This window comes from Taudactylus pleione, unplaced genomic scaffold (genome assembly GCF_031769625.1).
Source record: "Taudactylus pleione unplaced genomic scaffold, aTauple2 ptg000036l, whole genome shotgun sequence".
NCBI classification, from domain to species: domain Eukaryota; kingdom Metazoa; phylum Chordata; class Amphibia; order Anura; family Myobatrachidae; genus Taudactylus; species Taudactylus pleione.
This window is the reverse complement of record NW_028284438.1, coordinates 8,258,985-8,331,073: the sequence shown is the minus strand read 5'-3', so window position 1 is coordinate 8,331,073 and position 72,089 is coordinate 8,258,985. Positions and strand designations below refer to the sequence as shown.

Sequence of the window (72,089 nt, the reverse complement as noted above, 5' to 3'; positions counted from 1 at the left end):
GCCGGCGTCAGCCAAACAAATATCTCCCTCATCCTCTTGCACTTCCTCAGTGGCATCATCAATTTCTATGTCATCAGCTATTCTTCTGCTGCTCATCCCCACATTTGCAGAGGGAGCAGAAATGGTGGAAGGTGGCTTCTCTGTCAGTACAATAGTATCAGAAAGGTCAGGCTTACACATCACACTCGTGGACACACTTAGGGCCTGATTCAGAGCTGGACGCTATTTGCGGACGCTCGTTCAGAAAAAGGGGCTGGCTATTTAAATTGAGCGCTCGCTCTTTGCGGTCTGTTGACGCCTCTATGTCTGAATGAGCGAACAAAACATGCGCTCACTATTTAGGAAAAAACGCCCCCTGGCCGCTCGCATCCTACGTCACCTCCGCTATTTATTAGATTAATCGAGTACATCAAAAGGCGTCTGAACTGCTCACAGTGCTTGTGGTTGGATTTTCCTACCGCAATCATGCGAGCAGTTCTTGCTAAAAAACAACCAAGTGACGTAGTCGATGATGCTGCTTTGTTAATTATGCACACCCTTAAAACGCCCGTTTGGACCGTTTGGCACGCCTGCGTTCGGATCTCCACTCCCCGTTTTTAAGCACCTTCCCCTGTTACCACCCACAAACGCCTCATTCTGTCACTCAAATTAGCAGGCATTCGCTATTTTGCGAGCACACGATTTTCGACGGCACTGACTGGTTCGCACATGCGTACTAAAACGCATGCGCAGATGTGCGAACATCGCTCGGAACGAACGAGCGGCAGCTTACGAGCGGCTCTGCAGGAGACCCTTAGACTCTCCTCAGGGATTTGTGACATATCTGTTTCTGAACACACAGTTTGTTCTACTGCCTTAGTGGTTTTCACTTTTTTTCACCTCTTCTACACTCTGATAGATAACTTCTTGCATCGTCATGAGAGGCAGAGGAAGATGCCTCACTGATACTTGCAGAACCACCACTCATAAATAAAGGCCACGGCCTCAGTCTTTCCTTGCCATTCACCATAGGCAGTGGCAAGGAAAGACTGAGGCCGTTGGCCTTTATTTAAGTTTTTCTGCACCACACTTTCCCTTTATTAGATGTGTGTTTTTCTTTAGCACTGTATATTGATTTTTTTATTTTAGATGCCCTGACTTAGGCCCTCTATGCCCTTGAGCATCGGCTTTAGTTGATGACGTTGAAGAAATAGCATCGCCATCATTACACAAAAAAATAATAAAAAAGAAAATAAGAGGGGAAAAATAGGGGAGGAGGGGGAGAAAAGTGAGTAGCCGTATCCAGAAAAATTGTATTTGTAATATGAACTTAGTAGCAATCACACTCTTCCATGTTGTTACAGGTAATAAATGTAGTTTGAACTGCAGTGAAACCAATAGGTAGTTAGAAGCAGCACCATACGAGCGCTATGATTGATAATTGATTAGCAAGTAAAAGTTTATAGTCATTCAGCTTAGGCTCCATGAGGCTAATAAGAACCAGGTAGACTCACCCGTTGGTGATATATAGATCGTACTTCTTAGCTGTAGTGAGACCAGTGAGTTGTCTGAAGCAGCACCGTACGAGCGCTATGGTTTAAACTTTACAGTTGATTAGCAAATCAGAAGTTAGAGTCATACAATATTGGCTCCATAGGCTGATAAGAAACAGGTATTAAACTACTTTTTATGTTACAGCTCTATTCCTGCATGGACTGGAGTCACAGAGCTTATATATAGGCAAGTGACAGAGCGCTCCAAACAGTAAAATTATTTATTTTTTGGATGACGAAGCTCTATTTTTGCATGGACTGGAACCACAGGGCTTATATATATGCATGTGAACAAAGCGCACCAAAAGGAACAATTATTCAATGTATTTTTTGGATGGCGCAACTCTAGTGCGTGGACTGGAACCACTGTGCTTTCCTTATTTATGCATGTGAGCAAAAGCGCTCCAAACAGTACAATTATTTATTTTTTGGATGGCGAAGCTCTATTCCTGCGTGGACTGGAACCACAGGGCTTATATATATGCATGTGAACAAAGCACACCAAACAGAACAATTATTTAATTTATGTTTTGGATGGTGCAACTCTAGTGCATGGACTGGAACCACAGGGCTTGCCTTATATATGCAGATGAACAAAGCACTCCAAACAGTACAATTATTTAATTTATGTTTTGGATGGCGCAACTCTAGTGCGTGGACTGGAACCACAGGGCTTACCTTATACTGTATATGCAGGTGAACAAAGCACTCAAAACAGTACAATTATTTCTTTTTTGGCTGGTGCAGCTCTATTTCTGCATGGGCTGGAGCCACAGGGCTTGTCTTACATATGCACATGAACAAAACGCTCCAAACAGTACAAACAATACAATTATTTAATTTATTTTTGGATGGCACATCTCTATTCCTGCATGGACTGGAATCACAGGGCTTATACAGTCAGGTGCATAAATATTGGGACATTGACAGAATTTTCATATTTTGGCCTCTATTCACCACCACGATGGCTTTGAAATGAAACAAAAAAGATGTGCTTTAACTGCAGACTTTCAGATTTAATTTGAGGGTAATTACATCCAAATCAGGTGAACGGTGTAGGAATTACAATGGTTTCTATATGTGTCTCCCACTTTTTAAGGGGCCAAAAGTAATGGGACTATCAACTCGAAAGCTATTTCATGGACAGGTGTGGGCTATTCCCTCGTTATTTCATTATCAATTAAGCAGGTAAAAGGTCTGCAGTTGATTCTAGGTGTGACATTTGCATTTGGAATCAGTTGCTGTCGACTCTCAATATGAGATCCAAAGAGCTGTCACTATCAGTGAAGCAAGCCATCATTAGGCTGAAAAATCAAAACAAACCCATCAGAGAGATAGCAAAAACATTAGGTGTGGCCAAATCATCTGTTTGGAACATTCTTAAAAAGAAAGAATGCACCAGAGAGATCAGCAACACCAAAAGACCCGGAAGACCACGGAAAACAACTATGGTGAATGACAGAAGAATTATTTCCCTGGTGAAGAAAAACCCCTTCACAACAGTTGGCCAAATCAAGAACACTCTCCAGGAGGTAGGTGTATATGTGTCAAAGTCAACCTTCAAGAGAAGACTTCACAAGAGTGAATATAGAGGGTTCACCACAAGATGTAAACCATTGGTGAGCCTCAAAAACAGGAAGACCAGATTAGAGTTTGCCAAACAACATCTAAAAAAGCCATTACAGTTCTGGAACAACATCCTATGGACAGATGAGACAAAGATCAACTTGTACCAGAGTGATGGGAAGAGAAGAGTATGGAGACGGAAAGGAACTGCTCATGATCCAAAACATACCACCTCATCAGTGAAGCATGGTGGTGGTAGTGTCATGGCGTGGGCATGTATGGCTGCCAATGGAACTGGTTCTCTTATATTTATTGATGATGTGACTGCTTGTCAAAGCAGCAGAATGAATTCTGAAGTGTTTCGGGCAATATTATATGCTCATATTCAGTCAAATGCTTCAGAACTCATTGGACGGCGCTTCACAGTGCAGATGGACAATGACCCGAAGCATACTGCAAAAGCAACCAAAGAGTTTTTTAAGGCTAAAAAGTGGAATGTTATGCAATGGCCAAGTCAATCCCCTGACCTGAATCCGATTGAGCATGCATTTCACTTGATGAAGACAAAACTGAAGGGAAAATTCCCCAAGAACAAGCAGAAACTGAAGACATTTGCAGTAGAGGTCTGGCAAAGCATCACCAGGGATGAAACCCAGCGTCTGGTGATGTCTATGCGTTCCAGACTTCAGGCTGTAATTGCCTGCAAAGGATTTGCAACAAAGTATTAAAAAGTGAAAGTTAGATTTAGGATTGTTTAGTTTGTCCCATTACTTTTGGCCCCTTAAAAAGTGGGAGGCACATATAGAAACCGTTTTTTAATCCTACACCGTTCACCTGATTTGGATGTAATTACCCTCAAATTAAATCTGAAAGTCTGCAGTTAAAGCACATCTTGTTTGTTTCATTTCAAAGCCATTGTGGTGGTGAATAGAGGCCAAAATATGAAAATTCTGTCAATGTCCCAATATTTATGCACCTAACTGTATATGCACGTGAACAAAGCACACTAAACAGTACAAACAATACAATTATTTAATTAAATTTTTTATGTCACAGGCGCATTTCTATTGAAACAGCGTGGAGTGGAGTCACATGGCTTATATATGCATGTGAATGTCTTACTGATGAACACAGCACTGTCAATACAGCAGAGTACAGTACAGCATACAGCAGCATGCACCCCCTATACACATTGACTAAGCAGCACAGCAATTTTACTTGTGAGTCTGGACACAGCCTATACAGCAAAGTACAGCACAGCATACAAAAGCGTGCACCCACTATACACAGTCATTGACTAAGCAGCACAGCCTCTGGACACAGCACAGCCTTTACAGCAGAGTTAAGCGCAGCAGACAGCAGCATGCCTGACAAGTTAATGGCGCCAAGTCCCATCCGCAGCGCCTTATATAGAATCCAAAACCTGCAAGAATCTGACACCGCGAGGATGACGTTTTTGCCTCGAAGTGGAAGTCAGACAGGAAGACCCAAGCCGCCGCTTGGATGTCTTCATCATAGCCTTCCAGCTCTCATTCTATTCCACTGCTCCATAATCCCTGATCACTATCTACCCCAACTATGTCACCCTTGTCTGTCGCCCTTCCCCTTTAGAATGTAAGCTCTCATGAGCAGGACACTCTTCCCTCACATATACTATTATTTACTCCTAACTCCCCACAATGACACCTAACACCTGGTTGCTTATGCCCTTCTGTTTACTTTAGTGTTATGTTCGCTAATGCAGAAAAATGTATAAACCATATCCTTGTCTTACATTGTTTGGTACTCTTAATAACTGTTTTCTTGTGTGCTCATTTGTTTATGTACTTTGTAAGGTATTGATGTGCTGTATTCAATAAAAATTCTGATTGAAAAAAGAAAAAAAAGACATGTTTACTTGCTGATCTATCTAATGCAGTCCTGATGAAAGGACATGGGAGCCCTGAAACGTTGGCAGTGACAACAATATGCCTGGTGATTTGTTTGTAAGCCGGAGTTGTGCCCAGTAATTAGTAACCCAGTGAGTAACGCCTGCTGTTCTTTCTGGAACATTAGCTGCTTATATATACCACACCAATGTCACTGTGTGCCCTGTGCACAGACTGCTATATAGCCTATCCTATTCAAGTGAATGCGGGCCCAAAGCACCACTCCCCCCACTCCTTACCAGCCACACGCATGGTGCCACACCTATCTCTTTCATTGATGACATCAATAAATTTAGTTTTTGTTATTGCTCAGCTTTAACTTGATAGATCAAGATGGAACAAAGATCAGGTTATTTCTAGGAGTTTCCACTAAAAAAATATGCAGTTTTCATGAAAATCGCTTCAGTAGTGTTTGCGCCAACTTGGAACAAATAGGCCAGGGGCGTATTTACAATGGGTGCAGGGTGTGCGGTGCACACGGGCCCCTGGTTCCAGGGGGGCCCGCTCAGCCCACCTAGCACCCATATTATACTTGCCTCTCCGGAGTCCCACGTCGGTGCCGGTGTCAGCGCTGTAAAAACGCCTGGAAAATGGCCACCGTGGCCATTTTCCCATTGTTTTGCGCATGCGCAGTACAAGTAACATGGCTGCCACGCCCATTTTCCCCGGTGACCTGCGCATGCGCTATAGACTCTGGGCACACTCTAGTGCCCAGAGTCTATCAGTGTGGCGCTGCGCTCAGTGCGCTGCTGGCCGCTGGACTATAATTTTTTTTTACAATAACCCCCTGTGACATTTGAAACAAAGGTATCTATGTTTACTTACTTTCCTCTGTTATATAATAGCTAAACAAGGGTAAAACAAACAGTCCATTGTAAGTGATAAGAAAACGTTACGATTAATGAGGGGAGGTCTATATGTGAGAGTAGGTAGTGCTCCATGCTGACTAAAGCTGGGTACACACTGACAGATATATTGGCCGATCAATTGATCGGCCAATATATGTACTGCCCATCGGCCAGTGTGTAACCGCGATATGACGGTGAATGCCGTCGTTCACCGACATATTGCATTGGCTGTGGTGCACAGCTGATGGACAGATATGTCTGCAGACATATCTGTCCATCGGCAAGTGTGTACGGGCGGTCTGCACACAGCGGCAGCCGCGGGGAGGGGGGCGGTACACCCACCCAAGGCGCCCCCTGGCCACTGTGACCCGCGGCCAGACACAGATGATGGCCGCAAAGTGTTTATTAACGACCATCATCTGCAGATATATCTGTATAGTGTGCCCAACTTTAAACTTTTGCAACTCGTGCAAATTTCAGCTACAGTAACAAAAACTGTACAATGACTGAGCTTATGACCTGACTAAAAAGCCCATGAGATTGCTCTTGGGGTGTGAAGATATTTATTTACAGTGTGCTAAAATACATTGTGCATGCAACAATATATACCTACTGTTACTTCATCTAAAGGGTTTGTGATACTCTAATACTTTGTATATATCAACTTCCAGCTTCAGATTATAATATTTTACTCAGTGATTCTATTTTTACAGTATTTTACTAAAATTCACATAACTACAGGCACACCCATTGGGAGAATTGTGAAATGAAGGCCTGAGTCACAACCAATGAGTAAGAGTCATATGTTCCAGTTAGACACCAAATTTAGTTGCTTAACTGTGAATCTGCTTTAAATGAAAGTGCTGAAATGTTATTCCTATTTTCTGTATTAAAATAATTATTGTGATATTATAAATGTACCTTTTATTATCAGATATTTCCTTTTGTCACCCATTTCTCCTAATGGGCTGGTTCTGATAAGATAAAAACAGATTTTGCTGATGCTCCTTTAGGGGCTGATGCAGAGTTGAACGTATGCCTGATTGCGGAGCGAGTCCTGTGTGTATTCACACTGCACATGCTTTGGAGCATGCGCACACAAGTAAGTATACTTACCTACTCTCCCGGAATCTGAGGGAGGCTCCCAATTTTTCTTGTAGCCCCTCGCACCCCCGGAAGAGTAGGCACTTCTCTCACAATCTCGCCCACTTTCTAGTGAAGTGGGCAGAATGGGAAGAAACTTACTGGGAATCTGCGGCTTCTTCTGGAGAAGACATTCCAAAAGTAGGTAAGTATGCAATCAGGGCCATCACCAGAGGCGACTGTCTGGACTCCAGTCATGGACCCAGAGAGAGAGGGGGCCTGGGTGGCAGCGGTACAGAATACACTGGCAGCTAGGGAGAAACAGCATCAGTGGCATTTCAAATATGGCGCCAACCATGAGCCTATCAGAGCTTGCGGAATGGCAGCCAATCAGGTGTGGCCGCCGACACTGCTTCTCCCTGTTTGGCTAAAGAAGTCAGGTATGTAGTGTCTGACCCTGCCCTGTGCCCCCACCCCAGCTAGCCTTCTCTGCACTGCGCCCTTCCCCAGTCCAGACAGCCTTCTGTGCCCCATGCCCCCCCTAGTCCATCCAGCCAACCGTCCGTGCCCTGTTCCCCCAGTCCAGCCAGCCTTCCCTGCCCTATGTCACCCCAGTAAGGTCCATCCTTCCCTGTGTCACCCTATTAAGGTCCAGCTTTCCCTGCCCTGTGCCACCTCCCCACCATGTCTAGCCATCCCTGTGCCCCCAATAGGTTCAGCCCGCCCTGTCCCGTGCTTCCCCTTCCTTCTGACTTTTTATATATGGATCTGGGTTTTTCAATGTATTTAAGTGAGTTCCGTTACACTATATATATATAAACCCATGTGAAAGCGCCACTCAGAGGATTCAAATAAACAAAATACACCAGTTGTCTCTGTGGTCAACGTTTTAATGTTTGCACATTTTTGGCAGTCCATGTATATATTTGACATTGCTTTCCCTATATATTTAGTATAAGTTCTGGTTTTCTGTTTGTGTGAATTTACAGCAGTTTTCTCTCCAATATTTCTGTATTTTTATAGTTTCATATAATATGATAGACTGACATGTTATAATAACAACCACCCCCACAGCCCAAACTTTGAGAATTTTTAAACTGGTTTATGCACCAATTGATGCTCCATTGCCAAAGTAGCTCCACCCACATTATCCACAGCTCTGCCCACCTCTGCCCCATGGCCCTGGGGTGCCCTGGCTATTTTGTCAGTACCAAGCCCCACAATTTCTGATGGCAGTCCTATATGGATGATGCAGAGTTGTATGCAGTTTGATCGCATCTACACTTACAGTATGACAGAAGAGGCTGAACTTGGGTGTTCGGTGAGGACTCGTTGATTGCAAATGTAAGCTGTGTCTGCCGGGCCCCTACATTGAGTTTGAAAAATGACAGTTAGGAGCTGATTGGCTGGTGCCTTATCTCCGTTCACTTTATCTCTCTCCGAGGCTTAGGAAATAGACCCCTTGGAGAGAAAATGGGGAAAGATAAGTCCTAGCCAATCAGCTCCTAACTGTCATTTTTCAAACACAGCCTGTAACATGGCAGTTAGGAGCTGATTGGCTGGGACATCTTTCTCCACTTTATCTCTCTCCAAGACATAGTGAATAGACTCCTTAGAGAGGGGGAGGGAGCCTAGTCAGTTGACTCTCTGGCTATTGGCAATAATGCAGTCCTGTCTCCAATTGTTAAAGGCTAAAGAGATCTGCCTGTCTGGGAAGTATCCACCGCTGCCCCACAGTGGAGTCCTAGTATGTCACCTCTGTAAGTCCTGTGCTCTCCCCCTGAACGCCACTCAGTGCCTCAGCTTCAGGTACTGGGTGCCTCCTCAGCCACACTTCTCTGTTAGCAGACTTCACTCCAACTGCAGGTGCCCAGATAAACTCCCTCTGCGGCACTGGTCCATTCTCCATGACTGCAGTCTCAAGGTGCATATCCACTACACGACTAATGAACGACTGAACGATAATGACATTGTTCATTATACTGTGCAGTGGATATTGTGCCCACACTGAAGTATATGCCGTTCAGTGCAGGTACCCTTCCTCATCCCCGAACATGCACAACCTGACGATGTCATCAGGTTGGGCAGTATGTTCAGGCGATGACAGATGCCGACAATGACCAGCGAGACCGCGCAGGGCTGGTCGTTGCCGGCATATTCACTGCACGATTAATGAACGATTGAATGATAATGATGTTGAGGCTGTTAGGAATTCTCTTCCTGTATAAGCACATGCGCTGTAGTGTGATGCACTGATGTAATACCTCGTGCTGGGCCCATGGAGATGAGACCTGTCCCCTCAGCTGCACACGAATCCTCTTTGACTGCAGTTGAGGGTTGTGGGAAAGCAGAGACACCACTGTGTGATACCTTATGATACTGGGGTATCACATTTTCTCCGGGAAAATTATCAAAATCGTCTTGCCATTACAGCACTGTACATCTGATAACAGCCTGTTTGTCCTATTCCATCAGTTAATGTTTCAAACTGGTTTTGCCTGCAAACTAAAATCTGCTTTAAATCTGCAGTGTCATATTAACGATGAGCCAAATGGGACTACATCTCCAGGCCACCACAAATCCACATAATAATAGGCCCATCATTATAACAGCACAATCATAAATATTAAAATTCTATTTCTATTTTTCTCTATGTGGGAGACATTGTGTAGGGCATGTATACACCCACATGGCTGTGGCCACACTTACACAGCACTTGTCACAGCTCCTCACAATGGGTCTCGTTCAGACCCGGTCGTTAGATGCAAGCGGTAGCTCTGATTGAGGGCGGCTGCTTGCATCTTGAAGTGCGGCCTCCTGGTCGCTAGCTAAGCTGTGGGTTACCACCCACAGCTTAGCGACCTACCAGGGTGATGGTTGCGATGGTCAGGACCATCGCGGCTATCGGGGCTTGCGACGAGACCCTAAGGTTGGGTCTCAGCACTCGCAAGCCCCAGGGAGCTTCCTGCTCTGATCGAGCAGGAAGCTCTCCACTGACATCATTGCTGATGTCAGTGGGGCCGCCCCCAAACGGCAAGCATTCTGTCGGGAACGCCTCCATTTGGCCGGCCACTCCCCCCCGGCCCACCTTCCAAATGGGGCAAGCTGTCAATCAACATCGACAGCTCGCCCCCTTTGGTGCAAGACCTGGAGCGACGGAGCAGCCGTTGCTAGCCGGGTCTTGCGCACGTCGGAGTCGGCTCCGACGTGCACATCCCAGTGGGCAAATATTGACCCAGTTGCGAGCGCTCAGCGCTTGCGACCGGGTCTGAATGAGGCCCAATATGCTTGATTATTTTAAGCCCCAGGCCCATGTGGCCCTTAATCTGGCCTGGAGCTGCTTTATCGAAGAAATCGTGTTGGAGCCCGTAAGCTGTTACATTTGGCCCCTAAAGTGTGTTACGCCTGAGATCCCCTTGTCATACAGGAATGTGTTATTAAAATATGGAAATACCTGCGCTTAGTAATGTAGGGAACAGATGGTGTTGCATGTAATAGTGACACTCCAAGGCCTAAAAGTTTAGATAAGACTATTTATTCAAAGATAATGCTAGCTAAATCCAAATTAGGGATCTGTAGGTAGTCACACTGCTACCGGACTCCCAATATGTCTAACAAGCACAAACCACAAAAATGGAGGCGGGGGAGGGGGAAGTGGTTGTTTAGGTCCAGTGATGAACGGCAGGGGGGATAAGGTGGAGAGAATAGAAATCCTAATGCGATAGTCACAATAGTCCACCTTCCTAACCGGAGTCCAGGGGATTGAGGAAAAAAAAAATGGGAGTGAAAAATACATAAACCAACAGTCTGTAGATAAAAAAGTATTGTTAAAGACTGTGTAACAGACAAGTCCAGGGTGTTGCGCTCTGGAGGGGCGGCGTCCCGTACCCTCCGGTCCGACAACTTACCCTAATCTTCTAGAGTTCCTGCTCCTTCAATCGTGGTTCCTGCGGGACGGGTGCCAGTTGTCACTGTAAGCCTTCTTGCAGATGCACCTTATGCGGTGGGGCGGCCTGAGTCTCGTGATCCCGTTAGGTCACGCGATCCTCTACCGCTTGTAGGTGGCTCAACTCTCTGTGAGAGGAGACTGGTCCGCATCGCCAAAGTCCTGGATGCGTGCCTCGTTATGCCGGTGGTTGCCAGGGACCCGATAGGCAGCGTCCTCGCAGTTTCCGGTATGGAGGATGGATGCGGAAATGGGTAGTATGCTGGGAAATGTAGTTTCTTAGTGCTTCTTGCGTCCAACGCGTAGTGGCAATGAAAGCCTTCTTCAGGGACATGACATAGAATAAATAGTCTTATCTAAACTTTTAGGCCTTGGAGTGTCACTATTACATGCAACACCATCTGTTCCCTACATTACTAAGCGCAGGTATTACCATATTTTTGTGCTCTGTTTATTAAGGGAATTATGATAGACCCTTTATACCAGCAGCTCCTAACATAGAAAGCGTGCGCAGGTTCTCACCACCAGGAATGTGTTATTGTATATAGCAAAATCTATTTAAAGTATTAACATAGTTATCACTTATTATTTTAGTTCTGCCCAAAGTCTGGAAAAATGTGGGCAAGTCGCCCGGATGTTATTAGCTCTGAATCGTGTCATTGTGGCCTTGCCCCCCATTTTACAATGTCAGTAATCGTAGGATTGTATAGCTGGGGGTGTACCCCCACAATGCCCACTTGCCTGCGCCACATATCCCACATTGCCGACCTGGCTGATCCTCCCACCTAAATGCACAAACTCTTAATTTTCTCTCTTTAATTGTGAATCATTTATATACTTGTGATTACTTGTATATATATTATATTGTTTATGAATGTATTACATATGACTGCACACTGTGTTCATTGCAGGATGCCCTTCTGCAGCTAAACTATATAAATAACTCTTGACATACATTTGATATTATGGCAATCTTGACTAGATAACAGGGACATTTGGGATTTAACTATATGACCATTTATACCTTTAAACTGGTTGTCTCTGTAATGCAATAGGATTGCTACATTGTGTATTTTATTCCTATGTGATGATACAGTATTCAAGATAAGTGTTTGCAACAGACCTGTTATTGTCAACTGTGTATCCCCAGGTGGTTTATTTTGTGATGTTTGAAATGCAATAATATAACCCCCTGTCCTGTGATGACACCTGACCACACCACATTATCTATTTGCTCTATAAGTATCATCTGACATATCCAGTCAGATTAGATCAGTTTATAGATCAATCATCTTGATGGAGCAGACCAGAGGGGCCAAGTGGTTCTTATCTGCCGTCAAATTCTATCTTGGATGCACTTCATCCAAAATAGTTGTGGTCACGCTTACTTGTGGCTGCGGGTGAGCTCATGCTAAAGGGGAGTGGATTATATTTTTATCCAACATCATGGGGCTACCTACTTCAACATGTGTAACATGCCGTGTTATGAATAAGTATATAAGTTTCCTATTGATGAGCTGCTATAATTTATATGTATGTTGGCACTGCATTTTATCTTTATGTATGTACAGCGGTGCCATTTTTAATTCACATTTATTTTGTTTATCTCACTAATCTTTTTTTTCATATTTTCGCTACACACTTTCACTACACCTTATTTACACTTGCTCACTATTTTTTCTTTTTTGCATATTGATTGTTTGTTTTGTATGTTTGGGTATTGTTACCCTATTGTCTATAATTGTGCTATTACCATTTTTATTATTCTAATAAAAGTTCAATTTTATCTGTCAATTATCCAGGAGTGTGCCACAACTATAGAGCAATTTACTGTCTCTCTCTCCTTTATCTATTGTACATTTCTGCTCTTGAGTGCACCTCACTGGCTCCCCGTCTGTCATTTTGACAAGACATATTACAGATTATCTAAGAGATATCGCCTGTCTCCTTATCTCTAATTTCTGTGAATGAGGATATTGTGATTAATAAGATCTCCTGTGCAGCCTCCTTCCCTCCTCTCTCCCTTTATCCTCCTGGAGTGGGCAGCCAGAAAGTCGCCAACTATGATTTATATAAAACTGCAGATTATATTTTGGGGCTATAGGGCCTGATTCAGTACCTATCGCAAGTGCAACTACAGATGCAGATCGTACGATTGTGTGCCATCGCACATTCGTATAAGCAGCACTGCGCGTGCACATCGATCGCACTGCGATTACGGATGCACAGAGGAACCCATCGCAGAGTGAGTCATAGGATGTCAGTGATGTTTACGCAGAAGGGCGAGATCGGACAGATATTAGAAAGCTGTAGTAGTTGTCTTTATGCTGGCTGAGCTTTGGCAAACATTTGCATATTTTAGCAGCTGCATTCTGTATGGATTCTATCTGTACTGAATCAGGCCCAGAGATATAATATTTTGAAATCCTTTCTTGTGTCCCCTGTGTCTCATTGTGTTTATCATTTGTAAATGTGTACTCTTGGGGACAGCACGGTTGTGGAAAACAATGGTTTTATGTACATGGCAACAACTTGTCTAGTTTCCAACAACAATCTTACAGTCACACAGCTGGGCGGTAAGGTTTCATACTAACATTTCTCATATAATAAGTATGTACACTGTCCACAGAGTAATGTTGTATGTTCAGCCTCTCTACACACCACATACCTAGATGAAGAACAAATTTGGATGCACGGAGATTGGATTTCAGTGGGCGTTTCTTTGAGGTTAACAGGGGATGGCTAGCCAGGCATCGGGGTGTTGTGGGAGTGTTGCAGACAGCGGCTGTGTCTAAAGCAGGGATGGGGAACCTTTTTTCTACAGATGGCCATTTTAATATATATATAACATCATTTGCAGGCCCGATGCAGGTCATGTCCCCTCAGTGTGATGACACATGGGGGCGGGGCCACAATCACCGGTGATTACAGCAATGCCCGAAGCATACTGAGGATGTTCTGGGGAGCTGTAAGGGCAGTGGTGTGTGACCATCTGAAGCATCCTAAGGATCCAGGCGGCACTGCTGCATAGATTCTGACTGCAGGGTACCATTCTTGGCACCCTGCTTGCCAGGTGAGGCAAGCAGAAAAAATCTCCAAGGGCCAGACCAAATGATTCCAGGGGCCTTATACGGCCCCTGGGCCTGAGGTTCCCCATCCCTGGTCTAAAGACACAGTAGCACTGACACAGGATGCAATGTTCAGACAGAGAAAACTGCACATGAAGACGCGGCCGTGTCTGCTTGCACCTCTGAATCAGGCCCTAGTCACTTCTGAAAACAACAAATCTGATGTGGAACCAAAATGCCCAGCAAGCCTTTGCATTTCCACAGTTGGCTTCTAAAAAAAAACCCCCTCCCTTACTGTCCTATACTGAACTGTCTACTATGGGTAGGTATTCTGGAACTTATAGTTCTACAATAGGTAAAAGCCAAATTCTGCCTTCATATGAAATAAATCCCTTTTCCCTACCCTAGCATGTGTACTGTATGTTTTAATTTAATGTAATAATTTTTATTTTATGCAGGTTGGAGGGGAAATTTCCCAGTCTGCAATGACTCCTGTTTTCTCTCAAGCCTACCACCTCTGATAAACAATTCCAGTGGTTCTCAAACTCACACAGTTCACATTTTTCCGGTCACCCAGCAGGTGTACAGGTGCACCCATTACTCACTGACACATTTTAAAAGATCCACAGGTGGAGCTAATTATTTCACTTGTGGTTCTGTGAAGAGACCTGGAAAACATGCACTGTTGGAGGTCCTAAGGACCGAGTTTGAATACCTATGAACTATTCCCTGTAACTAAAAAGGACATCTAAAACCACCAATGACACAGTACCCCTGGTGCCTCACTATAATGCTGGGCATACACTATGCAATTATCTGTCAGATATCTGTCCAATCTGGCTGGTTGGAATGAAAACCTGGTAATGTATGGGAGCAAATTACAATCGACCATTTATTCACAAACACTGGAAACAGACAAAACTGGTTGTTCAGAAAAATTGGTTAAAACACACGAATTTAACCAATTTGAACAATGCTTTGTGTCCATTTTCCAGTGTTTAAAACCATATGATCGACTGTCATTTGCTCCCATACATTACTAGGTTTTCATTCCAACCAGCCAGATTGGACAGATATCTGACAGATAAATGTATAGTGTATGCCCAGCATTAGCAAGGACCACTCACTTTTACATACAAAAACTGCTGTGTGTTAAATGTCACACACACGTACACGGCAAGCAGTGTAATGAGAGCTCAGAAGAACTTGTGTCTACAGTACAGTCCTGCACGCTTCTGAAATAGTTAAACAGGCCCGGGCTGCTGGAAATGTGGTTTCAGTAAAAGGAGGAGGAAACATCCTCTGCCAGAGAAGTGAGGTGGATGAGGGCAGTACTAGAGATCCTGGGTGTGTCTGCGAGCTCTCACTTTACTTCCAGACCGAGCTGTGTGTATCTCTCTCCATTACTGTCTGCAGGCTGGGCTGAGCAGTAGCATCTTTCTGCTTATCAGAGTGTCAGGACAGGTAATGTACACCTGTGTGTATCACCTATATACTGGCTGTAAGAGGGAGAAGTTTAGCTTACTTATAGAGTAGGTGGTAGTTTATTTATTCAGTGCGAGTATTGGGTTTAGTTTAAAAACCACAACAATGTTGTATCTTAATAAGGGGAAAACATTTAACTGATAATGATCCTTTATTTTACTTTAAACTACAGTAACAAAAAATATATTGCTTTGGGTTAGCTGATGGAAAAAGTAACTATGAATTAATATCCAAATAGACTTATTGGGAACATGTAATGTAAAAAGAATTTATAGATTTTTTTCCTATAACCCACAGATATCTAAAATTTTATAAGGACAATTGTCATATTTTCTTTATTGTATTCTGCCGTCATGTTAACAGTTAAAGAATATTTTAAAAGTACACTGTTTAAGTTGGCATCAGACTCTGAATTGGCTCTGAGATGGCACACATCACCAGACTCCTTTGCCAGAGTGAACATATTCAGCCAGCGTTGTAGTGAAGTGCTCAGGCTGAATGAGTCCTATTGATTTCATTTTAAATGTAGCTATCAGGTTGCACTTGAACACAATACTAGGGTGGATTTCTTGATTTGCATAATGTCTACCTGTTGGGTGGGCACCGCCTGGGCCTAATGCTCTATTAGTTGGTGGAATATGTATTTGTCTTCTGGCATCATGTGAGCAGCTTTCCTGTTTAAGATGCAGCTTTGCAACATTGATTGTCTCACTGCTGACCTTGTGCCAGAAAATAACATCCGTGGCCTTGACTCAAAACAATAGTCCGAGTATTTTTATTTCTGTTTTACATATAACCTAGTGTTTATCTTCCTTTGCAGCCCTTGAAATCCACACCAATAGCAAAATGGCAAAGGTGAGCCTCTAACTCTTTTCTATTTGTAAATGAATCGGATGAGCCTTTGTATGGCCTGTATAAATACAGTGCGCTGTGGTGCTGTTTGACAATTAAATCTTCTTGAATATGGAATCCGTACATAACTGCTTTTTATTAATTGGGGTTTTTATATACATTTTTGTTACTGATAGTTCTTCATATAAGAGCCACAGTAACGCCTTGTGTATATAATGCTATTCTTCCAGATAGCAATACATAACATTGACGTGTGCACTTCCGTTTCTGACCTAGTTCCAGAATTATTTTCCTTCTCTGTAGTGAACCCACCCAAATACTAGAAAGAGGCTGCGTAGGGCATGTCACTGGTCATATGAGCGAGCAGCAGCTTCTATGATTGTGATTAGTAACCCCGTCAGTGCTAGTAGTGTTGAGACACACAGCAGCTGCTGAGCATTGTACTGTTGTACTGATCACCTAAACAAATTCTGCAGGCTTTTATTTTCCTAAACAAATACTGTCTGAGTTTTTCACCGGAATGACTTTGTTAATAAATGTGCAATTCAAGCTGCACAGCAGTAATAGAACACTGAGGGCTTCTTACAATCCTGTGAACTGAATGACCCAGAGATGAAACCAGAGCCATAGCAGAGCACTTCTGCCTCTTGCGTATTTGACATAACATCATGGAAGTGAGAGGCTGGGCACATCTGCTAAGTAGTGGGGTGTACTTCCAAGCACATCAGAAGCTCGAGACAGGTGCCCCTTGGGCAGCGATGGTGCGGCCTCTTGACCTTGCAACCTGGGTGACACCATCGGTCGCACACCAATAGTTTCTACTCTGAATGGAACCCTTCAAGTCTGAGTGGGGAGAAGAGGTTGTCAATGAATATTTTTTGGCATGGATCTCCATGTGTTTACTTTTGCAGATTTGTCTTTTGTGTTTATTTTTATTCTTTTTTTTTTTTAATTGAACTTAGATCATTAGCAATTGTATGTAGCTACAGAGTGCTTTAGGTTTCAGGCAGTTAATGCAATCCTCAATTTTTTTTTTTTTTTTTTCTTATTTTGTGCCTTTTTATGAATTTGTAACACCCCCCCCCCCCCCCCCCCCCCCCCCCCCCCCAGTGATAATTTGCTACTGAGCTGGTGCCTCAAAAATTATGTATGTTAACTGACTTGAGTGGACAGTGTTGAATACTGTTCCCATAGGTTCACAAACATTTTTTGAATCATGGCGCCCTAGAGTATCTGCATTGTTTTCACAGCACCCCTAAGTTTAAGTTTGTTGTTGAGAATTTAAGGAAAAAAATAGTAAAATAGTAAAGTGAAGTAAATTGTGCTTACCTGCCATCCTTAGTGAACCTGTTATGTGGTGGTGGATAGGTTTGCACTTCTGTTTGTTCACATATTTACATTACATTGACCATAATTAATTTGGTCCTGGACCACCAACCTGAGGCACCCCTGCAAGTGTCCCAAGGCACCCCAAGGTGCTATGGCACACAATTTGGGAACCATTGCCCTATACTAACTATTGGGGGAGTCTGCTGAGGCAACTGTATAGTGGAGGGAGCTGCATTGCCTCTGTCAGTGGCAGCTGAGTGTGAACAGCAGGGGAGAGCTGGGAGTGACTACTTGCAGGAGGCCGCTCACTGTTCTGGCCGGCGGCACCCCCTCTGCCGGGACTGCCATAGCACACAGGGCATGTGCCCCACTCACCTCACCCTCGTTACACCCCTGCTCACATGGCATTTACGTTGCACAGATGGGGGTGGTTCCGGCAGCACCAGTAAGGGCAGACCTGACAGTAGCATCCTGAGAATGCTCCAATCAACTGTGCAAGATGCCTGTCTGGAACCTCTAAAGCACAGGTTCTAAAACTCTGTTGTCAGGACCCCAAACAGTGCATGTTTTCCAGATCTCCTCAAAGAATCACAAGTGAAATAATTAGCTCCACCTGTGGATCTTTTAAAATGTATCAGTGAGTAATGACTACACCTGTGCACCTGCTGGGTGACCGGGGAAATGTGAACTGTGTGGGGTCCCGAGGACCGAGTTTGAGAATCACTGCTCTAAAGGATGGTGCTATCCACAAAGACCTGCGCCCAACCCCAGTTACGGCCCTGGTGCTTGCACCCCCTCTATATATCTGCTCTTGTATATGGCCATCATTTTTGGGGTGCACTTACACCAGCTTTATCTTTGGTGCAATTAATCCATCTGAGATCAGATGGATATCTTCCTACGTGCATAGCCCACAATTCCACTTACATGCCCTCACTCTGCTCACATGTAAATTTCAACTTTAGGGTTAGTCTGCGGGGCAGGAGGGCTAGGGTTAAGCCCTAATGGGAGGTTAGGAGTAGGCTACAGGGGAGGAGGTGAGAGGGGTAGGGGAAGTGAGTCACATGACCACTGGTCCTGAAAGACTCTGCTGGAGCCACTGCAGCTGTCGGAAGCAGTTAAGTCACCGCTGCATCCCACACTGTAGTTGTGTACAACTCTGCATCACACATAGATGTGTGCGATGGACTGTGAAACATGCACAGTGCTAAACATAGCCAGGTCTGTCTGCAGAAAGGATTTGTTCAACTCTGAATTATGTATAGCCTGTATACTGCAGTACTTATTAACTGTACTAAAATTGTATATCCCAATATTACCATATTTGTTCTATGCTTGGAAATTAATTACACAGTGGCTGATATTAAGAATTTTTCTCAAAATTGTCAGTTTAAATAACTTCTCCTATCCCCACTATTTGCATCATTTGAAGTTGCTGGTTTGAGACAATTTATTAAAATTATCTAGCCAGAACAGTGTACAAAATACTAACTCAGCAACCCAGCAGAGGGTTTCAGTACAGTCACATCTATCCACCTGCTTCCTGGACTTATACACAGCACACACGCAGCCGGGTGTAATATGTATTATCGCCGACAGCGGCTGCCCGACAAAGGAGGAAATCCCGATCGTCCTAAAGGTAAGTATTTACTAATCTAACCCTAACCATCCTTAGGGATGCTTAACCTACCCCCCGGGGGTGCCTAACCCTAACCTCCCGAGGGGGTGCCTAGCCCTAAGTTCCCCCTGGAAACACTAACCCTCCCAACCCCGCGGCTGTCCGCTGCGGTGCGCGGCATCTGCTCGATCGGGATACTGATCTCCAGACGTCAGGCAAATGACAGGCGTCTAGATTTAGATGCCTCTCATTCGTCCATAGTCGGGATAAAGCAGTCTGGAAGCCGGCGGTCGGAATTTAGACCGTCTGGTTCCAGACTACATCCCACGCAGCCATATTAAGTCAAATATACGCATAGAAAGTTTTTTTGCAAATGGAGGGTGGTGAGGGTCATTCAGCCCACTGGTAAAGGATATAAAGAATCATTTTCGGTTGGGCCTTCCCTGTGCATAGAATGTGGGAACGCCAGCTGAGGAGCTTGACAAATCGCCATAGAAAATTATAGGGATTGCTTTTGCAGTTTGAAAATAGCATTGCTGCAGATATCTGATATCTCTGATCATACCCTCATGTAAAATAGCCCAATACTAAATAGTGCCCAAGGCCGTAACTACTGTAGGTGCAGCTGCTATGGGGATGGGGGCTTTGTTCCTGATATGTCCCATTGGGTGATACATGGGGCCCTTACAAATGTTACAATAGGTCCACAAATGACTAGTTAGGCCCCTGATAGTGCACCAGTCCTTTAACTGAAATATTGACATTATTAAATGGACTCAATAATATGAAACAATTTTATCCTCCACAGCTACATATTAATGTGTGATAATCAATGGACACATGATTTCTTTGCTGCCAGGGTTACATCTTTATGCACTTTGTTCTTTGGCTGGTCTGTGCAGGGGAAAGTTTAAGGGAATGCCAATTACAGATGTCATACAGTTACCATAATTGTAATGTAATTTCCAAAGACACTTGCTACATTACACCCAGTGTCCCAAGCAGGGCCGCCATCAGGGAGGGACTGCTGGGACTGGAGTCCTGGGCCCTGACACCTGGTAGAAAGAGGGGGGGAGTCCTGTCCCCCTTATGGACACATAAGGGGGGGTCCTGGCTGGACACATAAGGGGGGGTCCTGGCTGTATGTACACAAGAGGGGTATGGCTGGACGCACATAAGAGGGCAGATTTGATATTTTTTGGGCAATTTTTTTTTTTTTAAGGAATAAGGTAGTGGGGGAAGTAGGGCCCTGCCAATTTTGTCAGTCCCAGGCCCCACAATTTCTGATGGCAGCCCTGGTCCCAAGTATATATTGGCCCTCATCATGAACTATCCACTGAACAAGAAAGTAATGTACTTTTGGTGTATTTTAATTGTAGTATTTAGAAGTATAAACAGGCTATCAGAAAAAATACAGCGAAGGGCATCTCTACCAGATTTTGTACAGTATCGATGTAGGAATGATAAATACATTCTGACTTGGTTGTCTCTTTTTATAGTAAGAACATATGCACTGTCACTCTATATTGTAACTACTAACCACTTCAGATTTTTTCTTCCTTGCATCTAAATCTGTATGTATGAATATATTGACTAAACCATGTATTTAGATTATTTCACTCAAACTATATATCTGTCCAGTAAAATGTCGGTGGGCACTACATACTCTTCTTTGTATCACTTGCGTTATGTTGTGCTTCCTTCCAGTAAAATTAGCATAGGACAAAGCAGCCGACTTCACAGCAAACCTTTTACATTACTTTAGCATGACCTTTTGGTTGGTGAACGTTCTCAGTAATTGGGGTGCGTTGTATCAACAACAACATAACGTCTATAACACATAACTGTATTATGTATTCAGTTATAGTTATCATTAAAATACTTTTCTCGTATCGATCATAAAAACTAAGTAAATATTAATTTAAGTATTTTTCTAGTGGTATGAGATTAATTAAATAGAAAATATACAAAATTCCTTGACCTCACACCATTCACTTCTACATGTTGCTGGTAATGTTGTTTTCTTGTTTTGGTGCCTTTTTGTTATAAATATTTAAGTGAGATTTTTCTGACCACATAATGCTGAAATGGACTAAATTGATGATTAATTTCTGCGGTTTAACATTTTTTCCATGAAATGTACACTAATTGTTTTCTGTCATTTGAAATACACCATTATGAGCTCTTAGGCTGTATCTTGGGTTACGTCTACAGTCAGGTGCATAAATATTGGGACATTGACAGAATTTTCTAATATTTTCGCCTCTATTCACCACCACAATGGCTTTGAAATGAAACAAAAAAGATGTGCTTTAACTGCAGACTTTCAGATTTAATTTGAGGGTAACTACATCCAAATCAGGTGAATGGTGTAGGAATTACAACGGTTTCTATATGTGTCTCCCACTTTTTAAGGGGCCAAAAGTAATGGGACTATCAACTCAAAAGCTATTTCATGGACAGGTGTGGGCTATTCCCTTGTTATTTCATTATCAATTAAGCAGGTAAAAGGTCTGGAGTTGATTCTAGGTGTGACATTTACATTTGGAATCAGTTGCTGTCGACTCTCAATATGAGATCCAAAGAGCTGTCACTATCAGTGAAGCAAGCCATCATTAGGCTGAAAAATCAAAACAAACCCATCAGAGAGATAGCAAAAACATTAGGTGTGGCCAAATCAACTGTTTGGAACATTCTTAAAAATAAAGAATGCATCGGAGAGCTCAGCAACACCAAAAGACCCGGAAGACCAAGGAAAACAACTGTGGTGGATGACAGAAGAATTATTTCCCTGGTGAAGAAAAACCCCTTCACAACAGTTGGCCAAATCAAGAACACTCTCCAGGAGGTAGGTGTATATGTGTCAAAGTCAACCTTCAAGAGAAGACTTCACAAGAGTGAATATAGAGGGTTCACCACAAGATGTAAACCTTTGGTGAGCCACAAAACCAGGAAGACCAGATTAGCGTTTGCCAAACAACATCTAAAAAAGCCATTACAGTTCTGGAACAACATCCTATGGACAGATGAGACAAAGATCAACTTGTACCAGAGTGATGGGAAGAGTATGGAGAAGGAAAGGAACTGCTCATGATCCAAAACATACCACCTCATCAGTGAAGCATGGTGGTGGTAGTGTCATGGCGTGGGCATGTATGGCTGCCAATGGAACTGGTTCCCTTGTATTTATTGATGATGTGACTGCTGACAAAAGCAGCAGAATGAATTCTGAAGTGTTTCGGGCAATATTATATGCTCATATTCAGTCAAATGCTTCAGAACTCATTGGACGGCGCTTCACAGTGCAGATGGACAATGACCCGAAGCATACTGCAAAAGCAACCAAAGAGTTTAAGGCTAAAAAGTGGAATGTTATGCAATGGCCAAGTCAATCCCCTGACCTGAACCGATTGAGCATGCATTTCACTTGATGAAGACAAAACTGAAGGGAAAATGCCCCAAGAACAAACAGGAACTGAAGACATTTGCAGTAGAGGCCTGGCAGAGCATCACCAGGGTTGAAACCCAGCGTCTGGTGATGTCTATGCGTTCCAGACTCCAGGCTGTAATTGTCTGCAAAGGATTTGCAACAAAGTATTAAAAAGTGAAAGTTAGATTTAGGATTGTTTAGTTTGTCACATTACTTTTGGCCCCTTAAAAAGTGGGAGGCACATATAGAAACCGTTGAAATTCCTACACCGTTCACCTGATTTAGATGTAATTACCCTCAAATTAAATCTGAAAGTCTGCAGTTAAAGCACATCTTGTTTGTTTCATTTCAAAGCCATTGTGGTGGTGAATAGAGGCCAAAATATGAAAATTCTGTCAATATCCCAATATTTATGCACCTGACTGTATGTAAATGACGACATATTTGGATTCTACCCATGAAAGAGCTGGTATCGTTCTCTTTTACGTAATTTAGTCTTCACAATGCCAATGAGACAACAGAGGAGACTGGCTGACTTGTGATGCAATAGACAAAATGTTTCATTAAGGTCTCCATCGCCTAAGGGAGCATATGCAGCCTCTGTGTTTTATGTACCTGTACTAGTTTAAAATAAGTGTATGTATAGACTAGTAGATCGTGAATTTTACTGACTTTATTTTGACTTTAACTTCTCTCTATCAAAGTAGATACTGTTGGTTATCCAACAATCCCTAGAAAAAAAACTGCATGCACTGTTATCCACACTGTACTTATCACCAGGCTGTTTTTTTACACCACATGAAGTCACTTATCCTAATGGGCCAAGGTGTAGTTGAAAAAATTTGTCAGGTGTTGGTGTGTCCTACTTTGCACTAGCAAAGAAGGTGCTAGATAATAGCTAGAATCCTCCAGAACAGGGGTTCCCAACCACAGTCCTCAAGGCACACTAACAGTACAGGTTTTAGGGATAGTCATGCCTGAGCACAGGTGACTTAATTAGTGCCTCAGTTATTTTGATTAAACCATCTGTGCACAATCATGGATATCACTAAAACCAGGACTGTTAGTGTGCCTTGAGGACCGAGGTTGGGAATCACTGCTCTAGAAGATATTTATCTTCTAGAACAGGGGTGGCCAGAATTTTGGAATCTGATTTAGCTTTAAAACTAAAAACCTTTTTGTGATCTACCGTGCCCGGAAAAGGGGGCGTGATCTCGCAGGAAGGAGCGTGGGGGTCTGTCCTGCCGAAATCTCTTAGTATCCCCAATTCAAATTATGCCACACAGCAGCACTATCTTCACACTACATCACATAGTAGTGTCCCTTATTCAAGTTACGACGCTCAGTAGTGCCCCTTATACACAATGCCTCCTGTAGTTGTGCCCATTATGCAATGCTCCTTGTTTTAGAGCCCCTTATGCAGTTCCCCCTGTAGTTGTGCCCTCTGCCAGTGTAGAACAGGCCCCACTCCCCTGTGCAGTACTTGCCTCTCTTCATGCTGGGGACTGCTCCACATCGCAGCTCCCCAGCTTTCACTCCCGTTATAATAAACAATGGTAGAGGGCTTAGCTCAGGGGAATTTCTAGAGAAGAGGGGGCCCGTGTGCAGTCTACATCATGGACCCCCTCCTTTCTGTCCGGCAGCGCACTGAGCAGTGCACGGCCAGCACCGCATTTATGGACTCTGGGCACTTTCCCTGTACTGCACATGCGACTGGAAAATGGCTGGGGCGGTCATTTTCCAGCCTTTTTTTTACGGACACTGGAGCGGCCGTGGGAGTCGTGAGAGGTAAGTATAATATGGGTGCATGGAGTGCGGTGCGGGCCCCCCTGGACCCAGGGTCCCGTGTGCACTGCACACCCTGCACCCAATATAAATATGCCCCTGGCTTAGCTGATGAAACAAGGATCTGCCTGGCACCACTTGTAGTTCTACCAAAACCTTTCCACATATCGATGCCCGGTCTTATTAGTTTATTGCAAAGGAACGATTTTAATGTTTCTTTGTTGGTGTTTTTCATATTAATGATCTGGTACAAATGTATTTGAATAGTACACCAAAATAAAGCCTTTTTATGGGAATTGTTAGGGCAAACCATGTGGGAAGTGCTAATCATGTTCTCCTGTCTGATAAGATCCAGTTCACCCAAACTATTTCGTGCAAACAATGAATTTTTCCTTTACTTCTTTCTCCCACTTTAGTATACAAGAGGAGCCATAAAGGATTTCCCTGGATTTAAAGCCAATGATGATGCAGAAGCACTCCGGAAGGCAATGAAGGGATTCGGTATGTTACCCTACTGTAGGTGGTCGCCGTCCAGATGAAGTGAGATCTCATCCCTAATTATCATTTAGTCTCTCACTCAAACATTGCTGAAAACAATTTGACTGCACTTAAACTATGCTTTGTAATCCTAGAAGTGTGTTAGAATGGGTAACAATTTTAAGCACCCTGTTCAGAGCTGGTATTTATTTCTTCCATACTATATGTCAAATGGGAACATAGATGTATAAACTGACCTGATTTCTTTTAATGGAAAGATGACCTGGATTTTCATGGCCACATATAATAAAGATCACTGTAAATAAATAAAACTTGCACTCCCAAAACAATCTGTTTTGCATACACTTATGACTGTTTAATTTTAGAGACTGAGATGGAGCATAACATCATGGCAAGTGGTGAATTATGGTGTATGCTGCAGAGGATGTGTTACTGGAGGCCATTTAATGGACAAAAAGATGGCAGCTCTGTGATGAGTGTGGCCTGGCCACTTCAATTACTGGCCACAGTTATTCATACTTGCCAACTCTCCCTCATTGTCAGGGAGACTCCCTGAAATAGTGGCAATCTCCTGAAGAGTCTACCAATCTCCCTCATTTCGCCTTACCCCCATTATGACACCGTTCTATAAAAGAAAAAACAGAGATTTATACATTCAAATGGGTTCATTAGTATAATTTCCCTGCATTGGTTATAGGCACAATGATCCCTATGGCTACATGCATTTTCTGAAAAGTATTAGTGTGTTTCCTTCAACAAGTAGATCTTACTGACTTCTTTGGGGCTCATTTACATGTGGATGTAAGTCAGTATTATGACACGCCTCTCAGATGTAGCAGCACACGCCCACTTTACCGCCGCGCTCATAGGTGCTGCTTTCACAATCTCCCTGAATGCTTTTTCAAAAGTAGGCAAGTATGCAGTTATTGCTACCCATTACTATTGCTCGTGCTATTAGACATTACTTGGCAACTTCACAATCCATCTTAAATGTTTAACTTTTTTTATTTTTCTTCTAAATACAAAACTGTAATGGGCTGCCCTTTGAAGGATGCGGGGTCTAGTGGGTTGTTCACCACATTTTTAAACTATTCTTTTACCTGTTTTCTTTATTTTGACATTAAATCTCAGGTACTGATGAAGACACTGTTATGAAGATTCTTACAGCAAGAAGCAATGCTCAGCGTCAGCAAACTGCTGTTGCATTTAAGACCTTATTTGGCAGGGTAAGGGTTAAATTAATTTCTCTACAAATGCATTTAAAATGAGAGGTTACTTCTGAATCTTCTGTTATTCATGTTTAGAGTGCAGAATGGTTGTTGCTATGAGTTGCATGTTCCATTAAGGTGGTTTACACTCTGATGCAGTAACTTCATATAGGTTATAATTACCTATTCTCCTAGACCTGGAACATCTAATAGATTCCTATAATTCAGGGAGTTTCCACAGACTGGCGGAACAGGTCACTCTTCCTGATCCATCCCAGTGAAATGTGCTGGACAGAAGGACATGTTGACACACTTCTCAGTTAATGGCATTATTGTGGCCCTGTCGCACTACACAGTGCCATGATTCTCAAACAATTGCGCTGATTGTAATTTGCAGTTTGGCCCCAGGCCTACTAGCACCCTGTGTGAGAAATAATTAACTTTTATTATTCTTATTATTAAAGAACACACACACACATTCTCCCCAGTAGGGGAGAATAACACACACGCACACAGTAATTGACATGATCTGTCGGAAGCAGAAGAGGGAAGCTCCCAGTTCCTGCCTCAGCCGCGGGCCGCTCCAGCGCCCAGTCACTGCAGAGCACTGTTATATTATATACATAAGCAGCCCAGTGTTTGGTGTCACCCATGGGGAGATGGGTACATGTCCAGTATGCATGTGCGACCCCTCCCTAAGAGCAGCCAGCCTGGGCTAGCAAGGTCATTCAGCATGATGTTTAACGTCCATCTCTGATGGTTGGAGATCTGTGCATGTGCAGATCTGTCTGCGACCAGGTCAGTGCCCATAGGCTGCAACGTAATTTATATATTACAGTGGCCATGTGGGGGGCGGGAACTGGGCAGCGCTGGTCTGCATTCCCAGAACGGGTTGGCCCCTTTTCTCGGCCAGTGTCTCGAGCTAAAGACTACTTAGCCGGAAGTGGGCCCAGACATCCACATTAATATGAGGGTTAATCAGATGGCCAATGTTCACGCAAGTGATTCCATACAGATGCAGCACCGGATTGCAGAAGTAGGCAGGAGATGTCTGATATTCAGGTAAGTATAGTGTAGGTTTTTGGATAAAGGTGTCCAGTAGTTCAGGTGTTTTAGGTAAGTAGGGATACACCCTGAGCTATGTTTCTTACCAGATCCGGGTGAACGAGTGGTCTGACTGATGCAGGTTTTACTATTGTTCCAGAGTGGTAAAGCGATATACTCACACATAAACTACTTGTTTATTTGCTCCAGTTTACGCTTAAGCTAGGTACATACTAGACTTATATCGTCACGATATGTAGTTTCCTCAATCTTAATGACACATTGGCTGCAAAGTAGTGTGTAGGCCCAATCTGCACACCCAACCGGACGTTATCGCATACGGTGCCGTGCAAGGTAATGAAGGACTGAACAAGGGTTTGTTCCATCCTTCATTACATTGTTCTGATGTGTACTGTGAATATGATATGTCGATTGCCATATCATCCGGGTACACATCACTTTAGATGAAACTGAGAGAAATTCCTGTTAAATCAAACTGTCATATCTAATCGCAACACTGTTGGGTTTTTTTTTTTAACTTTCACTTGAGGCATCCAGAATTATATTTATTCAACTGGACTTATTAAACTTCTCTGGCTGGAAGAACTTCTGGAAATCAGCATAGATAATTGCACATTACAATTAATTATTGGTACTATGCATTTTCCTTTTGATAAAGTAAAACTAGAGCAGAACCATTTATACGTTTTGAACAATTATAAGCAAAAACAGAGTAATATTACAATTTTCACAGTATTCAACAAAGATCAAAAACGGTAACTTATAAATTGCTATAACCTTGGGGCCCTATAAGGTGTAATGTACAGTTCAGCTAAATATTTTTCATTGGTGCATTCTTTGAAGCTCCTGGGCATAATGTCTGGGTTCTTAGCCCAAAATTATATATTAAATATTAAGGGCCAAATGTAACTGGGTGAGAGTTCAGAAAATGTAAGCGGTTAGCAGTAAACTATTACATTGATTGTGTTGTGTTTTCAGAATGGGAAACATCAGGATGAGTTTAAATCGTGAGCGTTTCTTGACTCTGACAAACATGCGAGTTTGCATGTTCTCAGGCTCTATTTAGGCCGAGTTTAAATAGTTTTCTCTCACAATTTCTAAACTCTCATCCTATTACATTTGCCCCTAAAAGGTTGGTAAGTACAGACTTTCTCTGCATAAAGACTCTTTTGTTTTTCTTTCCTTGAATTACCATTTGCAGCTCCCTAAACTGCTACTTTATAACTTGACTGTGACTAGTGCTTTACTGAGCTGCAGAAAGTGTCTATCCCAGTCTGTAAACTTTACCCTTTGACTGGGAATAGCACATTTAGGCCCCCATTTACTAACTAGTTTTATCACCAAAACGAGTGATAAATGTCACTGTGTATGATATATGGTGCTCCAGCCAATCAGCTCCCAACTGTCAAATGTTAGAAAAATGACAGTTGGGAGCTGATTGGCTGGAGCACCATATATCATACACAGTGACATTTATCACTTGTTTTGGTGATAAAACTAGTTAGTAAATGGGGGCCTTAGGCTGCATATTTCTGTAGTGCTGAGTCCTGAATTATTTATGCTTACTACAATACCGGAGCTGTATTACATATTGTGCTATGAAGTTCTGGCTGTATACTGGAAAAGCTGCTGTAGGTGAGCTAGCCGGCTGATTGCGTCACCTACGCGACGTGCTTACTGCTGCTTGTCAGCTACTGTCACTTTCCTAAATGGTGCTGGTAATACAGGGGCTGGCTGGTTAGTTTTATGTAATCGTATTTTCCCATGTTCAATGCAACAGTTTTTTGTTTGTTTTTGGGGGGTATTTCAGCAAGAAGGCTGTGACAATCTGCTGGGATGTATAAAACTGGCTGAGGATCCCTTTACTTTGTGGTGTAGGATGTGTAGTTTAGCAACGAGGCTCACTGACCTCCCACAAGATGGCTAACTTGTCTCTTAGCTGGTGGGACTGGCTCAACGTGCTCTAATCTCTTCCTTTAAGCCTCCCACAGCTATCAGTCACCGGGAAGAATCTGCTGGGAATCGGGTAAAACGTGCATACACCCTACAGATCCCACTGGCAGTTACCTTCCCACAGCGCAGTCGCCAACTGCTGTCTTAAGTTCAATCCTTGAGCTTGCCACGGTACTCACTGGTCCCCTAATGTCCTCCACCGATGATGGGACCAGTGCAAAGTCCCTGAACACCAATGAAAACTGTTAAATCATGGCCTATATTAGACAATGGCAGGAGGCACATTATAACTTTTACACCATATTCTGGGTAGGCGTTTAGGGTCTTGGTGGGGTGCCACATCTATTTTTACAAGATTCCTCCTGTAGTATTTCCATATTTTAGCACAGTAGGTGCATCCAAAGATGCAGCTACTGTGCTACTGCGTCCATCTTTGAAACCGGCCCATAGTGACAAAAGCCTTCCACAATAACTATAGCCCAGACATGCACAATCCCTGTCTCTTCCCCAGTGCCAGGATTCTCCTTTGCCCACCACCTAACAGCAGCAGAGACTGGGATGCCCAATTGCATGTCCCCTTGCTCCTGCCTACACAGCCAGGTGACAGCCGCCCTACACACTGCAGTCCACGCACACTTCCTAGCTCTTCAGCCACTTCAACATAATGACCTAGGGGCCTGAGCCCAGCTGCCGGTGGGAGGAGCAAGGCAATAAAAGGGGTGTATATCTGCTGGCAACTGGTGCTGCGGTTGCTGCCAGGCCCGCCAGACAGTCTGTCAGTGGCCACACAGCACACCTAATGGGGTGGTAACCCCATTCGGCCGCTTCACTGGAATGGGCCTCGAGCCAGCCCTGGCAATTTGCACTGGCCACCTATATCTCCCCTCCAGTAACTTCAGGAGTGAAGCTAAACAAATTCTCTAGTACAGCATGATCTGGACAAACAATTATTTTAAATTGGCTGTATGTCACATTTGATTGTTTTTTTGCTGTTTAAAAATGTTTAGAAAATGATAGCCCATGCTGATAAGTCTTGCTGCATTTTATGTTAAGGTGTCTTGGTGTGAAAGTAAATACAATGTTTCTGTATTTAATATCTTTTATTAGCAAGCTTAGTAACCCAAATTTAATTTCTCATTTAGATCACAAATTGGAATTGTTAATAGTTGTAGCAAGGGAAAGCAGAATTTTATTTTTTTTTTAAATGTAGGTGATTTTATTTGCTTTTTATGCTTAATGCTGCGTATCCACTTGCCGATATAAATGAAAGATGACGACATCGTAGTCGTTCAAGCGCTCAATAATTGTGCATAAATCAGGCAATTTAATGTGTGGAACGACCAGCGATGTGCACTCCCGCTGGTCGTTTCCGACCTTATTCATCGCCTGAACATGCCGTTCAATCTGCCGATAACGACGACAGATTGGGCATGTTCAGGGATGAGTGAGGGTGTCTGCACTGTACGACATATCCTTCAGTGTAAGCACTACAGGGGATGAGGAATGACTGTATGATTACAATGTTGTAATCGTACTGTCGTTCCACTATCTGCAAGTGGATACGCGGCATAAGACTGTTTTCTAACCATTTGTTGTGCCCTAATGTATAAACTTTAGGAACAAGAAGAATGCTGTAGTTTATGAAAACCCTCTAGGTTTCAGTAAAAGCACTTCCAGAGCAGAGTACTTCCACACTTGCCTAAAACCTGTTATGCATGAACTTTTGGGCTACGTATCTGGCTTGCCAAACTCTAGCGAATGAAGCAATTTTATTCTAAAACATTGTCACAATAAAACACTTCAGTTGGAAAACAACCCTACATCTCCAGTCCCACTGGTACTTTAATAACAATGATTGCACTTTCACATGCCTAAACAAACAATTTTTGATCAATACTTCAACTGAACTATTTTGTGTTGTGACTAGGATCTTGTTGATGATCTGAAATCTGAGCTCTCCGGTAAACTAGAGAAGGTGATTGTGGCACTGATGACCCCATCATGTTTGTATGATGCATATGAACTAAAACATGCTGTCAAGGTATGTAAGTTGCTATACCGACCAAAAGAATGTGAAATAATCTGAGGACACATTTTATGTTTTTTTATTTAGTTTTATATATTTAGTATTATATGTCAATCGAGCAATACATATTAATTCACATCTGTGCATAAAGAATGCATGCTGGAAAAGGAAATAACATAATTGATATAAGGCTTGAGTTCTTAACTTGTGGGTCTAACTTATATTTTTATATAATATGCTTATGCTGTGAACCCAACAGTGAAGACATTTTAATACAAGTATAGGTTTCATTTTAAACTTTACCAGCGGTCCTGAAGTAGAATCAGAGCCTGGCTGGGTCCTGGCCTGAGGTATTATTTATTTTATGTAGATTGAAACTGTGTATACTTTTTACAGTCTAATATGCATTTGAAACTGAGAAATAGTTTGACATTAGGGCCATAAACCTAAAATGTAGATATTGGGGCTACACGTAACAAATGATTAGTTTATATGAGAAGGTAAGCATTTGATTCAGGACCACACAATTCTGGTATGTATTATCTGGGGCAGTGCTTCTCAACTCAGTACTTGGGACACAATATTATAATGTATATGTAACCATTTTTTTTATATCTTCATCTGATATTACTAGATACAAGCTGCTCAAGTAAAGGTTGCAAGGTTCTTCAGATCTATATAAAGTGTTGTCTTTGTTTTCCAGGGTGCTGGCACTTGTGAGAATGTGCTCATTGAGATTCTTGCATCTAGAACAACAGCTGAGGTCAATCACATCAAAAAGGTCTACAAAGAAGGTATATGATGAAGAAGTGAACTGATGGGCTCTACAAAACAAAGTGGTTTGCATGGTTTTTCACAACAGAAAATGTTTTATATTTTTTTAAGATTGGTCAGCAACTAATGTAAAGATTTAGTCATTTTCAGCTCTGAAAAAAATACAAATATCTGCTTGTAGCTATGCTAGTGACTGATTTATTTATTTATTTATTTTACTCTGTGTTGGCAAAATAGAATTAAGTTGCCTATGTACTCGCAGATCTGGTCCAATTTGATCCTATATGTGTAGCCATGTTACCCATGCAAAGGTTGCTGTCTTTTTGCAGTATCTTAATGTAAAGGATATTTCTGTTTGGCTGATAACACAACACTCATGCCCATGGGATGATCACCTGATTAGATTTTCAATTCCAAGAGATCAAATCTGATTTGGTTTTGGTCATTCATAATTGACTTGTTAGCCACCCAAATCTGTTTGTGTAGCCAGTGAGAGTTTGCATGTTTTTTTGGTGCAGTGCACATGGTCCCAGCTTTGTTTTAACTACAGTGGTAAACCACTAACTCCCACTACATAGTTTTAGGTTTTATATTATGGTATTTAAGTTTTTTTAAAACTCTCCTAGAAAAAATTTTATTTTTAAAACCAGAGCAGTATATAAATAGTGAGATGTAAAAAAACAGCTGAAGTTAGTGTGCAGTTTGGCAACACCACATACTAGATCTGTAGTTTCACATACATGCAGCTGAAGATATGAATTGCGTCTAACTTTTTAGACTAACTCATATAAACAAAATTTTTAATTGTTTTAGAATGATTTATGTAGTAATAATTTGAGACTTTAAATTTAAAGTTCTGTCCTACCCTGTGTTTCTGTAGAGTATGGATCTGAACTGGAAGATGACATCACAGGAGATACATCTGGATACTTCCAAAGGATGTTGGTGGTTCTTGTCCAGGTAAGCTAGTTTTCTGTAGTATAATAATAATAATAATAATATGTTTTCATATATTGGAGGTTTTTTTTTTTTTTTTTTCCTTTTGACAAATTTATATATGTCATATGAAGGAATATATAAATTTTTTTTTAGAAAAGACTGTTGTAGTACTGTTTGTTTCAGTGTACCAGGATGAATAGTGTCCATAGAAATTCCACAATTTGTGAACTGCACATGTAGCTAAAATAATAACTTGACTGACTGCTTTATCTGAGTGACTGTATCCAGTACTTCAAATTAAATGTCTTGCTTTCTGTAATGGTATGTGTATTTATATGCATGCAGACAGGGCCACCATCAGGAATAATGTGGCCCAGTACAAGTAGATAATGCACGGCCCCCTGAGGGTGCAAAGGTGTAGTGTAAAGTGCTGAGCGATCTAATCAATGAAAATTGTACTTACCTGCTATCTTTAGATTTAATTATGTGGCGTTGAACTTGGTTGCACTTCCCTTCATCCATGCCGCTTATGTTCACCAGATGATGGCCATGGTTCTATGTAGTACATTAAGAAGATGAGAATGGAAAGACAAAGATTGGAGAAGTGGAAGATGAGTGGGTAGAAAGGTGTGACATAAGAGGAAAGTGAATGGTGAGGGCAGATAGAAGGTTGGGGAACAGATGGGATGGGGAGAAAGATGGGATAATGCTGTCCTGACCAACCTGTGACTTTCCACTTGTGAAACTACAAGTCCTAGCATGCTTTACCAGCTGAGTGTGGGAGGGTATGCTGGGACTTGTAGTTTCACAACAGCTGGAGAGCCACAAATTGGCTAGGCCAGGAATGTAATGCAGAGGAAGAAAGCAAGTGACAGGGATCGGAGGCACACAAGTGGAGTGGAAGAGGGGCAGAGGCACTCAGAAGGGAGGGAAGGAGTGTCTAGGCACATATGGGGAGTGCAGTGTCAGGCAGAGACACACATGGGGGAGTTGAAGGGGGCAAAGGCACACATGTGAAGTGGAAAAAGGGATGACACAGGTCTTGTTGAGTGGGAGGCAGAGGCAAATACAGACCTTGCAGAGAACTGACAGAGGAGAGAGACAGGGACATAAATCAAGGTGGTAGGGAGGGAACATAGAGCTGCAGACACAAGAAGTGAGTTCCCTGTAGTACTGTACTTACTGTTCTGTGACTCTCTGCAGCATTCTTCCTGGGCTAACACCTGGCCTCCAGGCTCCAGCATGGATCACAGATCCACAGGGGAATCCAGCATCTTATAGCTCTGGCTTGTGTACTGCTAGCTCTGGCTGGACTGTTGATTAATGAATGACTCGTCCTGTGTGATGAGTCATTCATAGAACTCTCGGGCAGCTCAGCTGTCCCATGAGGGTGAATAATTAACAATTACTTAACTCTGCCGGCTGCTGGGCCCCTCAGCTTTCCGGGCCCAGTACAGGAGTACTGGCTGTCATCCCCTGTGCATTATCCTGCTGGAATATTCCATTGTTGTGGGGATACATGAAGTCCGTGAAGGGCTGCAAATGGTCATCAAGCAATGCAACATAACGTTAACAGGTCAATGGCTTGTTCAGGTGGACCAACGGACCCAGCTCATGTCATGTGACCACACCAATGGAACCAACACCAGCCTGCACGGTGCCTTGTTGACAACTGTGATCCATGGCCTCACGGGGTCTGCACCCAACGCCTACAATAAACCCAAAACACTTGGAACCATAACTCTTCTGACCACGCCATATGTTGCTAGTCCTCCAGGGTCCAATTTTTACGTCATGAGGCCAGTTGAGGCGTATGTCTGGTTACGTAGTGTTAATGGCCACTCTGGTGGGATTTCTGTTGGACATGTTACCATTTATTGTATTGTAGGGCAGGTGCCAATGAACAACTGAAATAATGTAATGAATTAAGCATTCACATAATTCAAACCTCAGGTGTGCTATAGCAACTGTTTGTAACTTTTTTCATCCTTTCTGGAGGGAGTCTATGGGCTCTATTTATTAACACTATTTTTACTAAAATAAAGTGAAAAAGGGTGTTTTCACACCCTTTTCGCATTATTTTAGTTTCACCTGTAGTTATTACAGGGCAATTGGAGTAGAATTAGTAAAATTCTACTCTAACCCCTAGTATCACTTATTTTTAGTAAAGCAGATCGCATTTCCCATAATTGTAATGGGAAATGTGATCCGACCAGAGTTACTAAAAATAAATTGTAAAAAAATACCGGGGGAAGCCCTGTGATAATAACGCCACCTGGAGGTGGCGTTATCCAGGGTCTCCCCCAGTTACCGGGCTCCCACTCTGCTCTAACAGGGAGAGCAGAGGCAGGAGCTGGTACCAGTAATCAACTATGTGGTCTAAACAGACCGCAAGCTGATTGCTGTAAAAAACACAAAAAAAAAATTGAAACTTTTTTTTTTACTTGCCTGAATCCAGGGACCGGTGATCGGGCCTCCGGTGATGGCTCCTCTCCGGTCAGCTGGTCTCCCATAGTGCACTGCGGCCCGGTCATCAGGTGATCGGGTCCCAGTGCAGTTTGGGAGATCACCTGATCGGGAAGCCCGGAGAAGATCACCGGAGGCCAGGAGGATGCAGGTAAGTGTAATGAAGGGAGGGGGGGTCGCGGGGGTCTGCGATCACGGGGGGCGGGGCTTAGCATCGGTGGGGGGTAGCAGCGACTGGTCGGCGCATGCGCGGGCTCTTAGTCGCGGTGTTTTTTCCGAAAATACCGCGACTAGAGTGCGGATGGGATCCGCAGGGTCAGAGCTTTATCACAAGCTCTGTCCCTGCAAGGGATTTATAGTAAATCCCTGTGATATTGCCTGAATTCGCAATGCGAATTCACTCTGTAATATCACACTACATTCAATATGCGGATTGTAGTAAATGGAGCCCTAGGTGATGAATTGGTTAAATTGTTCTGAACTACTGTATCTAGTGTTGTACAACTCCCTCTTAGACAATGTTTCCCATACAGCAGGGGTTCCCAAAATCTGTCGTCAAAGTTTTAAAGATATCCATGCTTGACCTACAGGTGACTTAATTAGTACCTCATTCAATTTGTTTTAACCACCTGTGCTTAACCGTGGATATCTCTACATTTGGGAACCTCTGTCCTACAGTATTCTATGCATGATGCAATAAGAGCTGTTCCCTCTCTGATGGCTATTGGCATAAAAGTAGAAATGAGTACTTGCAGGTTCGAATAGAGTGCTTGATTCAGACCCACTCGCTAGGATGCGAACGCTCGTAGCTGGCCGATAGTCGCTCTTCTGCGCATGCATACACATCGCAATGTGCATGAAGCAGTGCAAGTGACCGGGATGCATTCACTCGCTGCGCATAGACAGCCTAGCAGAGTGAGTGACAGGAGAGACCGTTTGTGGATGGTAACAGGGGCAGGCCGCTACTAACAGGGGAGTGTAGGTGCGAACACAGGCGTGCTTGAGAACTTCAACACTGTTTCAGAGGCGTGCATAATTAAAAGACAGCGTCATAGTTAGAGATGAGCGGTTCGGATTCTGTGGAATCCGAACCGCTCCGAACATTGGGGATCCGAGTCCACCCGAACCCTGTTCGGGTGTTCACCGCCTGACTCGGATCCCCGTTCGGGGCCGAACGGCGGCCGCCTGATGTCGGATTCTCACTAGAGAATCCGACATCAGGTCTCCTCGCGTGTAGGGCAGAGCGCAGTGATAGCGCTCTGCCCTACACAGACACACAGCCGCCAGCGGCAGCTGTGTGTTTGTTACAGCAGCCAATGAGAGTCACACAGACTCTCATTGGCTGCTGCACGGAGGGAGCCGGCTGGAGCTCACACATGAGCTCCGTCTTCCGGCTCCCTCCTCAGCGTGTGACAGAGTGGACGGCGCGGGAGCGGGGATACAGGTAAGTTTTATTTTTTTTATTATTTTACTTGTCAAAGGTCCGGGGGCGCTACTGGGGGGGGGGGGGTCTGCTACTGGGGGGGGCTATACTACTGGGGGGGCCATACTACAGAGGGGCCTGCTACTGGGGGGGCTATACTACTGGGGGGGGGTCTGCACTACTGGGGGGGGTCTGCTACTGGGGGAGGCAATACTACTGGGGGGGCCATACTACAGAGGGGCCTGCTACTGGGGGGGCTATACTACTGGGGGGGGGTCTGCTACTGGGGGGGCCATACTACTGGGGGGGATCTGCACTATTGGGGGGCCATACTACAGAGGGGCCTGCTACTGGGGGGGGGGCTATACTACTGGGGGGGTCTGCACTACTGGGGGGGGTCTGCTACTGGGCAGGGCTATACTACTGGGGGGCCATACTACAGAGGGGCCTGCTACTGGGGGGGGCTATACTACTGGGGGGGGTCTGCTACTGGGGGGGCCATACTACTGAGGGGCCTGCTACTGGGGGGGCCATACTACTGGGGGGGCCTACTACAGGGGGGGCCATACTACAGGGGGGGCCCATACTACAGGGGGGGCTACTACTGGAGCAGCCTACTACTGGGGGGGCCTGCTACTGGGGGAGCCATACTACTGGGGGGGCATACTACTGGGTGGCATGCTAATGGGGGGCATACTACTGGGGGGGCCTGCTAATGGGGGACATACTACTGGGGGGGCCTGCTAATGGGGGGCATACTACTGGGGAGCATTCAACTGGGGGCACTGCATAGTGGACCGTACTACTAAGGGGACTGCATAGGGGGCACCACTGCTGGGGGACATTGTGTAAGGGACACCGCTACTGTGGGCATTGTGTAAAAGGGTCACTACTGTGGGCATTGTGTAAAAGGGGCACTACTGTGTGTCGTAACATAAATAAGAGACACTACTTTATGGTGTAATGTGAATCAGGCCCTATGTGCGGTGTAATGCTAATAAGATTGTGCACTGTGACTCCTAGGGCCGTAGCCCACTTTGTAAACAAGTACTGTGACTCTGCTGGCCGTACCCCACTGGGTGGGTGCACTACTTTTCATTTCTGCCACTGCTGTGTGGCAATGTGTCATAGATGTGCTTTATACTGTGGTGTCTGTGTCGTTGTGCCGCTGCTTTGTCGCTTAGTAACCAGTCAGCTCACTGCAACCTTTGGCCAATAATGTTGAAAACAATATTATAAGCTGTGATATGGTCTAAATTGACTGGAAATTAATGTTATTGAGGTTAATAATACTCTAGGAAGAAAAAAAAGACCAATTTATGTGATTTTAGCTTTTTTTGTCAATTTTTGTAAAAAAATCCAAATCCAAAGCCAGTCACCGCAGTTTGGCAAATCCAAATCCAAATCCAAAGCCGGACGACGAATTAGAACCAAATCCAAATCCAAATCCGGCAAAAATGGTCCGGCGCACATCCCTAGTCATAGTACACGTCACTTGGTGGGATTTCACTCGCAGTGCTTGCGGTAGTGTATAGTCAACCACAAGCGCTGCGTTCGTACCCAATGTACGGATGGTTACATACACTTCCTGGAGATGATGTGGGCGTCTGGTAGGCATCTGCATACACAAAGTGATCGCACGCCAAGACATAGTGGGTGTGCTTATGCCTTGCCGTGAGATCGCCTGCCTTGCTGGGTGTATGCCAGATTTTAATACGCTGGGGGCGAGCGTACGCATCTAGCGAGTGGGTCTGAATCAGGCCCAGAGTCCTTAGTGTAAATTGGAAAAAGAGGGGGAGAGATTTCCCTGTAGATTTCTGAATCTTATGGTATTATTACAACTGTGTCAAAACATACAAAAGCCTTCAAGCCAGAAAATGTATACAAGGACATGATGGAGAAAAATATCTAACTTTGAAGAACAATAATCGTCATTAGTGTATTTGCTGGAAGATGTCACTGTAAAGCCATTTTGTGCCTCCCACCCTCTCCAAATAATAATTTATAACCAAGTGCTAAAAGTGCATTTATACACTGTAATCTACTTTTAAAATAGTTTGAATCTCAAGTTAATGTTTTTGTATGAAATCTACGAAAACCTGTTTAGTTGCTGTAGGAAGTGACTGAGAAATAGTGGAAGCGACTGCAAATAAATGGGGTGTGTCACGTGTTCAGTTCCATGTTATCCTGCAATCTTTTTGTAGTATTTTTGTAACAACATTAGAGGTTATTTATTGCAGTTTCAATTCTGTACTGCTTCCTTCAGGCTAACAGGGACCCGGACTCTAAAGTGAATGATTCCCTTGTTGATCAGGATGCCCAGGTCAGTGTGATGTTCTGTGTTTTCTTGGTAAAAGGGGCTGGATCTACCTGGGGAAGCTGCATATAGCTTTATGATTTTCCTTTTGTTCTGTTAGGACTTGTTTAAAGCCGGGGAGCTGAAGTGGGGCACAGACGAAGAGAAATTTATAACCATTTTGGGAACCCGCAGTGTTCCCCACCTAAGAAAAGGTAAATATCCCTGGTTAATGTTCATTAAAACATTTGCTTTTTCCTGAAACTGGGCACCTCCTAGTGTATGAACAGTGGGCCTGGTTCAGATGAGGACAGTATTGCACAACTGCAGGGAAGAGGCTGTGCAATACCGTCCAACTAAAATGCAAATGCAGCAGGAGATGTCTGTAGGAGATGGACACCTCCTGTATGCATCTGCGATCCGAGTGCAGCGTCCGTGGACACTGGTTCGGATCTCCATCGTGACGGCAGCTTTCTCAGCCTGGCCATTGGAACCCCTCTACCAGGCCTAGGAAGTATTCCTCTGATGACACTGGGCTTGGCACACCTACAAGACTGGTAACATTCCCCCGTATTGTAGAACGGCTGTCCCCCCTCCCCAAACTGAAATGCTGCAGTTAAGGGGGGACTGCGAAAAGTCACTCAGGACCTCAAACATTGGATGCTGTATGCACATATCCTATCTGGCTTACGTACATATTTGAATCGTGTAAAAGAGGTCATTAAATTACACTAAGTGTATGGGAATTTGTGGTAAGATGTACTTGCTTTGTTAAAACCTACAAATGATATATTGTATAGTGCATCTGTAAGTGTGTACAGAAGATATGTCTGTGAATAACATCATTTAGACATATCGCAACAGCCCTGCACCACAGCCAATGCTGACAAATCTTGCAGATTGCTGCCATGTCTGGTTGTTTGAGTGATTCACCGACAATCCACTTGCTAAAGGAATCAGCTGACATCTCAACTGGGTGGGCACATTTAAATGCCCACTTGGTTATGATGTCAGCGCAGACATAGAGTGGCAGATTGGTGAGCCAATACACATTTATCAATCGGCCGCTTGGTCTGCGGATCCCTGGGTCGGCAGAGGAGTCACCAGGTGTTTCCAGCCAAAATAGTTGTCCATTTGACAATGGAAACATGTATATTGGGTCACTTCTCTTGCAGTATTTGGAATCTATTTCAGAATTGCCATAAGTGCTGTATTTAGCGATGGATACAGCAGACTTGTGACTAGGGGGTGACTGAGGCTGTTTGCTTGAAAGCAACCAATGTGAATTTCAAGCAAAGAGCTCTGTAAAAAAAATAAAAAGTTCTGCATGAATTCATTTATCATTGAAGCTAAACGCTATTTCAATAAAATAACTTGTGTCCATGTACTGTACTGAATGTCCAAATTTCTTCCACTCCTCCTAAAAGAATGTGAGTCTCGCATACATTATGTAGAAATGTTCTATTTAAATATCTCGCAAATCTGAGTCACTTTAGGTAAGGGTTATTTCCCAGTGATTCGCATGTCCACACAAACCTCAACCGTAATATATGGAAAACATTGACTTGAGTCATCCAGACCTCAGAGAAGGGAGAGATACCCTGTTGCTGACTTGTTGAACTAATTAAGAATTTTGTATCATATTAACGTTCTTAAAAACACCAGTGGAAAATGTGGTAATATCCTAACTGCAACACTCCAGCCTCCTGTTCTGTTCTTCATTTCCCACAAGCTCCAAATCAACTGATTATCAGATGACCTACTCTGTCTTGCACAGGAAACTATTGTTGCTTCCCAGATGGAAAGCCTTAAAATGTATCTGGCATTAGTTTTGCAGTCCCTCTCACCCCTCCTCCCCCCCCCCCCCCCCCCCCTTCACTCGGTAGTGTGTTTTATTAAAAGTTTACAGAGCCTATCCTGTTACAGCATATATACCCCTGTTTCCTGACCACTGCCATATGAAGATTTGTACCTTTAAAACCGTAAAAGACAGCACTTCTGATGAGAGCTGTACTTTGTGGTGCGAGGACCCGGAAGTCCTTATGCGCATGCGTGGCGAGAGCTGCAGGGAACACACTGAGAGGAATCCTATTAGATCACGCCTCTGAAGTATCCAGTTAGAAGCCCATAGGCTTCTATTAGGCAACAAGCTCCAGAAAGAGAAACCTGCCAGCACTTAATGCATATGGGGCATACGGAGGTTTTACTGCAGTTGTAAGGATCGTGCATCCAGACCCCAATGTTTTATTTCTCGTCTTTAGATATGGTTGTTTTTCTTTCCTTTTATAACTTGCAGCTTCTTCCAGGACCCACTAATGTTATCTATAGCTACTCCTAACCTCTGTCTGTTTTACAGTGTTTGATAAGTACATGACGATCTCTGGATATCAGGTTGAAGAGAGCATTGACCGGGAGACATCTGGCCATCTAGAAAAGCTGCTTCTTGCTATAGGTAAGCGTCAGGAATTTTGTTTCCTTCCAGTGGTAAATGAATAATATGTACTTTTAAAAATGATGCTTTCAAGTAGGGGTGTGCACCGGACACTTTTCGTGTTTTGTGTTTTGGTTTTGGATCTGGATCTTTCTTCGTGTTTTGGATCTGGATTGGTTTTGCCAAAACCACCCTTCCGTGTTTTGGGTTCTGGGTTTTGTGTTTTGGATCTGGATTTTTTCTTAAAAAATAAAAAAAACCCGCTAAAATCACATAAATGGGCCTTTTTTTGTTCCTACGCTATTAATAACCCCAATAACATTAATTTCCACTCATTTCCACTCTATTCTGAACACCTCACACCTCACAATATTGTTTTTAGGCCAAAAGGTTGTACCGAGGAAGCTGGATGACTATGCTAAGCGACACAAGGGGGCGGCACAAACACGTGGCCCATCTAGGAGTGGCACTGCAGTGGCAGACAGGAAGCCAATCAGCGTTATGGTGCCCATTTGCATGTAGCACGAACCCGGGAGATCCGTGCTACATGCATCTGTGTGATTGGCACAGAGCAATGACAGGTCCGTGAGACCCGTCTGTGCTGCTGTGGTAAAAAAAAAAAACCTGTGTAAAAAAAGAAAAAAATGGCGTGCACCCCCCCAAAAAAGAGCAACCAGCCCCGGGCATTAGTAACCCAGTGCTGGGTGTGCTTAAATACAGGGGACAAACGACGTAGGGGTCCCCTGTACTTAAGCACAACCAGCACCGGGCTAGTCAGAACCAGCGCTGGTTGCCAAAATACGGGGGACAAACGACGTAGGGGTCCCCTGTATTCTGCGCAACCAGCTCTGGGCTCTGATCCGGTCCTGGTTCTGGAAATATAGGGGACAAAAAATGAGTAGGGTTCCCCTGTATGTTCCAGAACCAGCACTGGACTTTTTCTAGCGGGGGGCTGATGCCACAGCCAGGGGAGCCCTTTCACCGGGCCCCCCAGCCGCAGCATCAACCCTGACCGCTAGTCAGCCCAGGCCGGGGATCCCTGGAGAGCTGGGGACCCCCCCAATAAAGGGGTCACCCTCTCCAGGGCACCCCAGGCCCAGGCTGATAGCCCGGGGCTATCCCCGCCACCCCTGGTGGCGGTGGGTGGCGGGTTGATTGTGTGGTGTGGTGTAAATAAAGAATATCAAACATTGTCTTTACAAGTAGAACTGCAAGTCCCAGCTAGCCTGCCCCGCATGCTGGTACTTGGAGAACCACAAGTACCAGCATGCAGGGCATTAAGGGCCCACTAGTACCTGTAGTTCACCTGTAAAAAAAATGTTTAAAAAAACACAGGACACACACACCGTGACAGTATAAGTTTATTAAACATACATACACACACACACATGTACACATACTCACCTATGTAACCTGTAGCATCGGTCCACTTGTCCGGTAAAGTATCCCTAGGGGACCTGTGAAAAAAAACATACTCACCATCTCCTATGCGAGGTTCTGTCCTCTTCGTTCCAAAGTAGGCATCCCCGGACTTGGCAAAAAAAAAAAAACGAAAACGCGATCCACGAACTTAGTACCGTTCTATAGAACGGTACTTCCCGAATGAGAGCTTAGCGGCGGGGTATCACCATGGAAACCCCGCTGCTAAGCGTTCATTGGCTGAGAGAGGTCATCTCCCGTCTCTCAGCCAATGAACGGCTCCCTCCATTGTAGTCAATGGTGGGAACCGCAGGGTAAACTTTAATAACCTTGCGGCTCCCAGCATTGACTACAATGGAGGGAGCCGTTCATTGGCTGAGAGACGGGAGATGACCTCTCTCAGCCAATGAACGCTTAGCAGCGGGGTTTCCATGGTGATACCCCGCCGCTAAGCTCTCATTCGGGAAGTACCGTTCTATAGAACGGTACTAAGTTCGTGGATCGCGTTTTCGTTTTTTTTTTTTGCCAAGTCCGGGGATGCCTACTTTGGAACGAAGAGGACAGAACCTCGCATAGGAGATGGTGAGTATGTTTTTTTTCACAGGTCCCCTAGGGATACTTTACCGGACAAGTGGACCGATGCTACAGGGTTACATAGGTGAGTATGTGTACATGTGTGTGTGTGTGTATGTTTAATAAACTTATACTGTCACGGTGTGTGTGTCCTGTGTTTTTTTTAAACATTTTTTTACAGGTGAACTACAGGTACTAGTGGGCCCTTAATGCCCTGCATGCTGGTACTTGTGGTTCTCCAAGTACCAGCATGCGGGGCAGGCTTGCTGGGACTTGCAGTTCTACTTGTAAAGACAATGTTTGATATTCTTTATTTACACCACACCACACAATCAACCCGCCACCCACCGCCACCAGGGGTGGCGGGGATAGCCCCGGGCTATCAGCCTGGGCCTGGGGTGCCCTGGAGAGGGTGACCCCTTTATTGGGGGGGTCCCCAGCTCTCCAGGGATCCCCGGCCTGGGCTGACTAGCGGTCAGGGCTGATGCTGCGGCTGGGGGGCCCGGTGAAAGGGCTCCCCTGGCTGTGGCATCAGCCCCCCGCTAGAAAAAGTCCAGTGCTGGTTCTGGAACATACAGGGGAACCCTACTCATTTTTTTCCCCTGTATTTCCAGAACCAGGACCGGATCAGAGCCCAGAGCTGGTTGCGCAGAATACGGGGGACCCCTACGTCGTTTGTCCCCCGTATTTTGGCAACCAGCTCTGGTTCTGACTAGCCCGGTGCTGGTTGTGTTTAAGTACAGGGGACCCCTATGTCGTTTGTCCCCTGTATTTAAGCACACCCAGCACTGGGTCACTAATGCCCGGGGCTGGTTGCTCTTTTTTTGGGGGGGAGGACGCCATTTTTTTCTCTTTTTACACAGGTTTTTTTTTTTTTATTTACCACAGCAGCACAGACGGGTCTCACGGACCCGTTAGTGCTCTGTGTCAATGACACAGATGCAAGTAGCACGGATCTCCTGGTCCGTGCGTGCATCTGTGTCATTGAAATACACAGCAGCACAGACGGGTCTCACTGACCCATCTGTGCTCTGTGTCACTGTCAATCACACAGATGCATGTAGCACGGATCTCACGAGTCCGTGCTACATGCAAATGAGCACCATAATGCTGATTGGCTGAGAGCCGTGACAGACGGCTCTGTCAGCCAATCAGCACTTTGCCCATTAAAGGCAAAGGCATTTTTTTTTAAATGGCCGCTCGAGGCAAAACCTCGAGATCCGACAGCAGATCTCGAGGTTTTGCCTCGGGAGAGGGATCCGGGGCAGACAGGGAGATCCGAGCTTGGGCTCGGATCGCCCCGGATCCCCGAAGTTCGGGTGGGTTCGGTTCTCAGGGAACCGAACCCGCTCATCCCTACTTTCAAGTCATGTTCTTCAATTACCGCTGTCCATGTCATTATGGTGTTCCTTCTGAGTAATAGTTTAAAATAAAGGCTTTTTCTGTAATGTATAGATTCTCTGTCATGTGTAGTATGTAGAAAAAGCTGCAGCCACATAATTTGAAGCGTGTTTATAAGTACTACTTGGCAGTATCAGTGCACTATATTTAATATAATAAGTTTAAAGCTTTATAGTGCCTCATATTTTGTTCTGATATGCTAATGAAACTATGAATATTTGTTCCATGTTCATAAACATTTCAGCCTTTCCCTCGTTTAAATATTTTAAAAAATGTCACTAACTTTGATATTCATTTTAATTATTTGTTTGTCGGTTTTCAGTGAAGAGCGTTAGGAGTGTTCCTGGATATTTAGCAGAAACTCTGTACCAGGCAATGAAAGTAAGTAATCCTTCGGTTGGCTGTTATTGCCCACGCTGTGTATGTAAGGAGCAGAGTACTATGATATTTAAAGGAGATTACAACACTTTCTACACTAATTTCTAATGAGAACCTATTCCCAGTTGCTGCTTGTCCTATGCACTCTCTAGTACACTCTCATGTAGTGTCTAGCTACAACGTAACCCATTCTGAGGAGACAGAAATGGCACATCAGCCATCTATCACTGCCACAGTGTGCCAGTATTACAATCTCCACTAATGCCAATAACATCCAGCAATGTCTGTGTTGGCATGTCATCTGTTCTTCTTACCTTGTGCTGTATGGAACTCCACATGCTCCAAATATAGAGATCATTCAGAAATATGACCCACAAGAGTTTTTTCATTTTATTTTTGTAGAATATGTTCTGGTCTATTATCAAACACACAAGGAAACATTGTGGTATAAAATTTACTGTGACCAGTACATGTAAACTTTCATAAAGTAAGATGGAGGATAATAGGAGAAAGCTTACACTCATACCAAAGACACACTTCACCGTAATAACTTGTGATATAGCGCCAACTAGTGTCATGTTACTTCTTTGTTATTAGTACTTATTACCCATTAATTTCTTTATTTTTTCAGTTTTATTCCTAATTTTGAAGTACAATGAAATATTATGGCACTATATAAATAAATGTTAATAACTGCTATTCCTCCAGTATAACTTCCAAGCAACACCTAGTGTATTGCTGTTGCCAAGGTGGCCGAGCCAATGCGCTACCTTGGAACTGGTGGTGGGTGTGGCTAAGCCTTGTTGTGGACTGTTAGCGTTGTGTGTGCCATTTTCTTTGGTTGGTATTTTATCACTCTCCATTATATATTTTGAGAAGATGTTTAAAGACAATCAGCTCCTAACCTGTCATTTTTCAAAAACAGCCTGTGAAGTGACAATTAGATCCTGATTGGTTAGTACTTGATCACTCTCCACTTTATCACTCTCTAAGGCTTGGTACATCTCCCCTATAATGTTTTTAAAAGTTTTAGTTATGAATTTTTGCCATTGATGTAAACAAACAATTATCATCCTCCAGAATTGTTAATGTTACCTTATCAATTGACTGTAAAGTTCTCCTTCCATTTTATGCTAGCCACATGCTGCTGTATTAGTAGTGATATCAGGCAATTGGACCAATATTGGGTTGTATGTTGCCCATAAATAGCTCTGATTCAGTACTGTAAGCAGATCAAACTCAATCTCTCTTTATCACACACTGGGGATGGGGGGGGGCTGTATATGTACTTTTTCACAGCTTGTCAAAGTTGATGGCTTTGACCAATTAATTGAAAGGAGAAATAAATAAATGCTAAACCAGGCTGGTTTATCACTTTAAAGCCATCATTCAAACCTTCCTTTAACAAACAGCAGGTTATGGATTCTTCCCAATAGTTTTAAATGCAGTTGGAAGGTGATCACTATCTCAGGACTGCATGAATGAAACCACTTATGTTACGTGATCAGGCCATTTAACTCCAGTAATTAGGCTATTCTATTCATAATGATATTGTGATCTATTGAGCACTGTTCTCTTAATTGTAACTTATATAGGGAGCTGGCACTGATGATTGCACACTGATAAGAGTCATGGTCTCCCGAAGTGAAGTTGATTTACTTGACATAAGGAAAGAATACCGAAAGCATTATGGCAAATCTCTGCTCCAAGCAATTAAGGTAAAATATATTTTATTATAAAATATCTATCTAATTTTGGCTGTTGGTGCTATTTTTTTTTTTGCACTCAGTCTGGAGGGAGGTGGCATTAAACTGTCTGTTATATGTTGCTATTGGCGTTTTAACCAGGGCACACTACTTTCTTCTGTTTGACAAAGTAATGATGTGGTGCCACCTCTCAGTTGACCTCTCGCTGGATTAGGATTATTATTTAGCAGGAATATTCTGTTAATAGTAGCACCACATTCCTTTGTGGCAGTGGCACACTCTGCCATTGTTGTGTATCACTGGCCCTTGACAAACTACTATAGGCCTGCAGATCCACCAGTCATCCCAGCATACTTCTCCCAGCTTTACAAGACTGTCGTCTCCTTAAGCAGAAGATCCTAAAAATGGCTTTTCTATTTTGCAGTCATTTGAGGAGCCCTAGTCTTGTAGAAACTTCCCGTAAACACAGTTGGACATAATTTATTCACACCATGCTGCTTTTACTTCTTAAGAACACAGTGCTGGTCAGTGTCTTACTCTATATAACTGTGGTTTTCATCTCCACAGGGTGATACATCTGGAGACTACAGGAACACCCTCCTTCTTGTGTGTGGTGGGGATGACGAGTAACATTCAGCTGAAAAGCAGTAGATCAGCCTTGTGCTTCATCTGTATATCTTACTAGATGCTAATTGCTTTGTTACTTGCATACATTCATGTTACATGATCTGCTCATGATAAATATAAGTGTCCACTTTTAAGAGGTTACTTGTAGGTCACAACCATATTACTGGTGCTATTATATATTCTGACCAATTCACAGGCTCAGTGTTTATATGTACAGTACCTTGTTTTCTAATCTCCTTACTGAAGCTGTATTGAAGCCAGTAGCTGCCATTTCAGACTCTCTAGAGTTCCTCACTCTATAATCTGTACTCTTTGTCTATTTACTGTATTTTTGAGTCTTTTGACGTCTGAAAATGTTGTGTAGTTTTGTACCTACCATTCACTTTTCGCAGTATAAGATAACCTAGGGAGTGTTGGTATTTGCTCAAATCAAAATGTCTAGTTTGGTCTGTCCAATAATGTAAGTAACTATGGTAAGCATCCTTGCTTCACAAGTAATAAACTTCTGTATTTCAAATTATTTCTTATATTGTTTTAATGAATGGTTGGTAGAAAGTACAGATTTTCCCCCCCAATTGCACCGTAAGCAAGGATCTTTTAACTATTGTACTGGCAAAATAATTAGAAAAATGACCGTGTTTCAGATATATTCAAATGAAAATTAAATTATATTCTAATATAATTAAACTGCACCATATGACAATTAGAAATATCTAATGCATAAAAATTTGTTTATTCATTCTATCACAATGCTTTTTTTTTTAAATATAAAAATAGAATAAGAAACCATAAAAAGCAAAGACCTGACAAATGGTTAGAAATTAGTACATTAAATCAGCTGGTTTCATCTGTTGACACAAATCCTTGTTGTGTACCAGCAAGAACAGTACAATCGTAAATATCCACTTGAACGCAAGGTTTTTTAGCAGATGGCCGCGTCCGGCTAATGTAAATATCTGGGGGCTAACACTTATCAATAATCGCTTTTGCAATGCGATCAGGGCATGCCAGGAACTCCCATGATCACATTGCAAAAAGCGAACCTATCGGCCGGATGTATCCTCAGGGACACTGGCTCACCACGGCTGACTGTGTGTGACCTGAATTGAGACCTTGAGTACTGTGCACGCCATTCACTGCCCGTCGCTCACATATCCAGAACCTAGCTCTTCTAGTGCCGAAAAACACTGTGTAGATTTTTTTCACATTTGAAGTATAATGGCAATCTAATGAAAACAGTCAAAATGTTTGAGTTGAGGTGGCTGGGGGGCGCCAGAGTGGGGGTGCGGGCTATTGGGTCTAATTACCTGACCACTACAGCCAGCATGAGGTGGTGAATTTCACACCATGTGACAGTGGCTGGATGCGACACTGTGAAAATGATATCTGTGAGTGCAGCAGACCGGGGACACTAGTGAAAGGAAGCACCCAGGGTCTCCACTTCCCTCCGGTACCTTACACTATGCCACACAGCACTCTGCTCTTACCGGCAGCAGGTACACTACCTGACACCGGTATGCATTCGGGATGCCGACTGTCTAAATGCCAACAGTCGGCGTCCCGACTGTCTAATCCCGGCAAGTGTCTAATGACAGGCATCGAAATCCCGACGCCTGTCAATTTACCCGACACCTGGCTTACAGTCTGAAGGTGCGGACAGCTGTGTGTTTTTAGGTTAGGGGCTCCTGGGTGGGGACCTTCCCCCAGGAGGTTAGGGTTAGGCTATGGAAGGGGGGGGTTAGGTACCCCCCGGGGGGAGGTTAGGCTGCGGGGAAGGGTGGTTAGGTTTAGGCACTTAGAGGGGGGTTAGGCACCCCTAAGGGAGGGTTAGGGGGGAGGTTAGGTTAGTGAATAGAAAAAATACTCGCCTGTCGGGTTCTTCACTGCCGGACTTCCGCTGTCGGGATTTGAACCGCCGGCCATGACACCTCACTGTACAGTACTATTAACCTGGGGATCTCCAGCTTTGGTGCTGTCTCATTATTGTTCCCACTGAGCAGAATAATGCACAGGGGAATGTTTACAAAAGTAATTGCTCATAACTAAATTTTACCTTTTTATTGTTTAGAAATGTACCTCCCAGAATGGATATTGCCTCTTTAAATAAAGAAAAATAAACCTTTTGGCGGATTACACGTTATTTGTAAGATTATATATGTCATTGTGTTGTGTGTTCCCGATGTTCTGTTCTTTTTTGTCAAACATACTATAGTAGAACAAAAACAAATTTGATAATCTAAATAACTAGCGACCCACCCTGGCTTTGCATGGGAGCAATTTTTGAATTTACAGTGATCGTCCTTTTTTTAATAGAGTTCTTTATAAGATTGCTTTTGTAGACCTTTTTCCTCCTGACGTCAACACGAAAAGATTTAGTTTTGATGTGACATGCAAAAGGGCCACGTAAAGTTAATGTGGCTGGAGTTGACCCAAGTAGAGACTCTAAGTGTCTGTCCCTGTGCTTTATTGTCATGCCAAAATAGACTTACTCGATTTGTTCGAAATTTAAAGAATAGTTTTTCATATAAATGAAAAAGTTACAAAAGTTCATAAATTTTTTTTTATTTTTTTTTATCTGTAAACGGGTTACATAAATTTTTCTGGAGAAAACTGATAATGTGTGTTAAACTCAGCGCTCATACTTCCTTTTTTTTTTTTTTTTTATTCATTGACGTGCTTGACTAAAATTGTCACTGCTTGGCTCCCTTTTGTTATACATTAATGTTTCGTACACCTAAACCTTCCTCTGCAAACGCTCTATAGCAGAGGTTCTCAAATGCAGCCCTCAAGGCTCCCTAACAGTTCAGATTAGCCCGAACAAATAGATGCATACAAGGGGCTTTATTTTATACTATGTTTTTTAGATATCGTGTATGAGTATAAATAGTGGTGCAACTGTCAGACAATGAAAATAACGAGAATTGCATACTCAGGGGCATCTGGGGGAAGAGTGGGTACTATTTACGCGGGCCTGTTGGAGGGGCCCAGGTCCTGCAGCCCACCCCCTCACTTGCTGCCGCTACTTAGTTCGAGCAGGGAGAGAGGAGGACTGACTGCTGCTGCAGGAGTCTCTCTCCCCAGCCAAGCACACACGCTGGGGAGAGAGGCTGAAGCAGCAGTCAGTTTACACTCTCTCGGCGATATACGTGGGGATGGGAGTGATTGTGCCTCCCCCGGACCCCAATGCCCCCCTTGTGCAACCGCAGAATTTTTTTTTTTTTTTTTTTAAATCTGTCTGGCCACACCTCCTGGGTTGGCCAAGCCCCCCCCTATATCTATAATGGGTGCGGGGAACACGGGCCCCTGGGTCTAGGGGGGCCCCGCACCACACCCTGCCCCCATAATATTACTTGCCTCTCTGGAGTCACATGTGGGCGCGGGGGTCCGGCGCTAGAAACGACTGGAAAATGACTGCGGCGGCCCTTTTCCCGTCGTTTGCGCATGCAGTGACCTGTGCATACACTAGACTCTGGGCACACTCTAGTGCCCAGAGTCTATAACTCTGGCGGCTGGCCGCGCATAGCTCAGTGCGCTGCCGAGCAGAGAGGAGGGGGCCCATGTCGGAGACTGCAGGTTCGAAAAGTCTTTGAAAAAAAAGGGGATAACTTTTCACCACTGAATAAGTGGCGAAAAAAAGTGCAGAATTGGGGTTTAGGGGTGCAGGCTTAAAAAAAAAAAAATAGCCTGCACCCCTGGGAGTGACATTTAAAAAATAACTGTAAAATTTTTTTTTTAAAAATAGGGACACCCCAAAAAATGTACTTTAAAATTTGGGGTGAAAAAAAAAAAATGTTTAAAAATAGGTTCAGGGCTATTCTGCAAATATGCGGCAGGTGTTTTCTAGAATAGGCTATTAGATGCAGGTGCATTTTTGCAGAATTTAAAAAAAAAAAAAAACACTTTAGGGACTTGAAAATGGGTACTAGCATATTTTTAAGTACCCCAAATTTGATGGGACCACTTAAAAAAAATGAAATAACCTAAGTGCTCTTCTGCAACACTTCTTCACGGTCGGAAAAAAAAAAACACCTGCTGTGGCTATTTAAAACCCTGACTTTCATTTGCAGGCTAAAACGGGGGTACCCATAGTGATCCCCCATGTTTTGACAGCTTTAGGGGGGTCCTACAATTTTATTTCAGGTAAATCCCGTTTTTTTTTCCGCTGATCCTATTTCGCCAGCTCCCGTTTTCGTAGCTTTTTAATTGAATATGGGGATAAAGCGGGCGCGCGCCCGAAACTTTATCCCAGGAAAAGCTCCGATGTTTAGCGAAGAAAACAGCATGGACTTTTCGCTCTCATATTGAATACCCCGATTAGAGTCCTGCAAAGCACAAAAAAGAAATCTCAGTCTAGGAGTTCTATATGAGTGATGCAATAGCTTGTAATTCATCTCTGCATATGATGCAGATATTAATTGCTTATTTAATTTAACAAACACCTTAAGGATATCAGTTATGGACACCTCAGGAAATACATTATGCCATGTGGCCAAGCCAGTCGTTTCCCTGTCTAAACACAAGGAGCGACGTGTATGTGCATAGATAATGGATGTTGTGAGTGTCTTGCCATGGAGCAGCACATCGTCCAACAAACAACCATTTGGTGGCATTCTAGAGAGAGAGTAGTAGTAGCATAGCTACATACTTGAAAATATACAAATAAGGTTATATTGATATGAGGATGCAATTCCAGAAGTTCATCATAAGTATATATAGTCATTGAAGTTAAATCAAAAAGTTGGTACATTTAATCTAAGACCCTGAAGATCCCATTTGTTAAATAGCTTAGAGCACAGGTTCTCAAACTCTGTCCTCAGGACCCCACACAGTGCATGTTTTGCAGGTCTCCTCACAGAATTGCAAGTGAAATAATTAGCGCCACCTGTGGATCTTTTAAAATGTGTCAGTAAATGATGAATGCACCTGCTGGGTGACCTGGAAAATGTGACCTGTGTGGGGTCCTGAGGACCGAGTTTGAGAACCACTGGCTTAGAGAAAAAAAAGTGTGAAAACCTGGATTATGTCTTAAAGGAAGAAATAAAGATATGTCCGTAGGCATTTTCATTTGAGATCTAGCAAGATGCCAAGCTCTGCAAGTGGTGTGTAGTAAAAAGTTTTGTGCTATGTGTCGTGTAAGAAGAAGGGCGTGTGTGTAACAGACTCGGAAGTGGTGCATCAGGGCTAAAGGCTTGTTCCTGATTGCCCCATCGAGAACTTTCAAATCTGAGTCCGATAAAAGTAACGGAAGCATTTGTAGTGGGTACAATAATCTAGAAAAGAAACCATCTTGATCCACTGGCATCTTCCTAGGTACGACAGGGGTAGATGTTGCCATTTACTGAAATCTAGAAGTGTGCGCTGAATTAAGGCAGGGAAGTTGGCCACATATAATCCTGAAGGGTGGGGGTTGATATAAAGTCCTAAAGATTTCAATGTAGCATGAGCCCATTGAAATGGAAATGAACCATGCCAATCCCTAGCAACCTCAGGATGTAGAGCTAATGCCTCAGTCTTCGCCTGATTCACAAGGAATCCTGATACTATGTGGAAACAGCGCCGTATCTGGATGGCAGTGCGCCCTGTGCAGCACTGCCGCCCCTCTCTCTCCCTCTCCGCCTGCCCCTGAGCGCCTACCTTTCCTTCCAGGGGGTGGAGGGCGGGCGGGCGGGATCCTGCGCCGATGTTCTTCGTGCGCCGCGCACCACTGCCGAAAGTCTCTTCCTGCAGACCTACAGCGTCGGGAAGTGTGTGGCCAGTGCTCCTGGAGGATTCCGCCCTGTGCGGAGACACCGGCCCTCCCTATGGCCCTGTGTGGAAATCTCTTAATATCTGGAGAAAACCAGGAAAGGCAATGCAAGGATTTCTGAAATACAGCAGCAGGTCATCTGCGTATGCTGAGACTTTCAACTCACAATTACCTATTTTAATACCCTCCCAGTCCTTGAATGGATTCTCGTTATTATAGTCTCTGTTGGAGATACTGCCTGCAGATGGGGTTTACAGGACCTTCTAGGATGCAGAGAATTTAGTGAAACCAGCAAGGTTATGGCATCAGACTCTTACCCTTGGGTATGATGGCAAACAATACTGCAGAGCAGAGGAGACTGTAATGCTAACTCCAGGAGGAGTTTACTTTCAAAATAACATATGAGGCACTTGGGACAGAGACTCGCAGATTATGACCCATCAATGGCCAGAACCAGTGGCCTGCAAATATTGCCAGTGACTGGAGTGTAGTGTACATGCACAGAGGTATGGGGAGGAATAAAGCTGAAATCCAAGTCCCAGAGAGTAAGAAGAGTTCACCTTACTCACATCTCGAAGATGGTGTATAGCGGGGTGTCCCAAAATTGGTCCTTAAGGCACCCTCACACTCCAGATTTTAAGGATAGCCCTGCTTGTGCACAGATGGTATGATTAAATTGAGGCACTAATTAAGTCCAGGGTATTCTTAGAAACTGTACTAGTTTACCTTAAGGGCTGAGCTTGGGAACCACTGATGTAGAGCAGGGGCGGCCAAGGTTGGTGGTTAGTCCATATTTACTAGATAACCTGTAGATCTTTTAAAATGTGTCTGTTTGAAAAATATAAAACAGCCATAGATTGTGTGTTCAGTTACTGTTAGTAATGAATACACATGTGCACCAGCTATGAGATCTTGAAAAATGAACTGCTAGGGGTCCTTAAGGATCAAACTTGGTCACTTCTGGTGTAAAGGATCTGACAGAGCTCCATTATTGCCCTGGGAGAAAGAGAGCCTCGCTTTGCCCCTACTTAAACACCTTACTGATAGCTAATACTCTTCTGCAATGCAGTGACTAATTTACATAACCTTTTGTACAATCTCCTTTGAGCCAATGAGAGCTGAAGTTTTCCACATCCTTCTTTATTCTCTAAGGACTTTTCATGACAAATGTTATGACTGTGGTTATAATGTCAACATTCAGAATGTCAACCTGATCATTATGTTGACATTGTTGATGTCAACAGTACTGTATTAGGATTAGGCTGCCATTAAGTTAGGGGTCTAACACTACAAAATGTTATGTTGACAGGCTGACTGTCGTCATGCACACGGGTCAACATTTTAACTTTTTAAAATTGTATCTGTAATTTTGAATGTTTTTCAGCATGTAAGCACTAGATGGCACTATTATCCAAGCAGTGTACAGTAGAGCTCACAGATTAATGCTGTTGAAATAATACTGAAATTGGCAAAACCGTAGTAAACTGAAGGAATTAAACTTTATTCAGGTGTTCTGGTTTTAGCACCACAATTACAATGTATACAAAAATACACAAAAGTAAAATCTTGATACTAAAGATGCTAATGGATTCCGTCTTGCTGCTTGTTTTCTCAGGTGAGTTTGATCATATGTAATCAGTAGATGAAGAGCTGCTTCAGAATTTTGTTTTGTTATTCTGCTGTAAGCTGGGCTAACTGTGGCAGAGTTCATTCACCAGAGGCCCAAGCTTTTGCTGGGTATGTGGGCCTCGCTTTGGTTCTTTAGTTTGGAGAAGGTCTCCTCTGTGGTGGACGGAGGTGGAGTAGGAATGGAGCAGCAGAGCGTGCCTAGTAGGAGAGCGATTAACCCTATGCGTGCCGCTCAAATATCCTGTGGTGCCAGCTTATGGGCCCGATTAAGGGGTGGACAGGGCTGCATGTTTCGCAGTCGCCCGTCTGCTACTTTATACAAATGCCTCAGCAAAGTCCTTCCCTGCTGTACATCCATGCGTATGCATGTGCAAGGATTGAGATGCCTTCTGTAAGCATTTGTAGATGCTGTAATACCGCTTGGTGTGTGTTTAGACGCCATCACCAATTGCACCATACTTTCCTCCTCTCCCGAAATGGCCAGGAGCCAACTGAAAAGCAGGTGTTGCTCCCGGCCCCCTGGAAGAGTGGGCAAGTCTCCCGGCCCCTGATCAAGCAGGAGAGGGAGGGTCTCCACGGTAGCACAGACATTACAAGAAAGCAAGGTATGATACAGGATTGTTGAAAGAAATAAGGTCAGATTAAACAAACGATGGAAACATAGGCTCCCGAAGGAGAAGTGAAATCATAATAGTATATCCTAGCAATCTATCATTTCTTATTGCCGCAATAAGAAAATATAATTATCTGATCTAAAACCTGATAATTAGTAAATATGTCCCTAAGTGTAAATTGGTATATTTTGTTACATATATATTATTCTCTTGTTGGAAGAACGTGGTGCTCTTGTCTCTTGGTAAATTAATTTTTGAAGCCTAAAATGATATAGATTCACATCAAGTAAAACATTAATCTCTCATCGTATGGAAATAAACTGTTCATTTCAAGCATATCAGCAAGACTACCTTGTTGCATGTATATGATTCAGGCTTTACTGCATATGTAACAAGAAGTGAGTCTTAAAACGGACAGTTATATTAGCTCCTCAAATAAGCACAGAAGTTGTAAGAAGAAAATTGTATATAATCAGTTCCGCTTTGAATAAATGTGAAGTGCAGTCTGGCAGCTTGGGTGAGTGAGGAAGAGGATGGATGATATGAGTTTGAGAGGGCTAATAATGAAGTGGTTAATGATAAATGGTGATGGGTTAAATGAGGATTAATGATGCAGGATGATGGGTTAATCAATGATTAATTGCAATAGCAATGTAGTGGGTTGGGAAGGGAGTAGTCCACAGTGGATAGATCATTTCCAAATGTCTGCACTGAAATATTCTCTGCCAGCCCCTGCTGACTTCTGACTGTTCCATGGCTTGCTCCTTTTTATGCTCAATACAAGGACACGCCAGCAACACTCCCATAATACACCCATACATATCCCAGTCACCACCTGGAAGCACACAATACATTTTCAGTGGACTTCTCTGTGTATGCGTTTGATATTGCAACTGCGACTCTGTACAGACACAAGTGGGATGCAGGCCATGCCCAGTAAGAAAAAACTGAATAACTATGTCTGATGTAGCGTGCGACATGGAATTAGGCCCAGGGCCTCAATATATGGCAAGCGGAAAAATGTGGCAATGACTTACTGAAGCCTTAAGCTGGGTACACCCTAGATGATGTGTGCACCCACCGATGGCTGATGCGACAGTACAATATATCTGGCGGTCCGTGCACATTGCATGATCTGGTGTACGACCGCCCGATATATCGTTCTCCCACCGCATCCAGGAGCATGGCGTAGGTTGCTGGATCTTGTGATCTGCTGTGCATGCATAGCAGATCAGGATATGTGACTGATGATGCATGGGAGCATTCAAACCGCTTTGGAATGATATATCATCCCATATATGGCTTAGTGTGTACTCCGCTTTAGATGACATGATACTTGTTAGTGTTAGATGCTGCATAGCTCCTCTGTGGGAGCTGAGGGGCTATAGTTGGGCCCGTATTCAATTAGTTTCGTACCCACGATCCTTTTCCGCCTGCTGGACATTTAGCTTACATCGCATGTTTTGGCCGCAGAAAGTTATCGTGCGCGCCCCCGCGAAAAACGTCGAAACTCAAACAGGCGAAAAATGCTGTCAAAAATGGGGAAATAAGCCTGACCCCACCCAAAAGATGTACTAACATTGTGGATCAATATAGATGTCCCTGAATAGCCCTACTGAAGTTATTTGGGGTACTTAAGTGCTGTAAATTGCTTCTAATTAGCGTCTTTGCACTAGTGGTGAAGAATAGCATTAAGCAGTATTTTTCCGAGAAAATAAGTAGTCCTGTCAAATTTGGGGTACTTGAAAATGGGAGCAAGCATGGTTTAAATTCGCTAAAGTGAAGTAACAGGCAAAAGGCTTCCCAGTAGTAAGCCCCCTGTAATGAACTCCCGGAAACAATGGAGTCATTTGCCGCCGGGCGCCAGCCCTGAAGAGGGCACCTGGCTTCATTGTCACCCAGAGCTGCATGGAAAAGGAGTGCCACTAATCGGCGCTCCACCTCCAGTGGCGTAACTACGGAGGGTGCAGGGGGTGCGGTCACACCCCCTGCACCCTCTGAGGCGCCCGGCTCCTTCTCTCCTCCCTGGCGGTAGCCGGAGGACGGAGCTCACTCCTGATGTCACTCCCATAGCTCCGAGGACGGACGGCAAGCAGGCGCCGGAGCAGGAGCAGGGTTTGAGGTAAGTATTTTTTTTCTTTGTTTGTGTGTGCGGGGGGGGGGACGGACACTACAGGGGGCTCACTACAGGGGGCTTACTACTGGGGACTTATTACAGGGAACTTATTACAGGGGGCTTACTGCTGGGGGCATGATATGGGGCACTACAGGGGGCATTACAGGGACCTTACTACTGGGGCAACATATGGTGGCACTACAACAGCATTACTACTGGGGGCATCATATGGGGGCACTACAGGGGCCTTACTATTGGGGGCACTGCATAGGGGGACCATTACTGGGGGGGCACTACATAGACGGGCACTGCATAGGGGGACCTCTACTGAGAGCCGGCCCTAGGCATAGGCATTCTAAGCAAATGCCTAGGGCGACTGGAATGCCTGGGGACATTCCAGGGCTCTGCCGCTGCCCTAGTCTCCTCTGTGACACTGCCCCCCAGAGCTGGATTAAGGGGGGGAGCACTGGGGGTAAGTATCCCTGTGCCCCCCTCTCTTATGGGGCCCCCTGCCACAGATCGGATCTCTATACTGATCCGATCTCCGGCGCTGTGCACGCGCACAGACAGCTGCCGGCGCCGCAGAGAAGTGCTGTCCAATGGTTGTGATGCTGCTGCCTGCGTCTCAGTGACTGGCCGGCTGCAGGGAAGGAGAAGGCGGGAGGAAGGGAGGGTGTACCTGCAGCCTGGCCCCTAAGCATGGAGGTGGATGTTCTCTGAAGAGAGGAACGTATAGTCTGTCAGCTACAGTAGTAAAGGTAAGACAGGCAGTTTATTCATTTTTTTTATTATTTAAATTTAAAGGCACTGGGGCCTATGTGTATTTATTGGATGTATGTATGTGTTATGTGTACAAAATATATATGTGTGCGTGTGTATATATATATATGTATACTGTATTTGTATATAGTATGTATACATATATATTTATACATATATATTTACACAGATCATACATGTGTGTGTGTGTGTATATATATATATATATATATATAATTACAAACACATAATATATATATATATATATATATATATATATGTGTGTGTGTATGATCAATATAATATGCCGGCGGCTGAATAAACCGAAGCCCGATCACTGAAGATCTCGACGTGAGAGGTAAGTACCCTCCCCCTCCCCCCCAACCCACTCTTAATGGTGCCTAACCCTAACCTCTCCCCAGTGGTGCCAAACCCTAACGCCCCTCTCTGTAGCCTAACCCTAATCCTCCCTGGGGGGTGCCTAAACCTAACCCCACCATCCCGGGGAAACCAACATACTTACCCGGTTCTGGACCTTCGGGAGTCTGGTGTTCTGGATTCCGATGCCAGTATCCTGATCTCCTTTGAGATATCGGTGTCAGCATTATTGCGGGCGTCGGGATTCCGGCCTCGGTATATGGATGGCCGGCGGCATCCTGTCCGATGACAATATAAGTACATTCACATATAAACAGATTGCTGGTGGGATTATCTGCTAGGGGGCACCAGCCAAAATTTTGCCTAGGGCACCAAATTGGCTAGGGCCGGCTCTGGGACCCAGGAATAACCCTGGTCCGGTCACTGATGTGAAAGGGGGTAAAACCAGTCACTGATCCATGCTCAGTGTCCCGGGTTGGAGCTGGGTTTTCGGTGTCCTGGTTTTAGTGATATCCAGGCTTGAGCACAGATGGTTAAATCAATATAACTGAAATACTAATTAAGTCACCTGTGCTCAAGTATGTCTATGCTTAAAACCTGGACTGTTATTGTGCCTTGAGGACAGTGGTTGGGAACCCCTGACCTATTGTATCAGGAAAACTTTGTTTTGGATCACCCACATGGGGACCATTACCATTTTCTAAGGACAGATATCCTACATCAACAATTATGTGCATAGCATAACTAAATCTTCCTTACCACCTGCAATTAGAATCAATAGGGTTAATGAGAATGCACAGAGGAGTGCCCATGTGAGGACCTCTCACAAAATATGAAATCATTCCAATAGCCTATGTTATGGTGTGATGCAGTGGTCGAAGTGGGAATTTTGAAGTGAGGATATGGAGATTGTTCTTATGCGCGCACGTGCCGGAAATGGGGGCATGGTCACTCAAAGGGGCATGCCCTTAAGACACACATTTTTCCATCAGTGTAGTGTACCGTACCATAGTACCCCTTATGCACATTATGCCACACATATATACATTATAATATTAGTGTCCCCTATACAATGCTCACAGTAGTAGTAGCCCCTTATACAATGCCAACAGTAGTAGTGACACTTGTAGTAGTGCCTCCTACACAATGCCCACAATAGTAGTGCCCTTTACACATAATGACATACAGCCACACTAACTAAGAGTGACAACAACTTCACTACTACAATCCAACCTATGTTATACCGTTACAAATAGCAACATTTAACAGCAACATAGCGCACAGCTCAGGCTTCTAGATAAATACCTAAGTGCTACTGACAGAAAAAGACAGTTTAAAACAAAAAAAAACAAAACCTATCCTAGGCCTTGATTCAGAGTGGTGGAGCAGTGACGATGTTGGATGCAGTGGAGCTATGTTTTTCGTCTGCCTATGCGTCTGAATGGTACTGCACCTGCATCCTGATTTTGTGCATTGAGTTGCAGATCAAACTTGGTAGTAGAAATGTGTTTCTGGATGGTGACTGGGAGGTAACGGGGGTGGTGTACAAAGACACTGAACCACTCACATAGGAGGCCATACACAGACAGAGAAACTGCACCTTCCGCAGGGCTGTTGCAAGTTTCAATGATGTGAGCAACGATACAACCAATGGTGCATCCAGGAACACACCAGGCGGTATTCCAGCATCTATGGATGCTGCCCGTCAGTGTCTCAGCCCTTGCACATTCAGACACACAGATGTACACCAGGGAAGGACTTAGCATAAAGACGCAGGCGTGATAAGGGTCATCCCGAGACAGCATCCAACTCAGAATCAGGCCTCTAATCTATTTTTCACTTTCTTATCCATATGTTTTAATATTCCACTTGATGTATTTTCTCAATAAAGATTAAAGTCTCAGCATATTCATTAATAAAGTCCTATTTGATTAATAATGACTCCATTTAGTAATCACATGATATACGGTGTTTGGGAAATACAGACTGAGATGAAATACTTTCTCTCCCTTTTAAAACGTCTGTGTCTTAGATCAGAGTGCACCTAACCAAATTACTCCTCTTTTTTTTCTTTTTTCTATTGGAACTACCGTCAGAGTAATGTAGGAAAATTGCAGCATCAACATATTGAACTTTATACAAACTATTCTTTTTTTTTTTTCCTATTCATCTGGGCTCATTATTGTGCATTTCACTTTTGCCTGCTGAAGCCAGGTAGGGCTAATAGCAAGGCAGTGGAGTGGCTTCCTAATTGCGGCCCGGTCTGGCAGTCTCGGGGGGGAGAAAACACCACCCCTGGAAATGCCTGCCTGGCTGTGCTTAGCAGATAGGAACCCACTGTCCGTGCCAGGGAATACTCACTTGAGGTGGCCGAAGCCCCTAGGTAAAATCTGCCACGGATCCTTATGCTTTCAGCATGGAGGTGTTTTCAGCTAATAGGTGGAAAGAGGACATTCTTTTTACAGGCCCAAATCCACTATTAAAGCTGCTCCCAAACTATTTTGATGACAGCAGCCGCTGTAGTTTCCAAACTCAGGGCCTGATTCAGAGCCGGACGCTCTGACCAGAGCGCTCGCTCTGAATCAGGGCCCTCCTACCTAAAAATGGAGCGGCCTCCTGGCCGCTCGCATAGCTGTGGGTGACCACCCACAGCTTATGCGAGCGGCCAAAAAGATGGTCGCGATGGTCACGACCATCGCGACCATCGGGCTTGAGACGAGACCCTGCGGTAGGGTCTCGCTGCCGCAAGCCCAGGAGTGCTTTTGGCTCTATCAGAGCCAAAAGCACTCCCACTGACATCACTAGTAATGTCAGTGGGGCCGGACCCAGACGGTAGGCGTTCCCATGGGAACGCCTCCGTCTGGTCAGCAATGCCAACGGCACGCCCACCAAAGGGGGCGTGCTGTCACTCACCATCGACAGCACGCCCCCTTTGGTGCGAGACCCATAGCGACAGCTTGGCTGTCGCTATGCGGGTCTCGCGCTTGCGCACGACGGAGTTCCCTCCGTCGTGCTCATGCGCATTAGGGCACCATCGACCCGCTTGCGAGCGGGTCTGAATTAGGCCCTCAGTCCTCAAAGCACTCTAACATCCAGGTTTGAAGGCTATCCATGCTTATGCACAGGTGATTTAATTAGTGCCTCAGTCAGTTTGATTATACCATCTGTTTACAAGCATGGATATCCTTACAACCTGGACTGTTAGGGTGCCTTGAGGACTGAGTTTGGGAAACCCTGGTCTAGAGTCTAAGCATTTTTTTCATGGCACTCCTAGGCAAAAACTTTTCTATTGAGATAATCAGCAAAGTTATTAAATTAAGAAAATTGCGCTAACCTTCCATCCTGAGATTATGTGGCCCGTAGTCACTGCTTCTGTTTGTCCATGTTTGTTTTCTGATTGGCACCAGAAGGGCAGGAAAGAAAACCTTACAAATTGTAGAAGTGGAAGACAAGGGAGGAGAAAGTATGTTTTTCACATCTCTCCTGGTCTGTCCCGTCTCTATCGCTGAAGTGGGAGCTGAGCGTGTGCCCCTGCTCCTATTGCACATGATAGATCACAGGCAATTATTATATATACAGAACCTTTAAGAGGCCTATTCATGATGTTAATTATTGGAACCTGATAATTAACATTCTAACTCGCAGCAGAATCTGGAGCAATTATTCATTGCTCCTGCGCGGTGATAGTTGATGTGAAATTAGCTGTCCCCGCGAGCGGCTTCACTGCTCCTTTTCGGAGCAGTAATATATTATCACGGAGTGTGCATAATTCTGTCCCCATACTAGTGTATTGGGGTCAGCAGGCCATTCCGCAAAAGGAAGGTAAGTAGGAGATATCTGTGATATCTCTTGCTTTACCTTCTTGATGAATGGCCTGATGCTTTTGTAAAAATTAAGTGATTATGAATAGACCCCATAATCTTACAAGAAGATATATATAGACGAAAACAGGCATAAACAGAGCATAAATTCAAATAGATTCATCCAGACCCGACAACAAGGGGGGACTAAGGGTACACCCGTACCAGGCCCCGAGGACCACACGGGCACAAAACGGGGCCGCAGCTGCCGAGACCCATAGCCACCGCCCAGCCCCAGCTCCGCCTCTCTTGTAGCCTGGCCCGGAAAGCCCTGGACTCTTCCAGGTGGCTCAGCTGCGGCCCGGGCTGGGCATGACCTTTAAGTGAGCAACGTGGTGACGTGCTGTCATAGGTCACATCGCCGCACGTCTTCCCAGGCCCGTCAGGCAGGGGTGCAAGGAGACAAGTTTCTTTTTTTGGTGGACTGTATGGGCAAACTGCGCTTCCGCCCTCACTCCATGTCACTTCCAGGTACATAAACTCAAGGGGAAATATACCTTTCCATCAGGCAGGCTGCCCTGGTGAGGGGTTTTGGATCTAGCAACAACCTTGAGGAGTTTAAGGGATGATAGAGGAATAGGGGCTGGGGGCAGAGGAAGATAATAGGAGCTGGGGACAAAAGAAGGTGAATGGGGAAGCTGATATGGGCTAGGGCAGAGGAAGGTGAAGGGGGCTAGGAATAGAAGAAGGTGATAGGGGCTGGGGATAGAGGAAGGGGATAGGGGCTGGGGAGAGAAGAAGGTGATAGGGGATGTAGGAAGGTGAAGGGGCAGAGGAAGATGAAAGGGGCCCGTGGGCAGAGGCAAGTGATGGGGGCTGGGGGTAAAGGAGGGTGATGGGGCTGGGGGTAAAGGATGGTGATGGGAGATGGGGGCAAAGGAAAGTGACCTGCAGGTGTCTAATTAATGAAATAGGGTATATATAGCCACTCATGTCAGTGCTATTCATTCTGCCTTTTTGATAAAGCTGCTGTTTGCAGTGAAACACGTTAAAGGATAACAGACATTCCCTCCACACTTCTGTCACACTGCCGCTTGGCTCTCCAGATTTGAAAACCCTTCACCTACGGATTCCACCTGTATCAATTTCCAGAGCCTGCACAGGGACTACCTTTTCCCTGTGGCTCCAACTGCGAATCAGCCTGGCTTGCCAGGTTTGACGCCGCATCACCTCTCTGGAGTGAGCCAGTAACACTGCTGGGGCACTCACAGCTAATACCACTAGCCGGCGATACACAGCGCTGAACCCGCCTGAAGCCAGGATTCATCAGCCGATATTCTCCACACTCACCTGTGCCTGCACTGGGACCACCACCATATCCACGGCACCCTCCTGCCACGATTCAGCCATTCACATCCAGGCTGACAACGTGACTCAGACTTGGAGAGTGCATTTGCCATGCCGGGAGCTAGGTGAACATCTACTAACTCCAGTGAACAGGTACAGTGCCCACAGTGTATTTCCTATTTGGCACCAGTGTCAGCTTGATCACACTTACAGTCAGTGTTCCATTATAACATGATCAGCTAATGTCATTGGTTGGAACTTTGCCACTTGGATATTGATACCATCCATACACCAGCGATCACAATGGCACAGTGATCCGCATCCCAAGTGACCTTTCATTTATGTGACTCTTAGTACACGCTGCAGTGTGACCTCATTTCCAAACAGACGATACATTTGTTTCATGTTTTGGTATATTGTACTTATGTGGAGGTTTAACACTTAGTACCCATGTTCATTATTTTCAGCTTATGGTCAGAGTACTTACCATTGTCATTTTATATTGTCATTTATTTTATACTCATTTGTTCATTTTTTTAATTAAATACATTGTTATATTATTTGGTATATTATGTGCATCTAGCGCCATTCCACCTATTTGTTCCTTTCTTTCACTCACGGCATATATTGTGCCTTTTGGGAGTGTTGGCATACTCCCAGGTGGTGGGCAGCTGTATGCACATTTTTATCTTATTGACTGCACTTATTTCCCCCTTGGCGCTTGGTATCTCCTAATACACAATGCCCACAGTAGTAGTGCTCCTTATACGCAATGCCCACAGTAGTAGTGCTCCTAATACAATGCCCACAGTAGTAGTGACCCTTGTACAATGCCTACAGCAGTAGTGGCACTTATACATAATGCCTACGGCAGTGGTACCCCTTCTGCAGTGCCCCCAGTAGTGGTGCCCCTTCTGCAATGCCCCCATTAGTAGTGGCCCCAGTAGTAACGCCCCCTATAGTAGTGCCCCCAAAAGTAATGCTCCTGTAAAAGTGTCCCTGTAATAATGCCCCAAGAAGTTATCCCCCAGTAGTAGTGCCCCTGTAATAATGCCCAGTAGTAGTGCCCCTGTAAAATTACTCCCAGTAGTAATGCCCCTGTAATGATACCCCCAGTAGTAGTGCCCCTGTAATAATGGCCCCAGTAGCCCCTGTAATAGTGCCCCTAGTAGTCCCTGTAGCAGTGCCCCAGTAGCCCCTGTAGCAGTACCCCCAGTAGCACCTGTAGCAGTGCCCCCAGTAGCAGTACCCCAGTAGCAGTACCCACAGTAGCACCTGTAGCCATGCCCCCAGTAGCAATAGTCCATGTAGCAGTACCTCCAGTATCCCCTGTAGCAGTAACCCCTGTATCAGTACCCCCTGTAGCAGTAGCCCCTGTAGCAGTACCCCCAGTAGCAGTACCCCTAGTAGCCCCTGTAGCAGTGCCCCTGGTAACAGAGCAAACACACACACACACACACAAAAAATAAACAGTTTACTTACCTTAATCCCCGATCCTGCGACCGCCACTCCTCATTACTATGTGAGCGACGTCATGACGTCTCTCACATAGTGCCCATGGGGGAAGCCTAGCCGGAGCTCAGGAGTGTGGGGAGCCGGGCGCCCACTTGTAAAATCTCAGTGGGTGCCCGGGAAATGAAGACTCCCTGCGGCGGCCGCGGGAAGGAGTGTGGCAGAGGGGAGGCGAAGGAGTGTGTGGGGGGGAAGGAGTGTGGCGTGGGGGAGGCGGATGGAGTGTGGCGCAGGTGGGGACGAGGGGGAAGGAGTGTGGCGGCAGGAGGAGGGTTCCTGTAGAAGTTTGGCCGTGCTGGGGATTGAGCGCCCTCTGCTGGCTGGTGCCCTTCGCACATGCGTAGTCGGCATAACGGGTGCGCCAGCCCTGCTCATTAAAGGACCCAAAGCCCTCGGCACTAAGGCTGGTTGGAGTAAAACCCAGGAGGAGGGGTTTACTCTTTTTTTGTGGATCCCACTGCTGTAGGGAAACTAGCAATGGTTCCAACTGGCCTAGGGCTGGTGGAATCTTGATATGGGGACCCTCACGTGGGTCTCCCATTTATAGTTTCACTAGCCCTGGATGGTCAAGCATAATGCTGGTAATTGAAAATTGGCTGTACTCTACTCACTTTGTCCCCCTTATCACCCTAGGCAGAAACACTAGTGTTGGTTATGCTTGGTGGAGAGGGGACTATGCATGATTTTTTTCCTTTAAATTACTCATTTTAAACAGATGGAGCACAGCCAGATAGCTGCCCTGTGGCTTGTTATTGGTTAGCCAGTTATTTTGAAAGTTTCAGGTGAGTTTACAACTCACTACCTATTACATCCTATGAGTTGCATATTTTGGCAAAAATCAGGGTGTCGAATTTGGTCGCACCTGTGATTGATAGTATGCTGTTGCAATTTAGTTTGCCTTTATTCTCATTCATTTACATTAGGTGACTTGAAACTCAAGGGAAACACGCCAGATTTGCAAACTTGGACCCTATAACATTTCCCCAATCATGTTTACTGATACTATTGTTTGGAATTGCTGAGCTACTGTACATGTTTGTCTTTACCAGCCCTCTTCAAAACTGGGGATATTCATACAAAGAGATGCTCTGAATAGTGACCTAGTAAATTACACCTTAAGATGAGCTGGGAGTCCTAAGCTATTGTTGGGAGTTTCTAATCTTTTATGCCTGTTACAAAATGCAGTCAGATGCTAGTTTTCCTGCTTAAAAACATATAGAGGGAGGTGGGGGAGGAGGTGCCAATCTAGACTGAAGTAATCTCAAACTTCAGTTGTGTGTATAGATACACATAACAGAGTATGGGGAGTGGCTCTAGATTGCATACCCTAATGCTGGCCATACACTAATGCGATTTCGGGCCGATTGTCCGATTTTTGACGTGTCGTACGATGAATCGTGTGGAAATGTGTAGTATTTAGGCAGGATACAATCCGATGCGCGCTCCTGACGCTCTTAAAACGTATTGTATGATCAAATGTGCAGCCCATATTATCTATCGTAATCGTATGCAGATTATGCTGTGTATTTGCGCATGCGATGCATTGTGCATCATTTCAGTGAAGAAGTGTGTGTTCTTTCAATGACCTTCCCTCCTAAACTGCAGGTCGATCGTATCGTGAGATCGTATGTACATTGTGTGTTAATCGTGCGGTCAAGACTGCCAGGGAGCTGCCGAGGAGTTCAAGGGAAATCGTAAGATGAATCTCCTCTTATGCTGGTCGTACTAGTGTATGGCCAGCATAATAGTAATGAAAGCTGCTGTCAGCTGAGATTATGAAATACTTTGCACAGAAAAGGAAATTGCTAATGCACTATGCGATCAGTTACTGTTAAAATTTAAATGTATTTTGTAATGAATTTATTATTGATGTATTATTTCACATATTCTTTACCTTTGTTACTATTTTAACACTCTTTAGCTACCTTCATACACTTGATACTTTATAACACTTCACTGTCACTTTTCTTTAGCGTGATGCCCTGGGGATGTCTTTGGCTGGGCTGGTTTTGCGGTGCCCTGCGCCCCAGATGTGAACCCCAGAGTGTTAGGGACCTGCTCGATGAGGTGACCTGGATGCTAGTGGGCAGGCCCATGTCATTGGCCACTGATATGCTAACTACCTCTGAAATGATATTTAATTACAAGCTACATTTCAATTTGAACAGTAATGTTCGCATAGTACATTAGCAATTTCCTTTTCTGTGCATAGTATTTCATAGTCTCAGCTGATAACACCTTTCATTACTATTAGGGTGTGCAGTCTAGAGCCACTCCCCACCGGGGGAATGCAGTGATGGGGTCCATGCTTAAGGGGTGTGGTCAGCCACCAGGGGGATGTGACAAGACCCCACAGATGCTTGGCCAGCCATTATGCTAATATTGGTGTAGTTTATTTATATAGAAGCCAATCAAGCACCCATATTCTGACCCTCTAATAGAAAAACAATGTATAATTTCAGTACACAGTCTGGATTCTGACCCCTAGAGGTGGGGATGGGCCCTCAGACAGCAGAGGTACAGGGGATTTCCCATGTACCCCTGTGGGCCAGTCCGACCCTGTCTGTAAATAACAGTGCATGTTTTCCATTTGTCTATTCAGAAACAGATGTGAAATAATTAAGGATTGATAAACTATTTAATACACCTACTGTATGTTCCTGACTGGCAAGAGAAGATCCTAGAGGGGCGTGGCCTGAATGTTCGCATGGACGGATGTGCCCTGAAGGTGCTCCTGCCTTGCCCCCATTTAAAGTGCCTCAGTGGCTGTTTGCGGTCTCCCATACAGCTGCCTTCACTCCCTTGGATGCCCAAACTACCCCTGACCTCCTTGCTGGACTCCGGAGGAGATCCGCGATGTCCGGCATCCTGAGGTCTGGTTCACTTCCAGGAGCTGCGGCCTCAATTTTAGAGCTCCGACAGCGGGCTGCGTGATGTCACTGCCGCAGCTGCCGCTGACTTCACCTGCCTCTCCCTGCTGGCCTGCCAAAGTTAGTCTAACCCTCTGGGAATTCCCGGAAATCGCAGGAGGCCGCCATCTTGGGACTTTTCCTTCAAGCTACAGTGAGTGTTTGTGTTTGTGTGGTGCATGCCTTGCTCCTTTCACCAGCTGGCACAGCTTTTATGGCTCCAAGGCTTTCAGACTCCACTTCTTACAAGGTTGGTGACTGAGTGGTCTTCAATAGTACTCCCCTGCAGGGTTGCCATAATTGCCCTTGCTCCCACTTCCATGTCACATCCATGAGCTCCTCTCTCCACACACCCATAGGACCACTGCTACTCTTACTCCTCTGATCTATAACTCAGCACACCCGTACCACAGTCCCTTTTCCTACTACTTGCAAATTCCACCCCAGAGGATCGTCATGCCTGTTAAACAAAGCAAACTTTCCTCCCTCGCACCTCCTATTAGATTTACCTCTCAGAAAACGCCTGATCCAGTACCTATTTGAAATTCTCCTCTGTGTCGACATCTCTGGTTACCACTTCGCCTAGTTATGTCCCTGGATATGATCTTTCTGCCGATGCTCTGCTTACGGTTCGTATGTTGCACCAGATTTTCCTGGCGATTAAGTCAGACCTCACCTCTGATTTTCAGACCTCCGTCAGACAGCTCAGGTGAAGTGGCAGATATTGGCAATCGTACAAATCATATGTAGAATAAAATGCAGGAGCTGGTCTCCTCCCACAACGATCTTCTACTTTCCCATAACTCAGTTCTGATCTCAGGGCCTCCCTCTTCAGCCTGACTGGTCCCAGGTGGGATCAAGATGTGCCTAGTTTCTCCACTCCGATTTTTCATGCATTTCCAAGTATTTGCTGGATGCAATGGAGTTGGTTTGGACTGAGTTTCTGTCAGCTATCCTACTTCACTGATTCCATTTGTTGATAGTTGGACTATTTCTCGGGACACCATTCTCACCTGCTCCTCCGTTCCAGCATCTCAATGTTCCTGTCTTGGGTGTCGTGTTCTGCAGTCCTTGGACGCAAGTATTATTCATTGCTGGACTCTCAATGTCTGATATATCTGGTTTACCTTAATAATTCGACTGTGGTTTTCCTGTTTTCTTTTTCTATATTTTCCTCAACATCGTATTTTGCAATGCAAATATTTCTCTAAATAATTTTAGACTTTTTTGTGTTTACTGTGATATTTAATTTCTTTCACTTGTATTAAGATTTTAAGATATTGCGGTATGTTTGCCTTTTGGTCTCATGGGTGGGGAATGTATCAGCCCACCCCCACCTGTTAACTATGCTGCCATTTCCTACGGCAACTACTGTGGCCCAATATACTGGGCCTTTATTTTTTTCCTTTTTTGTTTTTTTCCCTTACCCTTGTTTTTTTCTGTCCCTTCCCTTTATTGTGTTTGACATCTAGGGCATCCCCTCTGCCTCATTATCTCATATTATTTAATGGTTCAAGTCTTTTCCCTTAATGTTAAAGGGCTTAAATCCCCACATAAGAGGTGGTTAGCCCTCTCCACTTTCCACCAACATAAAGCCGATATTGTGACCCTGCAGGAGATGCATTTTTCTTCTTCTGCGCCTCCTATTTTTAAAGACCATACATATCTCCTTTGTTATCCAAACGTAACGGTGTTGCCATTTTGTTCCATAGGAACACCCCTTTTACTTTACACCGGAAACTTGAGGATAAAAATGGTAGATTTCTTATTCATACAGGTATTATTGAAGACACTTTGGTTACTTTAGTCTCCTTATATGCCCCTAACTCCCATCAGGTCCCTTTCCTTTGGGAAACTTTTGAAGAAATATATGAAGTTCGCCGGAGCGCGCTTATACTAATGGGTGGTTTAATTTAGTCCTTGATCCTAAAATCTTAAAATCCACTCCCCACGGTTCTCTCTCCTCCTCCTGGGATCTAGGCCCCTGTCTAGATTTTTCAGAAATTGATATCAGAGTTCAACTTGCATGACACCTGGCGCGTCTATTCTTCTGATGAAAGAGATTATACCTTTTCCTCCTCAGTCCATAATAGTTACTCTAGAACTGTAGAATAGATCTTATTCTTTTAGATAAGAGAGTCCTTCAGTTTACTAAAAAGATTAAAATTCTTCCCATTACGTGGTCTGACCACGCTCCTGTCTTGTGGACCTGGGACATGGGTCACCATTTTCCACCTGCACACCCCTAGTGTTTTTCTGAATATCAATTAACTGATCCTGAGACTCTAAAGGCCCTTACTGAGAAAACTTCTATATTCAATTATTGGTGTGCTTTGAAAGCAGTACTCTGTGGTACTTCCATCCATTCAGTTCAAGGCCCACTCTCGAAAAGTGCAGGCCTCCCAGTCTTTGGAGTCTGAGAATCAAATCCGCCCAACCACGGCTTTATGTAAATAGCACCAAGAAGTGAGACACCAGCTGCAGAAACTTTTCATGCTTCGTATGCATTCAGCCCTTGCCCGCCTCTGTTATAAGTTTTATACTGCTGGAAACAAAAACTTCTCGTTTGCTAGCGAGTAAACTTCGTGCTAAGCAAGCGCATAATAGTCTTAAGCCCCTTGATATTGCTAACTTATTTTCAGAATACTACGCTGAATTGTACAACCTACATGGGGACCCTTCCACTCCCCAACCCTCAACTAGTGCCATTTCCTAATTTCTAGATAGCCTCCCCCTCCCCTGCCTTGATGCGGACAGTCTAGCATCTCTGAATGCCCCTTGGTCTCTGGAGGAAATGCAGCTGGTAAGTCAGCAGCTGCCAAAGGGAAAGCCAAAGCCATCCTGGCGCTGATGGCTTTGTTAATTATTTTTATTCTGCATTGGGTGAGGTCCGTCCCCCCCTTTTATTACAGCTTTATACAGAGGCTTCTCATATTGGTTCCTTTCCAGTTGAAATGGTGGAAACTCAAATTGTGACTATTTCAAAGCCTGGTAAGGACCCCTCTGAATGCAAGAATTATTGTCCTATAGCACTCCTAAACACAGACATAAAGATTTATGCTAAGTGAATCGCTTGAACCCTTGCTTCTGCAGCTAATATACCCTGACCAAGTGGGCTTTGTTCTAGGACTTCAAGCTCTGGATAAGACCCGCAGGGTTCTGGATTTGTTTGAATGGGTATTTTATACTAAGTCACCATTTCTTCTCCTTTCTCTTGATGCTGAAAAAATTAGAGATGAGCGGTGTTGGGATTTCAGAGATCCGAGCCCACCCGAATTTAGCAGATCCGAGTCGGATCCAAACAGGCTCGATTTTTCCCGCCTGACTCGAATCTCAAACCAAGGCAAAACTATACAGTCTGAAATCTCGCGGTTTGCAAGCTTTCGTCTCTATGATCAATGTAGTATATAAGGGACCACGCGATGGACACCATTTCACTCCGGCTGTGGAGACTGGACAGGGAGAGTGGGTAGTATAGGGCTGGGAGAGGTGCTGGTGCTGTCTGCTGTGTCCTGGGCTGGTGATCATCCATTCTGGCTGGGCTGGTGCTGTCACTGTGCTGTCTGCTGTGTCCATCTGGGCTGTTGCTGATCCATCTGGGCTGTCTGTGCTGTCTGCTGTGTCCT

At 44.3% G+C, this 72,089-nt stretch overlaps 1 protein-coding gene across 1 annotated transcript; it reads left to right on the top strand.

Annotated features, from left to right (window-relative positions):
- Positions 1-15,268: 15,268 nt before the first annotated feature.
- ANXA5 (annexin A5) lies at positions 15,269-49,777 on the top strand. The gene is made up of 13 exons (XM_088452251.1): positions 15,269-15,435; positions 16,277-16,311; positions 24,887-24,971; positions 26,100-26,194; positions 31,122-31,235; positions 31,924-32,014; positions 32,875-32,954; positions 39,089-39,145; positions 39,240-39,333; positions 41,475-41,570; positions 45,265-45,323; positions 46,916-47,038; positions 47,594-49,777. The coding sequence occupies exons 2-13, from the start codon at positions 16,303-16,305 to the stop codon at positions 47,654-47,656; spliced, it is 966 nt and encodes a 321-aa protein (XP_088308377.1). The 5' UTR covers positions 15,269-15,435; positions 16,277-16,302; the 3' UTR covers positions 47,657-49,777.
- The last annotated feature ends 22,312 nt before the right edge of the window (positions 49,778-72,089 follow it).

Excerpts from the sequence above, each read along its gene's own strand:
- ANXA5 (XM_088452251.1), top strand. Across the intron at positions 39,334-41,474 it reads TGTTCCCCACCTAAGAAAAG|TGTTTGATAAGTACATGACG; the intron begins GTAAATATCCCT and ends TCTGTTTTACAG. Across the intron at positions 47,039-47,593 it reads CTCTGCTCCAAGCAATTAAG|GGTGATACATCTGGAGACTA; the intron begins GTAAAATATATT and ends TCATCTCCACAG.